This window comes from Triticum aestivum, chromosome 6D, assembly GCF_018294505.1.
Source record: "Triticum aestivum cultivar Chinese Spring chromosome 6D, IWGSC CS RefSeq v2.1, whole genome shotgun sequence".
NCBI classification, from domain to species: domain Eukaryota; kingdom Viridiplantae; phylum Streptophyta; class Magnoliopsida; order Poales; family Poaceae; genus Triticum; species Triticum aestivum.
Window position 1 is genome coordinate 458,213,144 of NC_057811.1, and position 70,218 is coordinate 458,283,361.

Below are 70,218 nucleotides of genomic sequence, written 5' to 3' on the forward strand. Positions count from 1 at the left end.
TCTTGGCCTTGGTGGTGGACTTGGCCGTGGTGATGGACAAGCGCAAGTTCGTTATAGAGAAATGTTTGGATAACTAGATGGACCGTTTCCGTATGTTCCTCACTAACTATAATGTATCATATGTTCTTGTTTTTCCATATGTTCTTCTTTTTCATATTTGCTTCCATTTGTTCTTATTGTCCTTACTAACCATTATGTTCCACTCATTGTAGGTATGGCGGCTTCCCAACCCAACAAACCAACGATGAAGGAGGATGGCGAAGATGAGATGGCCGGATGGTGGGAGAAGGCGGCGAAGAAGCTTAGAGAGGAGGATGCAGCCAAGCTAAAGAAGAAGAAGGAAGAGGAGCTTGAGAAGGAGAGGAAGCGAAAACAGAGTGCGGCAAATGCGATGCGCGCTAGGGAGCAAGCGTTGATGAGGCAAGTTGAGGAGGCACAGAAGAAGCGTCAACAGGATTTTGAAGAAAGAACCATGAAGCTTTGGGCAATTGCAGCTGAAAAAGAAGAGAGGGACAAGCAGATATTCATGGAGAGGGTGGTTAAGGAGGCTCACCTCATAAGAAAAAGGGAGGAGGAAGAGGAAGAAGAGAGGAAGAAGAAGAAGGGAAAGGGGCCTTCCTCTACGCAATAGAGCTATGTCTCCTCTTCGATTTGCTTGTGAACTACTATGTCTCCTCTTCGATTTGGGTGTGAACTACTATGTGCCGTGAACTACTATGTCTCCTCCTCGATTTGGTTGTAAGAACTACTATGTGCGGTGAACTACTATGTGTCCTCCTTGATTTGGTTGTACGAACTACCATGTGTCGTGAAGTAGTATGTGTTATGAACTACTATGTGTCGTGAAGTACTTGGACGCTGCAATCTACCATGTGGCGCCTAGCTGCTGTTGCTCTCTGGATAGCTAAAAATTCACTAAGTCCAAGTCCAAGTGCCTCAAACTGTAAAGTACCTTCTGTTCTGGCTGCATAGCTACAGACCAGTGCAGCGCCTAGCTTGGAGGCGCCACACTGTACAGTGCAGCGCCTCCAAGCTAGGCGCTGCACATGTCTGTAGCTATCCAGAAAAGCAACAGAAGTTTGGCTAGTTACAGACATATGCAACGCCTAGCTTGGAGGCGCCACACTCTATAGTGCAGCGCCTGCGAGCTAGGCGTTGCACTGTAGAGTGTGGCGCCTCCAAGCTAGGCGCTGCATATGTCTGTACCTATCCAGATACAAGCATGATAATCACTTATGCAAGGTCGGTTCACCTGCTCAGGCGTGATCGCGTCCAGCTCGCTCTTGTACAACTTGTACATTACAGAGGGATCATCCGTCGTCTCATTTAACACATCCCACTTGTAAGCCCAAGTGGGGAGCCGTAGTGGGTCGTCTTTATCGTCCCAATCCTCGTACTTCACGGTCTTAGGTCGTCCAACCGGCAAACGCTCCCAGCTCCATATGGAAAGTGCGAGCAGACAACCACCAATACCTCCAGTGTGCCTACAACTGGCATCGTCCAACTGCACATAAAAAAGAACATGGTCAAATTTGCCGCAAGAGCGCATTGATAATGTATCAATGAAGTGAAAAGGAAACAACTTCATACCTGTCGATACAAGTAAGCTAGTGTCGCCGAACCCCAACTCCATTTGCTATCGAAGACGGTCAACGCCTTCAGCCACATCCATGGAGCATTCTTTCCTGTGCCATCAGCAAACATTGTCCTCGATACCACGTACCACATGTAGACACGAGCATAAGTCTTCACCATGTCCTCATTAGCATCATCGGGGCAATGAGCGAAGTTCGATGATATCCACGTGAAAGTAGCGCCCGCTGCGACTCTTTCCTTCTTCTTATCTTCCCTTTCTGGCTCCCGAGGCTCCGGAGGAACCATACCGATAAGGGCTTGCATCTGCGCGCGCCACCCTTCATAATCGGTGTTCATACATAAAGGATTGCCATCGATAGGAAGACCGGTGATCATAGCGATATCCTGCAGCGTCACGGTCATCTCCCCGGTCCGAAGATGGAAAGTGTGTGTCTCCGGCCTCCAATGATCAATAAGCGCGGTGAGTGCTGCAGCATTGTTGGGTGGCGTCGACCGGCGGACCAACTCAATGAAAGGGAGAAGTCCTGCCTCCCTAACATAAGGTGTGTACCGCTCATCATAGCTCATCCCTCCAAGGCTGATCCCGTGAGACCGAAGCTTCAGAGATGCAAGCTCCTACAAACAAACAAATCATAACATTACATATGGGGCATTTGTGTTTGAACAAACATACGAAATTCATAACACCGGCCACTTTCAGTATTACCCGCTGCTGCACCGACATAGCGTACGACCGGTGTTGATGGTCCCAGTGATCATCGAGAAGCCAAACCATCCTAACAATTTCAACAAAGCATTCTTGTCAACACGATTATCTTTTCAATTCAAAAAAACTAAAGTAGGCCTACTACATGCAAGATCCAAAGCATATGGTGCTTCCCCCTACTTGGGCCTACTTCATACAAATAACATGTCAATCTATGTATCCAAACTATAACATGTCAATCTACTTCTCCATACAAATAACATGTCAATCTACTTCTCCATACAAAAAACATGTCAATCTATGTATCCAAACTATATAAATAACATGTCAACCTATCTATCCAAACCACATTCTAATCTAACAAGGGTTCCCCAAATCTAATATACGCAAGATTCAAACAAAAGTTGCCCAAATCTAATACATGCAAGATTCAAACAAGGGTTCCCCAAATCTTCAAAATATAATATTAAAATGGATAGAAAGAAGGGGATCGGAGGAGAGTACCTTCTACGATGGATTGGTGAACAAATGCACGGACCAAATCGTCGGATCGGAAGGATTTGGGAGAGGGGATTGAGAGGGGGAGTGCAGATGGCCGCCGCCCTTTTTTCTGTAACTGCCAATGGGGAGGGTGGGGGAGGAGAGGGCTGGCGCGTTTGCATATAAGTCACAGTGCAGCGCCTAGCCGCTAGGCGCTGCACATTACACGTGCAACGCCTAGCGGCTAGGCGCTGCACATTACAGGTGCAGCGCCTAGCTCGGAGGCGTTGCACTGCTGGGTGCGGGCCCGTGGGCTGCCACGGTGGACAGTGGTGCAACGCCCCGGAGCTAGGCGCTGCACCGTAGGGTGTGGCGCCGGCGTGGCGGGCGCTACACAAAAGGGTCAGGGGTGTGAAATAGTTTCGCAACCAGTTCATTCTGTGATTTGCTTTCGATTATAGGTCAAAATTGTCAAATTTGCCGCTCTCCGCGGCCATCCCTCTAACCCCGGCACTTTCTCGTGCGCCGGTGAGCCCCTCCACCACACCACCCCCGCACCTACACTTGTCATGTCCCCGCCTCGCTTCTGCCGGCGATGTCGTGGCGTCCCTGTAGCCCTGCTCATTCTAGACTCAGCGTCACCTAAGAAAAATTCCAAGTGGTTGAACAATAGCAAAAGGATGGAAATAATTACTACGCACTCATGGATCACCCAAGCGACATACATGTAGTGGTGTTCGAAAGCTCTGAAATATACATATGGGTGTATTGCTCGCGGAAACAACTTGCAAAATGCTCTATTGTTATTTCAAATATTTAGTGCGCATAAACATGACACTATGGGATGATGATCGGTACCACATAGGACAAGCGGAGGAGGTCCACCGACAGGCACACGAGGGGGTGGGGGGTTGATCATGAAATGGAGAGGTCAATGGCGGCGGTCGACGTTGAACCGGGCAAAATGCAATGTATCGATGGTCTTATTGATGCACTACGGGAGCTTGATGGACAAGGATGTCTCAAACTCTCAATGGCCTTATAAAAGGATCGGTCCTGAAATTTCGAGGGCCCCGAGCAAAGTTAGAACACGCGGCTATGGCATTTTTACATGTAAAGACATCAATGATGGTACTTATTAGCAAGAAACACCTTCTCTAGAATGGCGTCATCCTGATGATCGGTAGGCGCAAAGCAATTTCCTCTCAGCGACTCGCCTTCTCGATGTAACTGCACGGGGCTAGTGATAGGGGCGTCTCCGACCAGGACACACAAGATACCAAGCATTGATCACAGGTAGCCTAGCAGGGTGATCACAGAGGTGATCATTTCAAATTGCATTACCATCTCGGGAGGCAAATTGCATTTAGGTGATGCGGCAATGGACAGACTAAATTTTAATACCAAAGTAGAATAATCAGTTGTAGTTTCTGACATGATTTTTTTAAATACATGAATTAGTACCGATACAAATTAGATAGAAAAAAAAAGAGTGTCAGTCGTGCCGTGTCCCTGCCCCGCTATCTCGTCGTAGAAAAGGAGTGAGCTTGCAAGAACTCGTGACCTAGCACTCCCGACGCGTGCTACTTGCCACTCGACCTGACGGTAACTGGTGATGATAGAAAGCGCGAAATATATAAGAACACATAGCAACATTCATATTTGAAAGCATTTTTCGAAAAAATCAAAACATTTTATGAATTTTATTTAACAATTTTGAAGTGTTGAATATGTTTGAAAAACTCAAATATTGTATGAAATTCCAAACATTTTGGAAAAAATGTGAAGAACTTTTGGAATTCCGAACATTTTATTTGACAAAACAAGAAGAATTTTTGAAATCTCAAATAGTTTAAAAATTCTAACAATTTTTAAGATTCCAAACATTTTTTGAAAAACGCAGATTTTTTTTTAAAATGGAAAAAATATTGAACTCCAAACAAAATTTACAAAAATGAAAACATATTTTTGTATTTGTGAACAATTTGTGAAATCTCAACCATCTTTTCAATTTTGAACTAAATTTGAAAACAGAAACATTTTTAAACATCTGAACATCTTTTAAAAAGTATGAACATTTTTTAAAATTTCAACACATTGTTTGAATTTGTGAGAAAAATTTGAAAATAGGATCATTTTTTAAGTTTTTAATAAATTATGAAAAAATATCTACATTTTTCGAAATTTAGGAACATTTTAAAAACATGAACATATTTTAAAAAATAGAAATAAAATTTAATGTAAGGAAAAGGAAAAATAAAACTTAAAGTGAAAGAAAAATAAATGGGAAAAAGAAAATGGAGATATAAAAAATTGGCAAAAGAATAAGACAAAATGAAAAAGAAAAAGGAAAAGAGAAAAACGGTTCAGGAACGTACTAAAAGGTTCCCAAAACCCAAAAATAGGCTGGAAACCTGGGTTCCCATAATCGAAAAGTGAAATCTGTGTATTGGGCCGGGCCAAGTCGATTGTGGCCTGTGCGATGGGTCGGCAATCTGCCTTAGAATATCTATAATCTGAGGGTGAGCACGACGATGGCGGCAGATGGTGGCACACCCGTCCTTACGCAAAATTCTCCCACAACAACAGCTAAAAGTCTTCAAATGTCTCTATTTGAAGCTGTGCATGGGAGAAAATGCTGCTAGGTGGTCTAAGAACATGGATGTATTTTTTTATAACTTTTGTGTTTTTTTGTACTGCCATGATATTTGCGGGCAGCTTGATATAAGTTACCAAACAAAAAATTGCAATCAATAATGAATAGATCGGAATTTTTCTCGCAAAATAAAGAGAGCAGCAAGCAGGATAGGAAGTGATTTTTAACTTTTCCTTTTTGAGAAAGGAAGAGATTTTTAAGTGTTTTTTTTAGGGTTGGAATAGATTTTTTACTTTTCCTCGTGGGCCTTATTTCCGCCGAGCTGGTCAGTTTTCCTTTTTCTTTCCCTTGATGAAACAAAAGAAGTCCAGCTCGAACACGACCACGAGCTTCGCTCGCGATTCTATTCCTCTTCCTTCCTCTGCTTCCCGTCCGTGGCCGCGCCATCGATTGTACCTTCACGCGCCGGTGGCGCCCCTCTGACGGCCGCGTCTGTTCCTCGTCGCCGGTGCCCCACGGCCCACGGTAACCCCGCGCATCCCCGCCACCTAGGCTCCCAGTCAGTAGCGCCCAGATCCAAAAGTGAGGATTCTGTTCTTGCTGCGGCGATTGCGGCAAAATCCGATATTTTCAACCCTTTGCCAGTCAGTCTCTTTCATTCTTCGTTCGTTGCCAACCTCAGCTAGACTCTGCTTAGGGGCCATCATCCCGACCTTCAGGATTCGTCTACGGTCGTTCAATCCCCTTCCTCTAGGCAGCCTATCTAATAGGTTCAACCCCCTTCAGTATCCATCGACCTCCGGTACTTTTTGGACAATTTCCGAGTTTTTAACAATGGGGATAGGTCATTGTAGCCCACTGTCGAATGCCAAGCGGAAATTGCCACCAGGTAGCCCGCAGAGCACGTCTGCCAAGAGAAGGAAACCCAGGCTTCGAATCAGCAGTCTACCCAATGTAAGCTGAAACAAACTATTTCCTCCCAAAAAAAAGCTGAAGCAGACCACCAATGCTCTCTTTTTTTTTGTCTTGCTGATGTTGGATCACACTCTGTGCTGTAGGATATTTTGAGCTCCATCACATCTAAACTGTCATTGAAGGAAGCTGCCAGGACAAGCATCTTGTCGAGCCAGTGGCGTCGTGTTTGGTTGTGCCGCGCCTACATTGATCTCAGTCATCACACAGTCTTGTCGGAGTCCGACAAGGAACGATCCTGGACTGGTCCTCGAGGTATTAGACTCAACAGGCGCAAATTTATTAAGAGTGTTGGTGCACTTCTCCAGCAACACGAGGGTGTAGGGACCGAGGACATCAGAATCAGGCATGATCTCTGTGATAGATACGCGGGTCATATCGATAGATTGCTCAACTATGCTATTGCGTTGAAGGCGAAGGGTCTCATTCTTGAATTATGGGCCCACGACAGTGCCATATAATTTCCCTCTTCAGGTTCTTGATACAAAGAACTCAAACTTGCGCCGTCTGGAGCTTTGGTTTGTTTCTTTAAATCCGCCTGCTGGTTACAGGGGTTTTCAGAATCTCACTAAGCTTTGCCTGCGAGATGTTAGTATTACCAATGAAGATGTTCAACGTTTGCTGTCTGAAGGCAATCATCTAGAGTGCCTCCGTATTACCTACTGTAAGATGCTTACCAGTTTAAGGATTCCACATTGCCTGAATCGCCTTAAGGTTTTGCTTGTTCTGAGTTGCCCGGTACTTGAAGACATGACGTTAGATTGTGGAGTGCCAGCACTCCACTATAGAGGTTCATTGATACCAATGGAGTTTGCTGCACCTTTGAAGCTAACGAAACTATCGATTGAGTTATTACCTTGCCATTCTGCTCTAGGATTCATCTTCAATGAACTCCCAGCAACTCTCCCACGTCTTGAGATGCTCTCATTAAGTTGCACACAACTTGAGGTTTGCATTTCCCCTGCCGTTTTTGTATTCTCATTGGTTATGTTCATATTTATTTTATGTTGGTTTCATATTTGTTGTATGCAGAAGGTTGATTCAGTGAGCAGGCTTTCCAAATTTCGTTCTCTGCATCATTTGATATTAAACTGGACTATTTCTGACTCTGCACGCGGGACAACTGATATCCTCGACCTTGGTTGTCTCCTAGAGGCTGCCCCTTTCATGGAAAAACTAGAATTGCATGTAAGCCTATCCTTTTCAGCTTTCAGTTCTTCACTTGTATGTAGACATGAAGTTGTTTATGATTGCTGTCCTAAGGGATGCAAAAAAATCGTTGCTCATAGTTTAGCTAAAGAGAGTGGACTTCACCCTAATGTTTGGGTGGATGATTCCCCTAGTTTTAATAAATGAAGCGAGACATGATGGAATTCCTTTAAAAACATATAAGAAGGCTAAAATATCGAGTCTTGATGTGTAGATAAGCATGCTTATTTAACTATTTGCGCAACACTAGTCTGTGCAACCTCCTGTAGTATTAAGCTATCATGAGGAATCCGTGATCTCTAACATGGACAGAGCTGATTGATTAATTGGTCCGGCAAATAACATGTCACCCGTGTAGCTTATATGTCTATATATCTAGTGTCTCTCTTATCTTATATGATTATCTCTTTCCTGTAAGTTTATATTGCTTATTTTATTTCTTGTATACATGTTACTCCCTCTGTAAACTTTTATAAGACCTTTTGGGAGTACAAGTTTGTTTGGTCATTCCTGATTGAGGTACTAACAAAGCGGTTTTCATGCTTAAAGATGGTAATGGACCATTTCCTACACAAGCGGTACTGTCATGAAGACGGCGAGCTGAGGAGTCTCCCTTCATGCCCGCACTCACATCTCAGTTTGGTGCATATAAGCGGATTCATCGGCGAGAAAGATCAACTGGAGCTGGCGCTTCATATTCTCCACAATGCTGCGGTTCTCAAAGCATTGAAGATCGATCCATGGCCGAGAACAGCTAACCCTGTACGAGCGCGCGTCAAGTCGGAAAACCGTCTTGCCAGTGGCTGGAGTGTTGCATTGGAATTTCTTTGCAAAGATGATCACCGCAATGTCGTCAGCGTGCTTGAAGATGTGGGGGAGTAGTTGGTCACTGCTTTCCATTTTGCCTGCATGAATGTATTTATTGTTTAGGGTTGTCTGAGTGATTTTCTTGAGGAAGCCGCGTTGTTAAGACATGTTCTGAGCCCGTTGGTGACAAGTTGTGGTAAATGTGTTAGATTTTTGCAAAACCTCATGCTAATCTGGACCTCGGTGAAAGTTTAGGACGCAACAAATAAAAAAAAATGAACTTGTTTGAAATTAAAAAAACATATCGAACTCTTTCATTATTGAATTTCTTTGATCTTCACTTGACTAATTATGGTTCAACGGTACTTAATCTACTGCCGGTAAGACTGGCGCACCGAGGGCACTCCCAATGCTTCAGTCCCTTCAACAATGAAAATCCTAAGCCAAAGAAGACAAGAAATTGTTACAGGAAAACAGCTTTTTGAACACAGTACAATTGCAAATACTCATATACACGCATATACACTCATCCTACTGAACGAACATCGTTGCATGCACATACACTCATCCTACTGAACGAACATCGCTGAAAAGGCTAAAATAAATCCAGGAAAATACGATAGCTAATGACAAACAATTCCGACGCGCAACAAAATTTTGAAGATTGTTCTATAGAAAGTCTCACACGCACATACAAGACTTTTTAAGCCAATCCCGCAATGTTATGGTGCTGAGTGTTGACCTACTCAAAGGTAACATGTTAAACAGTTAGGTGTAGCAAAGATGCGCATGTTGAGATGAATGAATGGCCACACAAAGAAGGATCGGGTCCAACATTGTCGGAGATGGTTTGGGCATATTCAGTGCATGCCTACAGAAGCTCCAGTGCACAGCGAACGGCTAAAGCGTGTTGATAATGTTAAGAGAGGTCGGAGCAGACCAAACTTGCCATTGGAGGAGTCCGTAAAGGAAGATCTGAAGTACTGGAATATCATCAAAGAACTAGCCATTGACAGGTTGGTGGTCCTTTATGCAAAGGCTATTGTTCTATTATCGTTTTAAGGGGGGGACTTGTATGAGATCTCACATTAAGTGACATCATGAGATCAACCTAAAAAATTCATATTTACACATTTTTTTAAAAACTAAAATTATTTGACAACATCCATGTGGGGTATGTCTATAACTCCGAAAAAATCAGCTCAAAATTCGATGTACATTTGGAGATTCAAAAGACACAAATTCGAATGTGAATGATGGCAGCTTTGGCCTAATAGTACTTTGACACTATTCATGTCCAATTTTGTCTTTTTTCTATTATTGTAGGTCAAATTAGGAGCTGAGACTTTTTGAAGTTGAACATCAACCATTGACGTGTGTCTAATTTTAATTTTTTGAAAATGTAGATTTTTTTCCAAAAAAAACGATATCATTGATCTCACCTAATGTGAGATCTCACGCAAGTATGTCCCTTCTTTTTAATTTGTCATGTGGTGTATGCATGGCTTGTAATTGGCCTTTATTATATGAATGGGACACATATTACCATGAGAAAAAAATATTTATGTATTGTACGCTAGGCGTAATAATATGCACATCGGTTCCTTTTAGACAGGCAGCCCTGCCCATCTACTATCTAACTCTCCATTATTCTTCTAAAAAACCAACTCTCCGTTATTTTCTTCCTTAAAGTAAACTATCGAAGCAGCTGGCCCAACACGGAAAAAACCGTCTCCAGTCGACCAGCCAGGGTTGCTTCCGTATAAGGAGTGAGGTATTATAATGTACCAGGCGAATCCACCATTTCAGCTACTACAATAATATCATATTGCAAGCCACTAAGATGCACTGTTTTTTTTTACTCTACACTCAAAATTGGAATCCTCGCTCCATCGCTACTTGTCACGGCGGTCCTCCGGCAAAGCATGGGAGGACCGGGAGCGGCTCGCGGAAGACGACCGGGGCAAAATCATGGTGGTCCGGGCGGCAGCGATGGCACCAAACAGAGGGGGTGCAAGAACGTGTGCGATGGTGGAAGGAAACGTGTGGTCTGAAATGTTCGTGACACTAATATTTGGGTGGATGGTGGGCGTGCCATATCACCTGACCCAAATTTCAAATACGAAGTCTCGTGGGGTCGTTTTGGAGCGAGTTATAGAAAAACTCGGGGTCATATGGCAACTATGCTAAATTGTCATTTTGGTTCAAAATTGTTATATTAACGGTCATTACGACGGGGCGTATGTGACGATTATGCTTGAGTTGGTCAGTTGTAAGTGGGCCAACAGGCCGTGCTTCGCAGGTTGGCCCAGAGGCACGCGTGTCCGGCACGTCAGGTGCCCCATGCCGGTCGGGCTAAACGGGCCATGCCTGGGCCTCAAGGTGTGGCACGCGTGCCGGATTGACACAACATTTTTTTTTATTTTTTAGAAGCCCAAAAGCACGCAGGCCCATGGCATACGATGCCAACCTGTTTAGCACATGTGTTGTGCACGGGTCAGAAATAGTCCAAAATAAATCTTGAATTTGTAGACCAAAGCTAAATCAAACCCTAAACTTTCAATCTCTGAAATCAACACACCAAACTCTTTGATTTCGGTCTATTTTAAACTTCGAAAGCGTTCCCAAACAAGAATCATGGACAAGGCAGGTTGAATCCCGGGATTTTTTACAACGCAACTGGACCGGCCCACCAGGAGCGAAGCGAGTTTCTTCTTCTTTTCTTAACATGCGATGTAAAAATACAGAAAAAAGAGACACTTAGGAGGAATCGAGCTTGAAACCTGACACAGGTTAACTGCTCACGCTAGCCTAAAACTAATGGTTGTTAGAGCTACAATCAGAGGCCCGAACAGTTTAACCAGCGTCGAGATTTGAAAACAATTTTATAAGGGCAAACAAACATTGAAAAATTTAACAATTTTTGAAGTCTCCGAAAAGGATAAAAGTGTGAACACTTGTTGAAAATTCTGAATAAGTTTTATCAAACACAATCAATTTTGAAAAAGCAAACACTTTTTGAAACATAAACATTTTTCGAAAACATGGGAACAAGTTTTGAAACCTGAACAAATTTTAAAGTGCAAAGACTTATTAGTTTTTTTTAATGGGAGCAAATGTGTAAGAAAAATGTTTGTGACCTCTCACGAGTTAAAATAATGTACGTGACATTAAAAAACATTTTTATACAATGTAAAGAAAATATTTGTGTGATTAAAAAAAATCGTACATTCAAATAATTGTAAATTTCAAAACCAGAATACTTTTTTAAAACGCAATATGAAACATAATCAATTTTGAAAATACAATAAATTTTGAAAAAGCAAACACTATTTGAAACATATAAATGGTTTGATCTAGTGACCAGACCTCAAACAGTCTAGTCTCTGTGCATCAGTGTCATCCCTGGATCGGTAATGCTGACACGCACAGTACTTGAAGGATTTATAACAGAGTAGCAATCACACACTTATTACACCGAATAGTCTCAAGAGAGAACTTATTGCAAAAAACATGGCTTAAGGCCATCTAATACGATAACAGCAGAAGGCTTGGAAGATAAAGTGAGTCCATCAACTCCAACGGCATCACTGAGTATAAGACCACGACCTATGGCACCTTAGTCGTCGTCTGAAAAGTCTGCAACATGAACGTTGCAGCCCGAAAACGGGTCAGCACATGGAATATGCTGACAAAGTAACACATAGAGAGTAATGAGCTGAATAATGCTAACACTACATGCATATTTGGCTGGTGGAAAGTTCTATGGTTACAATTTTGCGAAAAGCCAATTTTTCCCTACAACAAAGGATTAAATTTTATTTAACTATTATGGTGGTTGTTAAACATTGAAAAGGTTCACCCAACTCAATCCCAATTAAGTAATCTTCATTAAACCCAACAAATTTAATTAAGTAACATGATGATGAGATTCACATGATAATCCAAGAACTAGATACTCAAGATGTCCATAACCGGGGACACGGCTAACCATGATTAAATTATACACTCTGCAGAGGTTTGCGCACTTTTTCCCACAAGACTCGATCTCCTCCGTTGGATTTCTCACACTTCATGATGTTTGAGAAACGGATGACCGAGACACAGTCTTTCAGAAGCGTTAGCACCTTACGATTGGTAGACAGTTACACCTACTTTCCCCTACATCTGCTAGTCTACCACTGTAAGAGTTCACACGACTTAATCAACTATGCTAGAGCCCATAATAGCTTGTGGCTGCACACGGAAGTTTCTAGCATGAATAATCTCATGATCCCTTTGAGTCTGGGTGGCGGTCCATAGGATAATCTCACGGGTACTCCGGGATATCCAAAAATACAGGCAACACTGGGTTCCCCAGGTGCCTCAATCCACCCAGATGTGTATTTAAGTAGCCACCTTAAGTTAACCATTAATTAACAATCTCACATATGTCATGTAATCACTCAAACCCAATCCACGTCTACGAGCATAGCATAGCAATATAAGCAAACGTAGAAGTAACTCCCAAGGGTTTGATAATAAAACAGGTAATAGGTACTACCTCATCTACTTCCCAAAACCCACATATTAAACAGTTCCTAACCATGCAATAGTTTAAGGGTTGATCTAATGCAAAAAACTGGGTGGTAAAGAGGTATGATCAAAGTGTTACTTGCCTTGCTGATGATCCGGGAAACCTAGAGACTCGTAGTAGCACGCTGCGCACTCCGGGTACTCTATCGCAAACAAACGATGACATTCATAAGCAATCAAGCAAGGGTGCACGGGTAAAACTCAAATAAGAGATCTAACCAGAAAGTTCAACTTAAGAACTCCAGTTGGCAAAAAGAATCAAATCGAACGAAGCAACAAAACTCAAACGGCGAAAGAAACAAACTCCGTTTACTAATCTGGACTTAAGTCAAATTTTACAGTAGCTAAAACTTGTTTGAGTTGGTTAAACAGAAAGAGGGTTTCGAGACGAAACTCTAGGCGCTTGAATCGCCTGATTCCGATAAACGAGCGAAAAGTTATACTAAAACAAAAATCGGATCAGAAATCGCGATCGAAAATAATCGCGAAAAATCCGAGAAAAAGAAAAACTGACGAACAGGCTAACAAACGAATGTTCGATGTCTGCGGTTAAACGACGAAAACCGTTCGTTAAAACGAACGTACGGACGAACGACCGCAAAATAACTAAACCAAGAAAACCGACGAACCGATATAAAAAAACGGATCTAGTTTTTTTTAAAAAAACGAACGGTTTTATGAAAAAACCGGCGGCGGCTACCTCGAGTCCGGCGAGGCGGCGAGGTGGCGACGGGACGGGCTCGGCGGCGGCGGAACGGGCGGCGTCAGCGGCAGCGGCGGCGGCTGGCGGCGACGGCGGGGTCGGGCTAGGGTTAGGGTTTAGGTGGCGTCAGGGTTCGGTGGGCTGGGGGGCTCGGGGCGGCGCTATTTAAGAGGGCCGGCTGGGAGGAGTCCTGGCCGGTACGGCCCGAGTCGGTTTGACTTTTTTTTAAACAATTCGGACGTGTAGAAAAAGAAAGAAAAGAAATACTAAATGGACTCCAAAAATCCCGAAATAATTTTCCCCGTCCTCTAAAAATAAGCCGGACAAGATGAACATTTATTTAGGCCTAAAATGTAACTTTGAAAAACGCATATTTTTCCTAGGCAAATAAAATAGAAATGAAATCCGAAAAAAATCAAATATTTGTTTTTAATATTTTTCCTCCAATATTTCATTATTTTTGGAGAAGTCATATTATCCCTCTCATGTATTTTGATATGAAATATTTTCGGAGAGAAAAATAATTAAAACAAATGATCCTCGTTTCGATATTTGATAAAATTTAAATATGAAAATCGTGAAATCCCCAACTCTCTCCGTGGGTCCTTGAGTTGCTTAGAATTTCGAGAATCGCAAACCGAAATGCAATAAAATATGATATGCATGATGATCTAATGTATAACATTCCAAATTTTTTGGAATGTTACATTTGAAAAAATAGAAACAAATTTTGAAACTTTTTTTTCCTAAAAAATGTTTAAACAATGTAACAAAATGTTCCTGTGGTTTTATAAAATGTTTATTGTCATTAAAAAATGTAAAACGTGTATTTGGCAAAATGTTACCGTGTTACATTTTTCTAAAAATGTTTTTGGAACTTAGTAAGTTATTTGGGTTTAAAAAGTATTAGAAATTATGAAGTTGTTGACATTTTTTTCAAGAAATGTTTCAATTTTTTAAAAATGTTTTAATTATATGAAAGCTACTGTGTCTTCTTATACACAACATGCTAAATATAATCATGATCAGCCATTGGGGTGATTAGGCGGCCACTGTACAGTTCGACTCTTCTAAAGCTCATTGTGTGTTGCTACTATTTTTTTGTCACTCCTAACAGAAGACAAGTGGGTTCGTGTAGTTTAAGAAAAAACTATTGCCATTAAGAAAATGTTAAGGAATTTATTACCATTACATAAATAAAAAGAAAAGAAAATTAAAAAATAGAGCAGAGCAAGCATTCGAGCGATCCACACTAATCACCGACCCGATTCGACCTAATGCAAGCGAGCCCGCCAGCTAGCAATCCTTGCCGTGTCACCAAATACCAGGTAAACACCCACAAGATTTGAAATAGACCGGAATCTCAATGTTTTCGGTGTGCTAATTTCCGGAATTACAAGTTGAAGGTTTGATTTAGCTTTCGTTAAGTTTAAGGTTTGTTTTGGACTTTTTCTTACATGGGCTCAAGGCGAGGCCTTGACCCCATACGACCCGATTATATACAGGCCTCAGCGGGTCGTGACGCGTTGGCCTCAGCACGTGGTTGCATAGACACACCGCGCCACCTATAAATGGGCGTCTGTCGGGCCGGCCGAGCTTCGGGCCGGGCCTACCAAAGCCCGACACTGATAACCTAGGCCCAAGCTCGACCCGGCCCGACCACCTGGCCTAAAAATCAGGCCCAAGCCCGGCTCATAAGTCAAAAAGCCCATCGGGCCGGGCCTCTTTCTTAAACTGTAAATACGACAGGCCTAAGCCCGGGCCAGCCTGGCCATCGGGCTCAAAATCTAGGCCTAGGCCTGTCTCGTGGGCAAGGTCGGGTCAGGCCGGGTCAGGCTTTTCCGGGCTGTCCGGGCCGGGCTGCCCATGGCCAGGTATAGCCGCCACCCGTCCCTCCCGGCCGAGTGGCGCGCTCCCTCCGTCGCCCGCCTCCCGCCTCCCGCCTCCGCCACCCCAAACCCAATTCCCTCCTCCGCAACGCGCGACCCGTCGCACGCCCCGCCTCCCCCTCTCCTCCTCCTCCTCACCTCTCCCCTCTCCCGCCTCCACCACCCCCAATCCTCCCGCCCCATCGCGCGGAGCCGCTGCGGTCCTATCCTAGCTAGGGTTACGTCGTCAAGCTCCGTCCCACCCCGCGCGGGGATTCCGCGAACCTAGCTCGGCTCGCTCGCCGCGCGCGTCGGAAGGCTCGCCCCGCTTGCCGTCGCGTTCGGGAGCCGCGGTGGCGGCGGCATAGGCCGGCAATGGTCGGGTCGGGGTCGAAGCATGCCGCGGGCGGGAGCGGCGGCGGCGGCGGCGGGGAGAGGCGCAAGTACCCGATCCGCGCCGAGGACTACGAACTGTACGAGGAGATCGGCCAGGGCGTCAGCGCCATCGTCTACCGCGCGCTCTGCAGGCCGCTCGGCGAGACCGTCGCCGTCAAGGTGCTCGACTTCGAGCACACCAACAGCAACCTGGTAATAATCCACCTGAATCCGCCCGTCGCCAGAATCCGCCTTCTGTTTCGCCGGCCTGCGCGCCAACAATTCCTGTTTTGTTCGTCGGGTGTTGCATCATAGTAGCGCGATATGTTTGTCTGTTATATCTCGCAGTAGTAGGTAAATTACTCAGGTAGATGATCCCGGCCTGTCATAGAACGATTTTTCGGTCATACTCATGTCGTCGATGGGCCTGTCGGATAATTAGTAAGTGCAGATATCAATAATGTGCTTAGAACAATGATATGCTTGGATTCATATTTATGGATAAGGAAGTTTGGTAGCTGGCATTGGATTTGTGTTAAGCTGTTGAGAATACATGATTATATGAATCTGAACTGGTTGGATGATACTGGCCAATTTCAATGATGCAAATATGTCATTCAGAGGGAATCCGATACTCTCCTTGGCTGTATTGGCTTCTAGCATTGTCTGCCTGCAGTTTCATGTCTCCTATTCAATTTATGTCCGTCTTCATGCCACATTTTAGTTCGAGAATGACCAACACCGGTGCTTGTCTTGATGCAGAACAATATCATGCGTGAAGCTCAGACAATGATTCTTATAGACCATCCTAATGTTGTTAAGGCGATCTGTTCATTTGCAAATAACCAAACGTTATGGGTAGTTATGCCGTACATGGCTGGAGGATCTTGTCTTCACATAATGAAATCAGTCTATCCGGATGGTTTCGAGGAAGCTGTCATTGCAACGCTGCTCCGTGAAGTTCTAAGAGGATTGGAATATCTTCATCATCATGGGCATATACATCGTGATGTCAAGGTAAATGTGCATTCATATATATCTGAAGGATCTGCTGTTCCCCTGTGCTGAGCGCTACGTTGATTTCCTTTCTCTTTCTTTTGACCATAGGCAGGAAATATCCTAGTTGATTCTCGTGGTGGAGTTAAGCTTGGAGATTTTGGGGTTTCTGCTTGCCTTTTTGAATCCGGTGACAGACAGCGGGCTAGAAACACTTTCGTGGGAACTCCTTGCTGGTAGTCATTCTGACAAAGCAATAAACAATTAAATATGCTTTCATTTCTGCTACATAACCTTTTCTTGACACATGCTCATGTGTTGGCCCTTTTAATGATTAGGATGGCACCAGAGGTAATGGAGCAACTACATGGATATGATTTCAAGTAGGCTACTTACTGTACTGGATCACTAGTTAACTAGTGGGGTACCTTTTCTTCACAACTGCTTGTTAACTGGAGCTGCTTTGAACAAATATGAAATATATTGCAGGGCAGATATATGGTCCTTTGGAATTACTGCACTTGAACTTGCCCATGGTCACGCCCCTTTCTCAAAGTACCCTCCCATGAAGGTATGCATACTCAAGCAGATACCATATTACTGCACTTGAACTTGCCCATGGTCACGCTCCTTTTCTTATGATGTATGGTAGGGAGTAACTTCAAATTTCTGAGATTTTACTTCACTTATTTTGCTTAGGTCTTGCTTATGACACTTCAAAATGCTCCCCCCGGTCTTGATTATGAAAGAGATAAGAAATTCTCAAGGGTAAATATATTTGAGACGATCCATCACCTCTGTGTTATTTATCCGAGGACTTATGCATACGGTTTCTTATAACAGCACTTCAAGCAAATGGTAGCTATGTGTTTGGTAAAAGAGCCTTCAAAAAGGCCGACTGCAACAAAATTGCTCAAGCAATCCTTTTTCAAGCAAGCTCGTTCCCATGATTACATTGTTCGAAAGCTTTTGGAGGGATTGCCTGGCCTTGGCGCCAGATATCAAGCTTTGAAGGTACACTGGTTTAAATGGTGCATGGCTATTTATTGGTCACTTGATCTTCTTCACTCTTTAATGTGGGATCTTAACTATTAACAGGAAAAGGATGAACATTTACTTGCTCAAAAGAAAATGCCTGATGGTAGAAAGGAAGAAATCTCGCAGGTGCTAATTCTAAATTTGTAAATGATCATTCCTGAAAATGGCCCTATTGTTGGAGTAGTAAAATCAAGCAACTATTTTATCTTTAATTGCGGCCTTTTGGCATGTCTTGTAAGGGTGGTAGCCACAATAATTAATACTATTACTTATGGCATCGCTAATCATGATCGCCGAACAAAATATGCATTTCATGTTGGTTTCTTTATCCAAAGGTTAAGTTTTATGTTTCCCCATAACATGATTAAGCATATTGATATGACCTTGTTTCTGAAATTTTGCTAGTTAGAAAGACAAACGGGAAGCTTATAAATTTATGATTAAACCAGGTAGGGTTGGGAGGACATGGCATGACTACGTGATAAAGGCCGACACTAGAGTCACTCATGTATCTTCTCAAAGAATAGAGTTCAAAATTTAGATGTGGCTACATTTTTAACACATCCTAGAGATCCCCCACTATCAATCATAACGTTTTTAGGAAACCTAAAGCATATATGCGCTGTAAAGAACTCTTTCTTTTATGGTCAATAGTCATAGCATCACTGAACGATATCCTCCTTCACCACCTACATGCTCCACCGGGAGTATTTGCCATGATACAACTGGAACAGGTAGGGGGCTGGAGGAGGGAGATCAGAGAAGGGCGGGGACACCATTTTTCTGGTGGGCGACGCCGAAGCATGAGATACGGCGGCCACATGGAACCCTAGCGTTGACCCATCTTTCTTCACGGGAGGTGAATGGGAGAGAATTGGGGGTAAGAAGCATATACTGCAAATTCGGTGAAGTGGCAGGGTAGTTTGGGCAGGGTTTTGTTTAAGCTGGAAAAGCTCCTCACAAGGTGCTTCTGCCTTTGATTGAAAGCAGCCACAACGCTTCTGAAAAGGCTAAAAATAATCGAGTGTTTGGTTGGCCCCTATTGGCTTGTAAGGGTGAGAAGCCGCAATAAGCCCAACCAACCCCCCCTGGTCAGGACCCGGCCATGATCTACTTGAATTCGTAGTGGAATATAGGCCAACGTTTTACTTCAGCAAACTGGTGGTAAAGAAATGGTAAAGTAAAATGAACAGTAGCTCTGGTTAAACTGATCTGACTGTCATTGTCCAACTGAGAACGAGGAGTGATCTGAGCCGTTTGATCAAGTGTGAACCGTTTTGCTGGAAGCGCTACACCTAACTGAACTTGCCAAGCTAGTGCAGCGTCTTTAGAGAACTGTCCTGACATTGCCCCTTCTTGAGATACGATATGACCTCACGGCGTTGATGAAGAAGCGCGCCACCTTTCTGTAGTGGAACGGAAGAATGCTGGGAATATATTGATAAAATCTGCATCTTTCCAAGTCGCGTCCTCGGGACAAATTCTCCCACTGGATTAACCACTGTACCACAGGCAGGTTTTGTCAAGAAATTTGTCGTACCTGTAGCACTAGTGCTGGAGCTGTTTTGATGGTGGCATCCTTATTAACCATAGGGAAGTCAGGGCTGGGAATGGATTTTTGTCCAATATGCATTTTGAGCTGACTAACATGAGGACTGGGTGTATTTTCACATGTTCAGGGAACTGTAATTTGTAAGCCGTGTTGCCCACTCTCTGAATCACCAGGAATAGCCCACTGTAACGTGTAACAAATGTTGCCAACCCAAAACTCTATTCTATTCCTATCATTGTTTTGACTTTTAGATCTGTGTCATTTCTGTTGTACCCTTTCGGCACTGAGATGATTATTTTATTGTCACCATTATATTGTTTTTCATCCAATCCTTTGTATCTCTTGCATTGCTAGGATGAATACAAAAGGGGTATCAGCAGCTGGAACTTTGACATTGATGACCTGAAGTCTCAAGCCTCACTGGTAGGCATTTAGCATTTTCATTTCCACTTTAGTCATTGACTTCACATCAATTAATTTAGCTTATTTATATTTTGACAGATTTCAGAGTGTGAGGACACAATATCATCTAAAGATACAGATATATCTTCTATCTATGACTTCGACACCAGCTTGCAGGAGCAAGCACTCGAAGGGTCTCTTTTTTCAATGAAGTATGATACTGACATCGTAAGTTTTAGCTCCTGCAGAAAGTAAGGTTTTTCAATCTAGAATTTTGCTTACATCTAACGCCAAGCAAAGTTGGTAGGAAAATGATGTCATGGCCAATGATAAGTCAGCTGTTTCATCACCCGAGCAGTCTGTTTGTCTATCAAGGTAATGGATTTAATTTGCTTGAAATTACTTCAATCATATTGTTGGTTGTAAATGATAATATCTTATTTTATGCCAAATAGTTCTTGTGATGACATTGCGAAATTACGTAATGTCACTGTTGTACACCTGTACTACACACCTCAGAAAACTGATATCACTTATTTCTACTACTAGGGCATCTCTATGTGGAACTTCTAATGGGGTACTGGTAAATGGCCATGTCAGGAAACACAGCTCTATGGAAAGCAGTGATTTGGACTTGCAAGAGAAAGATTTGGATGCTATTCCAACAAGCTCATTTCAGGAAAGGAAGTGTTCTTTCAGTTCTTGCTCATCAGATGGTTTTCTTTCTTCCAAAGAGAGGTTTGTTGTACTTCACAGAATGAAATGTAAACTTGACGGATCACCTTTTTTCCAAGTATACGAAAACATGTTTTGCTTGCTGTAATTTGAACCGTATTCTAGAACCAGTTCCATCTTATCATGGTTATATTTCATAGTTTCAGTTGGCAAAATTGCCAATATCTTGTAGAATCAAACTTGAAAAACAACCAATTACGAAAATACAGGTCACACAAGTGCTGACAGAGACTTTTCTTATCACGTTACATATGCACTGGGAATGAACATAACTTACTTTCCTGTATAGTCACATAAAATTTTGAGATTCTCGGTATGCACTTTTGGTGCCTGAAGAATTTTTTTTCTGCAACTCACAGTCAATGTCTATGAAGTTTCAGTTAGTTAGCAGTGCCACTGATGGGGATGTGGTTTTTAAATGGTTGTTTGCCTGGCTTAGCAGTTCAATGTATATTTTTTATTAGTAGTGTCTTGATAATAACTATTTTGTTCATATGAAAGCTGCAAGGCTGTACTATTTCTTATATCCATATTCATAACCCCATAACTAATATGTAAGCTATATTTACCAAAGGATGTTGCGTCAAACTGGAACACAAAGCTAAATATTTTGACCACGTCATTGGGATTTCTGTTCTATTAACCAGTGATGTTCCACTATTTACCATCTGTAGTTAGACCTTGTTTGGAATGCAGGACCAAGTTCTTGTGTTCCAAACCAGGCCTAATGGTGTTCTTCTGGAAGCTGTCCATAGTATTACTACTGTACTTGTATCTCCTTGTAATATATTTTGATACAGTGTCTAACTGTATATGTGGTTCTTTCAGCTCTAAGCCACAAATCAACATTCATAACCGTGACAAGGGTAGCGGAGGGGTCTTGCAAGTAGCAGATGAGCCATCTCCTGAAGCTATTTCTAGGGCACATAAATCATTGGGTAACATACTGGTTTCATCCCTGCAGTTCGTATAAGCTAACCAAATGTGGGCTAATCAGAATAAGTTCTCACGAGTATGAAAATTTGGCATCTGTTTATTGCTTTAATGCAGTATCAAATGTTGACGAACATGATGATAGATCAAAACCTCCACTTATACAGCAAAGAGGTCGTTTTAAAGTTACACCTGGGAATGTCGAGTTGGATAAGGTAACTGAAAACCGTTAATAATACTTGGTGCATGTTGGTTAACTCTAGGATGACATGATTTTGTAATTTCAGGCTCACTCACCTGGCCTACAAAAGTCTCACAGCATGCAGGTTTTTAGTCTTTATCCTACATCATGTTTCATGGGTATTTATCTGTTTTGGTTCATGAACTGGTGCAGTGCATGTTTGGGGACTGGCGTCATATATATTTTGCGTGCTCAAAGAATGCAGAAAAAACCATTGTTTCCTGACTAAAAACCTTAGTGGTTCCCTATTTGGTACTAGTAAAATGCCCGTGCGTTGCTACGGGCTACAATGCATATAAATAAATCAAACAAATAATTAAGGTCGTCTCAAAGTTTGAAGTTTATTTCTCCCTCATATGTCAGTGCATGTTCACACATCAAACAAGCACCCAGTAGGCTCCTCCAAATCCAACCATCTGGATAGTCCGGACTCCCACAAATCCACTCCATATGTGGGGGACAAATGTAGTTGTCTTTGTTGGAACAAACCCTAAACCCTAGCTAGCCCTAGCTGCTGCCTCTCTCACTCTCTCTGCTTGTTGCGCTCGAACGACAGAAAGAAGGAGACACGAGGCACAACGAGGTTTGCCGGCGCACGAAGGCCACCGCCGCCACGAACGGCGTTTTCTGTTTTCCCTGAGCACGAACTCAGCCCACGCCTGTTACAACGTCTAGGGGGGGGGGGGTCTTATACCCTGGGCCACGTTTAGGCGCGCACCCCACGTCCCCGCCCACACAGAGCGCCTGGTCTGGCCCGCTTTGCCCGCGCCCGACATGCATGCACATGTCCGGGTCGCGGCGAGCCCGCCCTGGACCAACTCTACGCACCCCCTATTCTCGCCAACAGAGAGCATACAAATGCACGCCTACGGTGTACACTTGCACGGGCACCCCGTGCACCACATGCATGCACACACGCACACACACGCCGCGGACCCAACGCGCCCGACACGCCCATCTCACGCCCATACACGCGCTGGTCGCGTCCGGCTCGTCGCCACGGCTTATTTGCCCAACACTCACCCCCTAAGCCGTGGCTCAGAGCAGGCCTTCGTCTTCGACGCCGACGTCTACCAACAGCGCTTGCTCCGCCGCCGGCGCCTTCCGCAGCTGAGGGCAGTCACGTTTGAAATGGCTGCACTCACCGCACTTGTAGCAGCGGCCACGTCTGTTGCCACCGTAGCCCGACGCCACGCTCCACCCGTCGTCGTCGACCCGAGCGTCGCCCTGCTGCCGCTCCCGTGCCCGCCACTGCCCCGCCGTGTACATGAGCTGGCCGTCTGCACGCTCGCCGTCCACTTGTCCGCCTCGCCGTAGCCACTCGTCGAAGGCCTTCAGGCGACCCAGCACCTCCTCGAACGCCATGGTGGACACGTCGCAGAACTGCTCGATTCCGGCCACCGCCGTGTATAGGCGATCCGACACGGAGTCGAGCAATTTCTTCACCAACGCGGCATCTTCCAGTGTCGACCCGAGCCCGGGGAAGCGCGCCGCCATACCACCGAGTTTGCCGGCAAACTAATCCAGCGTGTCAGCCTCCGCCATGCGCAGCAGCTCGAACTCACCCCGGAGAGTGCCCAGCCGCGCCGCCCGGACTCGATCCGCGCCGATGAATCGCGCCTTCAGGCTGGCCCAGACCTGCGCCGCCGTCCTCTTGGACGCTAACTGCAGTAGGAGATCCTCCGCCAGCGCCCCGAGCAGGCACGCCCACGCCGGCTTGTCCTTCTTGGCGATCACCACCGCGGTCGCGTCCTTCAGCAGCACCACCGCCTCCCACAGCCCAGCGGCGTCGAGATTGGCCTCGACCTTGATTGCCCACGTGGTGTAATTATCACCAGTGAGCATCAGGACCGGCGTTGGCAGCGAGCTCCCCGACCCGCCGGCGTACGGGACGAGCGACATCGCCGGTGATCACCTCCCGCAATGTGGCTCTGATGCCAATTGTTGGAACCAAACCCTAAACCCTAGCTAGCCCTAGCTGCTGCCTCTCTCACTCTCTCTGCTTGCTGCGCTCGAACGACAGAAAGAAGAAGGAGACACGAAGCACAGCGAGGTTTGCCGGCGCACGAACGCCACTGCCGCCATGAACGGCGTTTTTCTATTTTCCCTGAGCACGAACTCAGCCCACACCTGTTACAACGTCTAGGGGGGGTCTTATATCCTGGGCCACGTCTGGGCGCGCACCCCACGTCCCCGTCCACGCGGAGCGCCTGGTCCGGCCCGCTCTGCCCGCGCCCAACATGCACGCACACGTCCGGGTCGCGGCGAGCCCGCCCTGGACCAACTCCACACACCCCCCTATTCTCGCCAACAGAGCGCACACACACACGCACGCCTACGGTGTACACTTGCACGGGCACCCCGTGCACCACACGCACGCACACACGCACACACATGCCGCGGACCCGACGCGCCCGACACGCCCAGCTCGCGCCCATACACGCGCTGGTCGCGTCTGGCTCGTCGCCGTGGCTTATTTGCCCAACAATCTTGACTATCCGTCATGTTATGTCCAACACGCGGTCCGACAAAAACCCGGCCCCCACAACGCACATTTCTCTTTTCTTGCCGGACCCTCCCCTTCCCGCTCGGTTTTCTGCCGTAGCAGGACATTTCTCGCTATTGTGCTCTCCTTTCAAACCGTACGACACCCACCTCATCTTCGCCATCACGACCCCTTTCTGTCGCACCATACCTCCCATGGACTGCCAAGTAGGAGTCCTCCGCTAATCGCCCCTCTCTCCACACTGATCCCCTCCCAACGCCTCATCTAGCCAAATGGCCGTGCATTGCTACGGGCGACAAATTTTGTTGTCAAAACCAGCTTAGCCTGAAATAGTTCTGTATGTACAGTGCTTTTCATTGGTGTGATGTTCTAACATCCACTGCTTTTATATAAACTATATTTTTTTCATGTTTGTATATATCCATTTTCTATATGTACAGTCTTTCTTTTTTGTTTTATGAGCATTAAGATCAGGCTTTATGCCAGAAAATAGCACACGTGATGCTCTTCATGACCTGTTAAAAATGTATGGTCTAGATGTTGACATAGTTGCACAAAATTATTGTTCAATCGAGAGTCCATGTCTCAGTTGACTGCACCTGCAAATCAACCACGACTGCAAGAAAGCTAATTTTTAAGTAGTAGTACAAATCAAGCATGGTATCAAATGATATCACCTAATTAAGAAAAAAGATCCAACATGGAAGTACTTTCATCTTAAGAAGTTTCACATGAGGATCTTTTTTCTTAGGACTCAAAATCGAACGTGGAAGTATTTATGATTCAAGATATATGTTATGAATGTATGACTATTAATGAAATATTCTTGTATCATGCTAGTCTGAAAAGAAAAATTCCTCTTCTCTGTTAGTACTCTTGCTCAATGTATCTGCAACGTGCCTTGAGCTTAATCACAAGAAACATATAATATCACAAATACTTGCTTCTGTTTCTGTATGAATAGTTAGGATCAACGACAGAAACAAGTCAGGCAGATGAGTCGACGACTGAACCAAAAAAACTGTAATTGTTGAAATAATTGCTTCTACCAAGTTCTACTCCCTCCATTCCTAAATATAGGTCTTTTTAGTGATTTGAATATGGACTACATACGGATGAATGTAGACATATTCTAGAGTGTAGATTCACTCATTTTTCTTCGTATGTAGTCCATATTAGAATTCCTAAAAAGACATATATTTAGAAACGGAGGGAGTAGCATGTTAGCCAAAATCTTGTTACATGAGAAACGCTAATAACTGGGTCAAATTTATGGGAAAATGGCTTCAACAAATGCTTCTGCATCAAAAGGTTGGAGATCTTCACCCCTTCGCCGACGCCAACAAACTTGGCTGGAACTCCAAGTTCGTCTATTAACACTCACCTGAGACAGGATTCAGGTCAGCAAGTTTAGTTGTCGTTTATTTAAGATCCAGGACTGGATTTTGTAACTGTTACAATAAAGGACTGGAAATCGCCCGTACCACACAGCCAACACGAGCAGTCCTGTCTAATTTCGTTAGGATGAATCCTTTGATTCCAACAACCTGGTATGAAGCCAAGAAAGTCCCTCATTATTAGTATCCAATAGAAACATATCTGATGAATCAAGCATCAGAACAGCAGAGTGGCAATTACATCGTTGAACTCCTTCGCTTGCTGTAGCATATTTAATCCAGTTGTGCCATGCAGAACCAGCAAGATCTCCTGAAGAGAATGGAATACACAATAGAAGTTACCTCAAAAGACTGAACAAGCAAAACACAAAATATTGATGAGATCTGTTTGTGCACTTTCTGATTTTGCTAGGTACTATGCAAAAAATGTTGAACTAATATGTCAGAAAGTTAAAATGTTTTTAATATATCCTTGTTACCTGCTGAAGGGGAGGGCACTGCCTTCAGAACTTGTGTAGCATCACCATCAGTCACATGCAAGCGAAGATAGGATTAACGATTTTGTAATCCTAAAGGAGGCACTGCCGGCATTGCTAGCTCCCACCATCAATTTTCTTGCTAATTCTTTGGTGGGTTTTAGCGGCAGCTGGGGGAGGCATACAAAACCACAACTAAATAAGATCAATGCACCATGGCCAACACTTGTTAACTGATTATCTAGTGATACACAAGAAAATAATTAAACCAAACCAGGCATTACATATTTGGTCACAGTACATCGAGGATAACATCCATATGAATAGATGGAAACTTACGTACTTCCTCCTCTTGGTTCCAATCATCATCGTCGTCAAACTTGATATTCTGCAGAGCGAGAATATATAAGTTAAACTTGACAATATGGATGACAACTAAGTTATGCATCAACTGGTCTATCCATTTCATATTTGTTGATGTGAAGGAGCACACATACAATACACAATTTTACCAAAATGATGAACCTTTTAAAACCCAATTTTCTACCCCCAAAGAAAACCTCAGTGCATATAAAGTTCTAAGGTACTAACCTAATTATCACCATCATCAGAACTTTCTTCCTCTTCCACTTCCTTGGATTCCTCATATCAACATCCTTTTCAGTTTTCTCCTCTCCATCCTACAAGTACCAAGTCTATCAGCATTGTGGCATAACCTCACTATTTCTGTAACATCAAACAGAGTGTAAGTCTTCAAGCCACTAATAAAATATCTGCAATAGAAAGATGCTTTCCAGATTGATTCCAACTTTCCTACAACTTGAAATATAACTAAAAGGTAATTATGGCTTTGCCATGTGCTTCCCTTCAAGTTTCTCAAATACTTTAAATGACTGATCACCTGGCAAACAAAGATGGCAAGATCTATAAAAAGGACCAACGTACACAACACCTCAATAATATCTAGCCTAGAAGTGTTCGTTTGAGTTTCATTACTGCTAATAGACATGCCAATGGGATGGTGTAAACGAAGCAGTTTCCTTAAAAAGGGTCTACAAAATGTAATTGGCATGAGCAAAGTTCAGGGGAGAAGAATCAGCAATGAAATTCTGTTTGGGTATTGTGAAATATAGCAAACTTCTGTCTCTATCCCACCGAAGTTTTCTCTTAATTAGCTGTCCTCCTCTAGAACCCGAGGCGAAAATAATATTGATGGTCTATTGTTCTGAAACAACATATCGGATCACATAATTGGTATTTACTTCAAGACTACCATGTAGTATTTCTGCAGAAAAAAGTAGAAACTGTACTTGTAAAAGATATTTAGAGAAACCAGTGTCCGACATTGTTGAGTAATAAACAAAGCAGTAATTCTGATCACCTGGCAGTCGAATGAACGAATCATCGCCCAATCTTAAACCTACTGTACTACTTCCAGAAAAACATCGATGATTTACAGATGTCGGATTTGTTCAACCTGGGAACCAAACAACGATTTCAACCACAGCATGGGTAAAGAAACGACACCATTCATCCATACCACTTTCTTTGTTACATTCAGCTATAACAATCAGGTATCTTTATAGCTATAACATTCAGATATGTATCAGTAAATTGTATCTTCCATAGCTATGTATCTGTATACCTATGTATCTGACAACATGAGTATACGTATAATTCAGGACAGGTGAAGCATAAAGTTACAAAATAACAAACAGAAAATACAGAAAACTACATGTTTTCCTCCTCGATTTGTAAATACCTGTGTTCCTCCTCGATGCAGGGCACAGCCAAGACAACTTTGCGCTGCTCCTCGCTGCCTGCAATGTGACCACGCCCTGCCCTAGATACCTGTGTTCCAACTATTACGAAACGAATATGTTAGACATCAGCTTGCTTGTTTCTTTGATTCTTCGGTGGAGAGAAACCAGAGAATCGGTCTGCGCAAATGTCAGCCAAGGAGCAGACCTTAATCCCAGAGTGTGGCGCACGTGAGAGGGGAGGAGGTTCCTGGGGATGAGCAGCCAGCCATGGAGGCAATAACAGGAAGGGTGGCCGTCGCCCGTGCATCGCCTAGACAGAGCTTGGGGGAGGCTCTCTTCCTCTCGTCTGCATCTCTTTCCTGATGAAATCATGAAAGCATATGATAAATCAATTTTAAGAAAATAAAACATTTCTAGACTTGAATCCAGCGGTAAACCTACATATGCCAGCAGCAGGAAACCACATGAACCGATGCCTTGACTGCATACCACACACCCGTGAGACATGGGGAATCAAACCAGAAAAAAAATTCATGAGAGGTGACACAAGCGCAACGTACCAACGATGGCCGCCGCCAGAGTGGATCGGAGAAGGGGATGAGCCTACGGGCTGGGTGCTCCGCCCTCACCGTGTAAGACCAGCGCGCCTACAGCCCCTCCAACCACCGACCATCTCCTTCCGGCCGCCTGGACACCGTAGCAGCAGATCGAGCCAGAGAAACGGCCACTTCGCGCTGCCATGCCCAGATCCACGCCAGAGCCGGCGGCGGCGCGGCGCCGAGGTTGGTGCGACGGCGAGCTCGGGCGGTGAGGCGGCGGGGCAGAAGCTGCAGGAGACGGCGGCGGGGACCTCGAGGCCGAGCTCAGGCCATGGCTTCCCTGGCAACAGAGGCCGTGGTGGCGCCGGACGCAGCGGCGGGGCGAGGAGGAGGCCGGCCGTCGGGGAGGTAGGAGCTCCTCGTCCCCTCGATCCAGATTGGGATCGAGGAGGGAGCAACAGGGGCGCGAGGGAGCGGGCGATAGGTTTAGGTTTGTTTGTCGCTGGTTAACCTTGGTAGGTCTTTTTTCGTTGGTTAACCTTCGTAGGTCTATTTTTTGGTACGTGGATGGGGCCTCAGGAGGAGGTTTTTTCGGTTTCTGGTGGATAAGTCAGAGGTGGGAGTGAGGACGAAAAAAAACCGGACGAAAATGGTGGGACGAAAATAAACCCGGAACGGAGACTACCAACTGAGACATTAGGAGTAGAGATATTCGGCAGCTTTTGTGTTGGGACCTAAGCCATGTGGAAACATCATTATAACCTCTTTAAAAATTTGATATATTGACTGCAGAATATTAGGTTAAAAAAAGAGTTTAGAATAATCGCACCATGAACAGTACAGAGTGCCGGAGAGCTGTTTGATTGTCTTTGCTTTAACTCTCTTGGTCCTCAAGAGGGAATTGGCAATAAAACCTGCCTCAAGGCTCAGTAAAAGACTGCTTTATGTGACTGCAAAATGTGCAATAGCAGCAGGATTACTTGGGTTTAGCTTGAATATCCGAAAGTAATTGATGCATGTTAGTCCTTGTATTGATAGGTTTTAATTAGACCACCCCATTTGTTAAAAACCCTGGTAAGGGTTTGAACTTTGAACTAAAGAAAAAAAAACTCGACCCAAGGGGAGAGATAACCCGAATGCATTGCATTGTAAGGTCGAGAACTTGGTTTGAACTCTGTTTACTTTTACATGAACTAGCCAATCACAGTTGTCAAATGTGGTTGATCATTTGTAATGCATAAAACATACACTTAACTTCTTTTCGTTTTACACCATATATTTGTTGTTATGCAGACAATTTCTCAACTTTCTGCATTAAGCATACCATCTTCAGCTGAGGCTGCTTCAAGCATTATTGGTGGCTCCTTGTACATCCAGTTATACAATGTTTTGCAGACCAATCTGCTTCAGAGGGTAAATCCCCCACCCATACAGCACTCACGACAGAAAATGAGCTTGACAAACAAAACCTCCCAAGAATGAAAAGTTTGCTTTGTTGATGGTAGTCTTCCCCTCACTTGCAGGAACAGATACTTCATGCGATGAAGCAGTTATACATTTCTGATTCTATTTCACCTGTTCGGATGCATTCGTTAAGTCGTTCCCCATCTCCATCATCAGCTTTATCGGTAGATAGATCCATGGTAAGCTCAGGTTCCAGTTAAAGTGGCAGGAACTCTATTATGAAACTCAAAGCAATGTCTGTGTTGGAAAATGCTGATGAATACTGGACACCATTAAGCCATGACCAACTAGAAAACCAAATCACTTTATATCTTCAACATGTCTCATTTTCCATTCTTTTGATTAATGCTGAGATATGAAATCCAAGCAGTGATGATTCCGTAAACACGACCTAACTCAGTTAAAAATCAGTGTCATGGAATTTTGTGGGTAGCTAAAATTAATATCTGCTGAACACTGCAAAGATCCCACAAAGTCCTTGGGTCCTGGTGGGCTGGTACCTCTAAATTTTAGCACCCAAAACATAGATGATAGTTATTCAAATTACTAAGCCGCCAATATGATGAACCGTGAAAGAAAGGCTTTGCTGACTTTATTCAGTCACTCACTCTCGTTATTATGATGGTAAATGCCAGAGTAATTGACAAAAAACTACCACATTTCACGTATTCGTCCCACAGAACTACCACATTTTGAAAAGTGACCGAAAACTCCAGATTAGTACTAATTTTGTGACAAAAAACTACCAAGTTGAGTTGATGACCGTTTTTTATGATTTTAAACCTGTTTATGACATGTGGGACCGGCAGCAAAGTCAACTCTGTTTATTTTGACCGTCAAGTTAACCGTTATGACAGATGGGACTCACACGTCATCATCAACCTTCTTCTTCCTCCCCTCCTCTCTCTCTTTGGCATTTCAACAAACACCTCTTGTGCATGAGACGGAAGCAGGGGAGCTCCGGCCGCCTGCTCGCTTTACACCACGTTGGACCCTAGCACGAGCGCCGGGTGAACCAGCTCCGGGTCGGCTCTGCCTCGCACTGCACGGCGGCAGTGGTGGCAGCCTTCACGGCGACATCGATGTCAGTGTCGCGAGCTACTGCTCGATGGTAGATGCGGGCCTGGCCGGCCGCCGGGCGCGGCCGTGTGTGGGCTGCAGGGGGCTGTGCGGCGCTGGGAGGAGGAGGCGGGGCGAGGCGGGAGCCGAGCAGCGGCGGGGCTGCGGCGAGGCACGCAGGCCAGCGGGCAGCGCGAGCGGACGGCACGGGCGGTCTGCGGCGGCGGGGCCGGCAAGCCGCAGCGGCAGCAAGCCAGCAGGGGGCGCGGGCAGGAGCTGCGCGGCAGCAGGCAGGGGAGGCCAGGGGCTCGCCGGCGCGGGCAGCAGAGGCCAGCAGCAGGGACAACGGTGGTAGCGACAGGTAGCAACGACAGCAGATAGAGCAGCAGCGGCGGCGCCTAAGAGCAGCGACGAGCTTCGGCAACAATGGCGGCGGTGGCCGTTAGCGCGGCAGCCGTCCCGACAGGTGGGCCAGCTCTGTCAGAAAGGGGTTTAAAACGGTTAAATCGGTCTTCAACTCGACCTGGTAGTTTTTTGTCACGAAATTAGCACTAATCTGGAGTTTTTGGTCAGTTTTCAAAATGTGGTAGTTCTGTGGGACGGATACGTGAAATGTGGTAGTTTTTTGTCAATTACTCTAAATGCCAAGAATAGTATAACCCGCTGACTACATTTTCAGTTGGAAGCAGCACAAGAGAAGGAGAAGGAACTGGTCAATGAAGTCCTGGAGCTACAATGGCGGTAATTATCTCTTATCTAATCTGTCCATAGTCTAAACCAAAAACAAGAAAAGAGCTCAGGATTGAAAGTTTGGAGCACTGCAGGTTATTGTGTGCACAGGATGAGGTGCAGAGGCTCAAAGCAAAGGCAGCCCAGGTACCAACATTTCACCGCATACGTGATCTTGTATCGGGGCAAATTTTCCACATGTTCACATTGACATTCTTCTATTTGACAGATCTGATGAGTGAATGTTGTTGGGGTTGTTGCTGATTGAACTCCAAGCTGCGCAGTGAGGATTAAGGACGCGTTATCATGTTAACAAAAGGAATGTGTCGTTATCGACTCTAAGTAGCTTACATACTTTGGCATAGGAGAGAAGAAAAGAACAACATGAAGATGATATAGTAGGTTGCAAGCCTGCACAAAGGCAGCAGTGCTTGAGTTACTATATGTGTATATAAAAAGTGATGCTATTTTTTTGTTAGCGTTCAGTTACCAAATTTTGTGCATCCACACTGATGAATGGATGACTGGGCCTCCTGTAGCCCCCTCAAAGATAAAATGCTATGGCAGCGCTGATTTTTTGTTGGAGCGCGGCATCATGCCAGGTTTGAGAAAAAGATTGTCTAGCTTTCAGGGAATTCTTCTTGCAAGGAACATAAAATATGGGGAATACGTGTCTATCCATTTCATTGCAGAGGGAATACCACCTTGGGATCTGGGAGTTATCTTTTCTGTCCCCTATGGGAATTGCATTGGTTCCTGTGAAATCATTGTGTTTTAAATAGGCACCGAGTATGAGTACTCTATTACTACCAACTGATGCAAGGATATCTTGGTGCAGCAAGATGTAGGATTTGGCATTCATGAAAGAATGCACTGGTGAATCTACAGAACTGCTTGTCGTCATGAATACAATCCAGGCCAATCACATAAAACACGCTAGAACTCATGTGTTAGCAATATATGTTTACATCTGTAATTTATGCCCACAACATTAAGCTTAATCAACACCTATCCTGTGCTATGCTACGTCATATTGGATCACTCCGATCCATTCCTAGGCCAGGCCTGTCTTCCTATGGATACACTCATCTTGCACGTGATATTTACATCAGTCAGTGGAAGGAACGGGGTCGGCAAACCGACAAAGTCAGTCCACATGGTGGTGTTCATTCTGTTTCTGAGTATAACCGGTATCCAGCAGGCTGAATTCGCGCTCCAAAACCCATGAAGATTCGTTTGACTTGGTGGTGCCTATCGTGTACTCGCGGAAGTATCCATCGTGAGTTACAACATAGACTACAGTCCTGCAAAAATTTACGATTGCTTATGAATATGATCCGGAAGGCATTAAATGTCAAGATGCATCTTGTGTGGAATTATGCGTGAATTTCTTACCTCACAGCAGGAAACTTGGAGGAATTTTGGGAATATTCTACGCTATGTACTGCTAGACAGCTACAATTCCAAAGGATTAGATTAGCAGTGAAACACAGGGCAGGGTCAGACGGAGCCAGAAGATCTTAAATGTACCTCTTGGTTTCTGCAGGGGCAATGTTGTGAATAACATGATGATTAGCTGGATCCAAAGCGTCAGAAATTGCTTTCGATCCAGGAATTATCGAACCGAGTAATTTATTTGTTTGGTTCCTGAAAAGTGAAGCACGTCAAAAATATGTCCACAAAAGTGGTTCGCGAATTACAATAGTTGAGAATTGAATGTAACCTTCCGTTTCTGGCTGCGTCAAGGAAAAACATGTGCAAAGAGCCTGATGAACTTGTGGCAGCAAGGACATCAGGCCGGTCGATGCATGGCCCAAATGAGAGCGAGTAAATTGTTGATGGATATGCTCCCCGCCGAAAACTATGCGACTGTTGATGTAAGAATTTAAAACGATATTAGGCAGAATGACAGTGCTTATCATAGTGGTAGAACAAAGATCAATAATGCTCACCTTAGTTGCTTGTGCCACGATATATACCCTAATCATTGTGCCCTTCTCAGAAGCTGTTGCTAGGTACATGCCATTGGAAGAAAATGCCATTGCAGCTAATGGAGACTCATGGGCGTCTATCTGTTGATCGATTACAAAGAGGGAAAAATATCAGTGGAAAGACATTTACATATCTTCAGATTACTAGGGTTGAGATTAAAGCCTCCAAAGTTGACTGAAAACGGTAGGGAAAAAAATCCTGTCTTGAAAGTTTCCTATTCTGATTTATATTCCAGAAAAAAATAGGTTCCAAAAAAAATCCACATATATATGAATAAAATATTGCATGCCACCATAGTTACATGGCCATTGCCTTTTCAGTGATTCAAAATAATCAATGAGATCCAAAATAATCAATGAGTAGTTGGTTTTTACAGTGGTTCTCTCAAGAAAGATCCATGACTTGGAGAAGTGTAAATCCGTAAACGTAATAATGTTTACTCGGCTGTACAAATGATACAGAATGAACTAAACCTTCTGTGAATTACCTGGCATATTAATTCAGGTTCTGATGCTTTATACACTAAAGCAGATCCTTTTGATGTGCTCGCTGGGATGGCTAAATAACACCATTCTGAATTAGGAGCAAATGCACAAAGGCCTGGTATTTAAAATTAACAACGTTAGCAGCAAATATGCAAAGCAAATTTTGTTTCAAAGCAAAACTAGTTCAAAAATACTTTCTGAGTTGCCCCCAGATAATTGTCTGGAATAGTAGTATGAGCCGCAATTTGAAAATTTTGGGTAGGATGCTTACCTTTAGGATTATGTACCGTGTCAATTTCCTCCAAGATACGAGTGCTGTTTAGATCATAAATAAAGGTCTTGTCCTGCAAAACAACAATAAGCCTGCACATAATGTGACAACCTTTTTTATAATAAAACTCAATGAGAAAAATGCATGCATAACATCCCTGGTCCAAAACTCGATAGACATACAACAATTACACAAGTAAAAATTTTTGTTATCACAGGAAGTCAGGAACTAATGGATAGAAGCATCTTTTACATTTTCTTTTTGCGAGGAATAGATAGAAGCATATGATTAAGCGTCATGATCTCTGACAGCATTGTTAATTAGAATGGACCTGCTAGACTTCTCTTCTCAAATTGCAGGATATATAAAGAACATAGAGGCTGATTGGTTTGCTACCAATATTTGGCAAGCCAACATTTGGCAAAACCAAAAGTTGCCAACATTTGGCAAAACCAAAAGTTGCCAACATTTGGCAACCTTCTGTGAGATTGACAACGAAAATTGGTATGCAACCAATCTCTAGCCAATATTTGGCAGTTGCCAAAATTTGGCATGCCAACTTTTGGCAACAAACCAATTAGGCTCATAGTCATCACTAATGTACGACAGTCTTAAATGTGCTCAGGCAATCTAGAGATGGACCTAATTAGTAACAGGTGAGTGAAATACTAGCTAGGGTACTCAGTCTCTTCTAGACAGGAAGGATTGGTGGTGTACCTCGTTCTACTAAACCGAACAGCCAAAATTGTACTCCTGAAGTTCAGATCCTTCTTTGAGGCGCCTGTAATGGTATTGAAGAGGCAAAGGCGACGAGGAGACCGTGAAGGCTGCAAAAGGCAATTTGAACCAACCACGTCATCCATGTAAAACTTGATTCCTCAAACTTCAACCGCACAACAACGAACAAATCGATTCGTCGAACTTCAACCGCACAACAGGGAACAAATAGAACGAAAACGAGGAAAAGAGCGCGTCAGATACCTGCTCCCCAGTTCCGACCATAGCGATGAGGTTCGTAGCAAACCACAGCTCCACGACATTCAGTCCTCCAAGTTCTGCAACCACAGAAGAGGCACATACGGTTTAACGCATTAGCTATTTATGATAAATTCATAGAGCGATAGTTATTGCCTAGGCGGGTTTAGTCACCCAATAATGCGTTGACAGAAAGGGAATTTGCATTGCTATCTGGTTCTACCCTCTACCAATGCACAATGATTGTGTTCACAACTAGTCTGAATTAGGCAGGAAGCACAAAGCAACCTTGATTGTTCAGCATAAGCTTCTACATAGAAGTAGCCGGTTTTACACTAGGAGCTACACAATTAACTTGTTCCAACTTCTAAGTACAATTGGATATTCGCAGTGAACGACTGCTATGAGGGGGAGAGCTCTGAAGCAAGCCTTACTGTTGTCGTTGCAGAGCCTCCCGGTCCGGGCATCGAAAATCTTGAACCCTTCCTTGGTCCCGACGGAGAACATGCTGAAGCAAAGCACAGGCAAACCCAGAGTCAGACCCAGCGCTCCCCTCCGGCGAATCCGACCCCCCAGACCCGCCGGAATCGAGCACGAGAGCGCATATCCCGCCGCCCCGCTCCCGCGCGTACCTGTTGTCCTGGTTGAAGGAGACGCAGAGAATCTGGGGCCGGGACGAGCCGCTCGCCATCGCCGGCGCCGCCGCCTGCTCGCTCGCCGGAATCGGATTTTCTTTTTCTCTCCTCCGCGGCTGAAGGGGAAGTTCGGTTGCGCCGCCTGCGTGCGTGTCCGGGAATAAAGTAGTGAAAATATTCGGCGGTGGGATGGCTTTACGTGTAGCTTCTTCCCCGTTTCGTAGCCCAGTTGGGCGCCTTTGCGTGCGTCGTGGACAGATTAGAAGCTTCGGTTTAACGGTAAAACCAACGGAATCCGTTTTGGTAACGGCTCATACTCCTTTTTTTCTTGGCAAAATGTTCAGACTCCTGGAGAACAGAAGGACTTTTTTTTTTAAGAATGAAAAAAAAAAAGACATACTAGAGTGAGATTGTTGTAAGTTTTCTGAGACACGGCAGTTTTTGGCAATGAAATTTGTGTATTTGAAGAGTGCCTCAGGCGTACGAAATTACATTTTCTTAAGTGGATGGATACAGATTCATCACGCCACGTGTGAAAAGCAGTCACACTTTTATTATGAGGATTTATTATTACATGAAATAGTTCGAAAAACTATGTGCTTTCATGTGAAAATAGTTTTGACCACTATAACATGATGGAGATGACTTTTTGGACATCCAATATCATGGGGAAAATAGGTTTTTTAGTGGTTTGTAAACTTGTTTATTTTCTTTAAGCAAAAGGGCAGTGCTATGTTGTATTCCCACGTTAGAAAATTCCTTATGTCGAGGTAAGAGCATCTACAACCGGACATATCAAATATGACCCCTTAAACGCCCGCGGACGCGCCGGGTCAGTGACCGGGCGTGTCCATTTTGAGCCCTCATTTATCCGTCCGCGCAACCACACTCCTTATTTTTCTCCTCATATGTCCAGTCACTTGCACGTGATTGGTGGAGACGAAGAGAGAGAAATAAAAGATTAAATAAAGAAAGAGAAAAGGTGGTCCGGGATGGGGCCGCGTTCTACGTGGCGGACTGCCCGAGCGTGCCCGGGCGCGTCCGCGAGCCCTCATATCCTCCCCATATTTAAGATGGATATGAGGGTTCGCGGACAACCCGGGCGTATAGAGATGATATGAGGGGTCTGGTTGGGTCACATTTTTCCTTTTCTCTCATGTCTGGTCACTGACCGGGCGCGTCCGCAGGCGTATGAGGGATGGTTTGAGGCGTCCGGCTGTAGATGCTCTAACAGTTCATATGTTTATTGAAAGAGTTGACTCGGTGAGCGTTAAATCCCCAGCTACATTGTGCTACACGTCCAATGATGCGTGTGAGCAATGAGTTCATTAGGGAAGCAGATGTATTTTTTTCTTAACTCTTAGTTTTAGAAATAGTTGAAAAGGAGGCCATAAAATAGGCATGACACATTGTTGGAAAGTGAAAAAAAATATTATATGTGAAAGTGCTAGTTATCGACTAGAGGGGGGTGAACAGACGGTTTTTATGAAAGTCTTCAAAACACGGGGGCTTTGAAGACAAACAATAGAAATGAACCCATTGATATGCAGCGAAAGGTAGACTACACAAGACAAGCCATAGTCAAGTAAGCAATGAAGTGAAAGTACGAAGACTATCAGCAGCTAGATAGTATGGATCAGGATGGAAGATAGTATGAAGCCAGACAACAACAGTCTTCGCACAGTGAAGACAATCAGATCATGCAAGCAGGCAATGACTTCACGAAGACAAACTGTAAAGTAAAGAGATGGGAAGGATAGAACCAGTTGCTTGGTGAGGACAAGGATTTGGTAGACCAGTTCCAGTTGCTGTGACAACTGTACGTCTGGTTAGGGAGGCTGAGATTTAACTCAGAAGACCGTGTCTTCACGTTATTCCCCTTGAGCTAAGAACACTTAGTCCTCGCCCAATCACTCTGGTAAGTCTTCAAGGTAGACTTCCAAACCTTCACAGACTTCGTTCACTGGCAATCCACAATGGCTCTTGGATGCTCAGAACGGACGCCTAACCGGCTGGAGGATTCACAGTCCTCAAGTGTAACAAGTCTTCAGATCACGCGGACAGAAAGACTTCAGTGATGCCTAACACTCTTTGGCTCTGGGTGTTTTGGGCTTTGTCCTCGCAAGGATCTCTCTCTCTCAAATGCTTCGGAGGTGGGTTGCTCTCAAACGACAAAAGCCGTGCACTAACTCTAAGCAGCCACCAATTTATGGTTTAGGGGGTGGGCTATTTATAGCCAGGAGGCAACCCGGCCTGATTTGTCCGAAATGACCCTGGGTCACTAAGGAACTGACACGTGTCCAATGGTCAGATTTCAAACACACGCGGCAGCTTGACTTGGGCTACAAGTAAAGCTGACTCATCCAGCTCTGGATAAGATTTGCTCTCATTGTCTTCGCGAAGACATAGGTTTTGGTTGAGCATCACATCAGTCACTCTGACTTTGTTCACTTGGAGCCCACTTAACAGTACGGTGGTTCCTATGACTCAACAAAGAAGAAAAGGAAACTACGAAACAACTATGTCTTCGCACTCCATAGTCTTCACGTGAATGTCTTCTCATGTCATAATCTTCAGTGTGAATATCTTCACAGACCACCATTGTCTTCAATGTCTTCACACATTTTTAGGGTCATCTCTGGTAGGTAAACCGAATCAATAAGTGACTACTACCTGTGTTATCATGCAATTTTCACAAACACATTAGTCCCTCAACCAAGTTTGTCGTCAATACTCCAAAACCAACTAGGGGTGGCACTAGATGCACTTACAATCTCCCCCCTTTTTGGTGATTGATGATAAACTGGTTGAAGTTTTCAACGGGGATAAAAGTATGTGAAAGTTAAGGATTAAGGGATTGTCTTCGTAAGTAGTAAAAGGCTCCCCATGAAGATGTGCATATAAGTAGTTTGTTTTTGAATGCAAATGCACATGGCAGGTTTTACTTGTGGAGATCCTATTTAACTTATGAATACAATTCATCATGCATATAAAGAGATAACGAAGATAATGACATGCATAATGAAAAATGGACGTCTGCGGAATGGCTTCATGCGGGATTTATCATTGCATCAAAGTAGCAGAAGAAGTAGCAGACGACCATCAGGTTTAAGTGTTACAACTCAAAGAACCAAATGTATCAAAAGACGAGAGTTGTAAAGACTTAGCAAAAAAATAATGCAACCACCCATAAGGACCCGCTTGAAGACTATAAACTCATAAGCTTCTCCCCCTTTTGCCAGTAATGACCAAAAAGGTTCGAAGACATAGAGTATCTATTCGTTCCCATTAGGTGCGGATGATGGAGCAGGGTCGACTTTGGAGTTAGGTGGTGCAGACGGGCCTGACGCAGTGTCGAGATGCAGTGCAGCCATGGTCGGTGAGGTGGCGTCGTCTTCTTCATCGATGACTCTCGCAACAACAGTTGCAGCCGAAGATGAACGCTCAGAATCTTCAATTGAGGGAGTGCGGCGCCAGCTTGCATTTTGTGGAGGCCTGGAGTCAAACTTGAAGTCCTCAGTGAAGCCACCTTCGCGAAGATCGTCTTCCGGACAGAGCAGTGTGAGACTCTTCCAGGACCGTCGACAGGCTTCATGGGCAAGAAACGAGTTCTTGGTGGCCAAGTATCGAATGCGATTGACATCCATCAAGATATTCTGCATTTGACGCTTTAGCCAGTCATGATGCTTATCCTGCTTCTGATGCAAGGCCACAAGAAGCTCTCGGTCATTGAGAACACGAGATCGCTTCCGAGGCCTTTGGGCAATCGTACTTGTAGTAGCTTCGGTCTTGGCGCGATGGGGCACTCTCATATTTCTAGCCAGAGGATAAATGGGGGTTGCGGCATTGGGAACAAGAATTCCCTCCATTGGTTGCGTGAAGCTTTGATGATCAGCATTATGAAGATGTAGAGGCTTCTTGGCAGGCTCAGGGTAGATGGCTTCAATGGACAGATCAACCTCAGGCAGGAAAACAATGTGGTTGCGCGCTGAGGGCTGATAGTCAATAGTGGAATGGAGCTTGATCAGGTGCATCACCCATGGAGCATAGAACTTCAGTCCAAACAGATCAATCCCAGACGCAGCAAGTTGTCTGATGAAGAAATCCTGGGTGTTGAATCTGATGCCATTGATGATGTAGAACACCAAAGTCTTCATGGTTCCTTCTAGTTTGGCTTCAGAAGAATGTCCCTTGATCGACCATAGAGTATGCCTCAGGATATGATATACGGTGCGTGGAAAGTACTCGAGGTCCTTCACGAAGAAATCTTTGGGGTATTTAGCATCTTGAGGCAATGGCTTCATCATACTAAGCATCTGACGCATATTTGGCTCAGGCCTCTGAAAAATACTCTGCAGTTCATTTCTGTGAAGCTGACAACCAGGCTCGTACAACTCAACTGGAGTGGGCAGGGAAGTAAGCTCGATTATGTCTTGAGTTTTGGCTTCATGATGCACATCACCTAACATCCACTCAAGGATCCATGTCTTCGGATCCCTGTTGTAGCAGCGAATATGGAGTGTGGCATGGAACTGCAGCAGAAGCTCTTCATTCCAGTGCTCTTTGTCTATCACAAATGGCAGAAGACCTACATCCCTGAAGCAGTCAAGAGCTTCTTCAAGACAGGGTAGCCTGGCAATAGCTTCACAATCAAGACGCATGTGTGGAAAGATGCGCTCTTGATTGTACAGAATGCAGGAGTAGTAGCTTCGCTGTTGATGGCTCCAAAATCGATCGGAAGAGATCTTTGGCTTCCTGTAGGGATTCTTGGCACTATCAAAGAAGGTGTTGTGCTCTCTGAAGCTGTGCACGCTAAAGGAATCATGTGTCATTGCAGTACTTGGAAGCCTTGGCAGCCTAGGCTTGGGCTTTTGAACTTGTGGCCTCTACTCCACATGATAGTCATACCGTGGTCCGAGAGCAGTAGGAAGAACCATAATAGGCCATCACACAGTGACCAGTTGACCTTCATGATTGAATGCTTGTTCCATGGTATGAGGCCTTGGAGGTGGAACAATGGCTTCAGCATTCACATTAGCTTCAGGCTCCACATTGTTGTCAGCCATGACAAAGTCATTGGCTTCAGCGGCGTTGTTTGTGGCAGCCTCAATGTTTTCAACCTCCGTTCGTTCAAGAATAGGAGGGTCTGGCACAATCACATTCTCCTCAATAATGACTTGATCTGTAGATGGGGGTGTGGCAACTCTTTCTTCTTCTCTTTCTCCTTTATCTTCATCGGCTGATGCAGCCGGAATGTCTTCAGCAACTTTGGCTTCAGACTCAGAGACATTCACAGTGGGGGTGGCTTCAGGAAACACTTGACGTGCGACTGAGCTTTGGTGTACTTCCCCCTCTGCAATGCTCGACATGGTGACCTGTGGCCTGGGGCCTTTGCGAAGCCTGCAGAATGCGGGCGACGCCTTTGGTGAAGGAGTGGTCTGCACCATGTAGTTGTCGTCGTCAAGCACCGGAGTGGTGACTTGAGGTGGTGGTGTTCTTAGTGTCTCATCGTGTACTAGGGTGTCTTGCTGTGGGCGCTCGACCCATGAGTCATCCTAAGCAATTGACATCAATGGATGACCAATGCTGATAAGTTCACTGCTCGTTGGAGCAGGCGATGATACCGACTGGGGCTCGAGTTGAGGGAGGACTACATCATCATTAACATTGTCATCATGACCAATGTCTTCAACTGTGATGGGGTCAACAGCTGGAACTTCTTCATCTTCTGGAGCCTCTGTGGAAGCAGGCTCATGGATCACAAGATGACGCTCTTGGTTGTTTGAGGCTGGAAGAGCATCAGAAATGGGTTCAACAATGAGGGGCTCAGAGGCCGCAGCACGCTCTTTCTTTGAAGACTTTGTCTTCAATTTCTTCTTGGATGGGGCATCATCAGAAGCATCCTTGTGCTTGCGTTTCCTGGCTTCAGCTTCAGCTTCCCTTGTTTTCTTCAGCTCTGAAGCTGCTGAGGTGACCTTTGGCTTCAAGCTAGTCATGCTAGCAGGGAAAACAATGTGAGGTTTTTCCTGCCTTGATGCTTCAGTTTGGGCCGCAACAGACTTCTTCTTTTGCTTGGCAGCCATCCTGGGGTCGATGCCAGGACGCCCAAGGGCCTTTCGCTTTTCAGCTTCATTGTGGGCTTGAACACATTTATCTGCGAAGTACTTCATGCGCTCTGCATCACGCTTCTTGTGGAACTCTTCTTTGAGCTCATGCATCATCTTCTTGAAGATTTGAACATCTGCCACACTGAGCTTGGCCATGTTTTTCTTGAAGTGTGCCTTCTCATAATCGATCTTGTTTTTCAGCTCGACGAATTTCTGAGCAAAGGCCAATTCATTAGCAATGGCTCCGTGGAATGTGATGCTGATGTCCATAGGCAGCTGAAGATCGTCAATACTAATGCTTTGGTCATCGAACCACTCATCGATGAAGTTGTTCAGAATGTCAACATCAAAGAGGGGCAGACCGTTGAAGATCTCTGCCTCTTGATTGCTCTTAATCAGCATCTCAAGTGCTTCATCACCAAGATCTTCATCACTTGAAAGATCAATGGTGTCTTCCTCATTGCGCAGAACGGCAACAGGAGTCAGACCATGCCCAGAAATCTTCTTGGACTTCTTGGTTTTATTGGACTTCTCGGCCTTCTTGGAGACACGAGACAAATCTTCAGACTGCACACTGAGTTCAAGAGGTGCAGTGGTCAAGGGCTTCACAGTCGAAGCTTGTGGTGTGGCAGAGGGCTTCGAAGCTTTTGACTTCCTTTTGTTTTGCTTCGGTGGAGTAGGCGCATCTTCGAAGTCTGCGTCTTCAGCTGATTGCTCCACAGTGGCCCTCTGGGCAACAATGTGGGAGAGGATCCCATCGAAGCTGGTGAAGGGGCTGATGACATTTGGATTGGCATCACGTGTACCATCCGGCCTAGGAGCAGATGGACCAGGGTTGAAGTTGAGTCCAAGATCCTTCTTGTTCTTTGTAGCTGACTCCTTGGCAAACTGATAGTTGCGCTTAAAGAGATTGTCTTCACGACACCATAACATGGATGATGGGTCGGCATTCTCAGGCTTCGGTCCTCAGACCATGCATGGGTAGAAACCTTGGGCAATAGCTTCAGGCTTCGACTTTGGCTGCAGGTTCCTGTACTGTATATCGCCCCATGGGCGCTTGATGGCGTTCTTCTCAGCATATTCGGCAGTGACGAACTTGTACTTGAACCACTGTTCTGCCCAATATCTTCGAATCCATTGGATTCGGGTCTTGTGCTAGTTGTAGTTCTCCTCTGGATCAGTTTTGTACATTTCATATAGATCTGGAGGCAGATCTAGTGCTGTGTTGCCTCTGCGCTGCCTGCCACCTTTCCTGACAGATTTTTCTATGGCCATGATATTCAGACTGAATGGCTTCAGAACAATGAATGACTTCCTTCTACTGGTCAGACAAGAGCTGGCTTCAGGGGAGTGAATATGATGCTGTAAGAACTCTGCAAATGAATGCAAACTATGAGAACCAAGGGATTCTCCCACGAACATGTACCTGTGACAGCATTAGAGATGCGAGGGAAGGGTAAGAGGTCATATGCATTCTCAGAAGATTTTGAAGAAAAATTAGTTTGAAGACATTGACCTCATAGAGCGAAGACATTCACTTATTTGAAGAGAGTTGGTTCCAGATTTGTACGAATCCATGAATAAGTACAAGTGAGGAATCTAACTAGGTATGAAGCATAAGTGAATATTCTTAGCATGATATGAGATGCAGATAACGACGGATCCAATCTTGGAAGTGAAGAAACCACTTTTGGTTGAGGTGGATGGATTTGACGGATCGAAAAGGCAGTAAAAAGTGAGATTTAATTACCGCTGACGAACTGCTAGACGAGGCAGAGTTAGAAGCCGAGCAGTTCAATCTCTCGCGCCCTAACTTGGCGGCGGAAGACACCTACGGCGGCGATGGAGAGGTCGAGGTCTGCGGCCGGCGTGAGGACGGCGTCGAAGAGGTCGCGACAGTTAAGCGCTTTGTCTCCGGCGTCAACGCGAACTAGTGGAGGCGCTAGGGTTTGAGCGAGGTGGCGAGGTGGGAGAAGAGATATTGACCGCGAGGTGTGCGTATTTATAAGGAAAGGGACAACACAACGTAATTACGAAGGTGCCCCTGGCGGTTCACATCTGAAGGACACGTGGCCTGCATGCAACTTATTGGAAGTTGTTCCATGTTCCCACGCACGCCTGGATTGTCAGGTGGTCATTCCGGCTTCTCCGGTATTCAGGCAAAAAGGATATGTCATTAAAACAGATTTAAATGTTTGTCTCTGTGTCTTCTACTGACAAGGACTCAGAGAAGACATTTGACAGGTTTCAACAGATTGCATATGACTTAGATAGATAGAATTTGAGGTAGAAGCACACAAGGGGTTAGGGTCCGATCACATTCACTTAGATCAAGAAAAAACAAGTATGAAGACATAGCTATAAGTGAATGCTGTAGAGGACAGAACACACATATATATATATTTATATATCAGACCAACTCAATATTGCGAAGATAAACCTCGAAGTCAAATCAATGTTGAAGACAAACCAAATGCGAAGACTATGCAATTATGACGCCAAATGAAACACTTCAATAAGAATTTGGTGGTGGCGGTACCCACCATATAGGAAGTATTAGACTTCGACACGGCGCACAATTATCGTGGCGCTCCGAAGTCAAATTCCGCGTTAATGTATTCACACTTAGAGTGTATGTCTTCATTGATTGAAGATATATGTTACTTTGTGTGTTGCACATCTAAGTCATTAACATGCATAAGCGTTAGGATGTGTGTCCAGTTACAGGACATTTGAGGATTCTAAGATATTTAGCTCACACCGCAACTTGCAAAACCTTTTCTCATCCAAGGGATTTGTGAAGATATCTGCCAATTGCTCTTCAGTGTTGACGTGAATGATATCAATATCTTCCTTCATGACATGATCTCTGAGAAATTGATGACGGATCTGAATGTGCTTTGTTTTCGAGTGCTGGACTGGGTTGTTGGCAATCTTGATGGCGCTTTCATTGTCGCAGTAGAGTGGCACTTGCTTCAGGTGGATGCCATAGTCCTTGAGAGTTTTCTTCATCCATAGAAGCTGAGCGCAGCAAGATCTAGCAGCAATATATTCAGACTCAACAGTGGAGAGGGATACACAGTTCTGCTTCTTCGAAGACCAACAGACAAGAGATCGTCCAAGAAAGTGACATGTGCCTGATGTGGACTTGCGATCAACCTTGTCACCAACATAATCAGCATCTGAGAATCCAACTAGATCAAACTCTAAGCCCTTTGGATAACATAATCCTAGTGTTCGGGTGTAAGCCAAATATCAAAGAATTCACTTCACAGCTAAGTGATGTGATTACTTTGGTGCCGCTTGGAATCGGGCACACATGCAAATGCTAAGCATTATATCTGGCCTAGATGCACATAAATAGAGTAAAGAACCAATCATAGAGCGGTATACCTTTTGATCGAACTCTTTACCATTGTCGTCGGGACCCAATTGACCTTTGGTTGGCATTGGCATCGTGTATCCTTTGCAATCTTGCATTCCAAACTTCTTCAGGCAATCTTTGAGGTATTTCTCTTGTGATATAAAGATGTCGTTGCTCTGCTGACGGATTTGAAGACCGAGGAAGAATTTCAGCTCATCCATCATGGACATCTGATATTGCTCTTGCATCATATGTCCAAACTCATCATTGTATCTCTTGTCAGTGCAGCCGAAGATAATGTCATCCACATAGATCTGGCACGCAAACAGTTCACCATCGTATGTCTTCGTGAAGAGAGTGGGATCCAGGGAACCAGGTTTGAAGCCTTTGCTCTTCAGGAAGTCTTTGAGTGTGTCATACCAAGCACGAGGGGCTTGTTTAAGGCCATACAGTGCCTTGTTGAGCTTGTATACCATGTCAGGATGCCTTGGGTCTTCAAAACCAGGTGGTTGTGCAACATACACTTCTTCTTCAATTTTGCCGTTGAGAAAGGCACTTTTTACATCCATTTGGTACAGAAGAATGTTCTGATGGTTGGCATAGGTAGCAGTATGCGAATGGCTTCAAGTCTAGCCATGGGAGCAAATGTTTCATCGAAGTCAATCCCTTCTACTTGAGTGTAACCTTGAGCAACGAGACGAGCCTTGTTTCTGACAACTTGACCATGCTCATCTTGTTTGTTACGATAGATTCATTTGGTGCCTATGATGTTATGCTTGCGAGGATCAGGACGCTTAACCAATCCCATACATTGTTCAGCTCGAACTGTTGAAGCTCTTCTTGCATAGCTTGAATCCATTCAGGTTCCATGAAGGCTTCATCAACTTTCTTTGGTTCTGATATAGAGACAAATGCAGAGTGCCCATAGAAATTTGCTAGCTGTGTTGCTCTTGAACGAGTGAGTGGACCAGGTGCATTGATGCTATCAATTATCTTCTCAATCAGTACTTCATTTGCAACACGAGGATGAACTGGACGAAGATTTTGCCCTTGCTGATCATTGTCTTCATCTTCAACATTGACTTCAGGCTGAGCAGTGTCTTCGGGTTGACTTGGTGCAGAAATGATGATTTCTTCTTCAGCATGTGCCTCTGAAGGTATGATTTCTCCAGTACCCATAAGCTTGATAGATTCACTCGGTGAGGCTTCATCTAGCACATTTGGCAGGTGCTCTCTTTGCGAGCCGTTAGTCTCATCGAACCGCACATCCACAGTTTCAACCACTTTATAGTGAAAGAGATTGAAGACTCTGTAGGAGTGCGAGTCCTTTCCGTATCCAAGCATAAAAACTTCATGTGCTTTCGGTGCAAATTTTGAAGTGTGATGTGGATCCTTGATCCAGTACCCAGCACCAAATACTCCGAAGTAACTAACATTTGGCTTCTTACCAGTTAGAAGCTCATAGGATGTCTTCTTTAGAAGCTTGTGAAGATAAACACGGTTGATGACGTGGCATGCAGTATCAATGGCTTCAGGCCAGAACTTTCTTGGAGTCTTGTACTCATCAAGCATCGTCCGTGCCATCTATGAGGGTTCTGTTCTTGCGCTCCACGATGCCATTCTGCTGAGGTGTGTATGGAGCTGAGAACTCATGTGTGATGCCCAATGTATCAAGATAAGGCCGGTGTTCTTGAATTCTGTGCCATTGTCACTCCTGATGTGCTTGATCTTGATGCCATAGTTCGTCATGGCACGATTGGCGAATCGTCTGAAGACATCCTACACTTCATTCTTGTAGAGGATTATGTGCACCCATGTATATCTTGAGTAATCATCAACAATAACGAAGCCATAGAGGCAAGCAATGGTAGTAAGGGTAGAGTAGTGAGTACAGCCAAATAAGTCCATGTGAAGCAGCTCGAAGGGATGAGATGTCGCCATGATTGTCTTCGAGGGATGCTTGGCCCAAGTCATCTTTCCAGCCTCGCAGGCACCACACAGATGATCCTTCTTGAACTTGACGCCCTCGATGCCTACGACATGCTTCTTCTTCGCAAGAGTGTACAAGTTCCTCATGCCGGCATGCCCTAGCCTCCGATGCCAGAGCTAGCACTCTGAAGCTTTTGCTAGAAGATATACGGCCAACTGTGGTCCTGCTGAGAAATCTACCATGTACAGATCGTCTTTTCGATACTCTTCAAAGACTAGAGATTTGTCAGATTCCATAAGAACAAGGCAACGATATTTTCCAAATATCACAATCATGTTCAGATCACAAAGCATTGAGACAGACATTAAGTTGAAACCAAGGGATTCAACAAGCATCACTTTATCCATCTGCTGATTCTTTAGATTGCAACTCTACCTAGACCCAATACCTTGCTTTTACCAGTGTCAGCAAATGTGATGTGACTCTTCTCAGATGGACGTAGGGTTGAATCCATGAGAAGACTTCGATCACCAGTCATGTGGTTAGTGCATCCACTGTCCATAATCCATTCTGAAGCCTTTGGTGTCATACCCTACAGTGCAGTTTGGGGGATAGGCTTCACCAAGGGTATTGTGAAGCATAAACATTTGACGAACAAGCGGGTTATGAAAGTTCAGATCTTGGTTATTAGGGTAAATAGGATGTTTGTCAAGGAATCCTCGAACAAAATACATAGTAAGACCATTTGGGCATTTTATCTTGCGCCCCACAAGATGTTTTAGGTCCCCAGCATAAGCATCAGACGCCTTTGATTTTCGGCTGGAGACCTTTCCGTGCAAAAGAGAGTTAATTTTTCTTAACCACCCACATTTTCAGGGGTGGCTTGGAAGCAATGAGTCTAAGTGCAGCATATGAGAACTTCGGCTTTGGAGCTCTAGCAAATAGCCTTGCAGGTGGTGAATAATACTCATAAGAATAAGCAGAAAAGTTCTTGGTCTTATGAACATAGCGGTTTGATGAAACTCGCTCATATTCATAGGCCTGAGTATGGTTTCCCTGCAAAACATTGGTGTTAGGGTGACTCTGGTGAGACCTCTGTCTGTATGAAGCCTTTGGACCATATGAAGCCTTTGGTCTGGGGTTTGTCTTCTTTCTAGGTGGCGTCATGATGAAATTCACAGGAAGATTCTCAAGACAACTTTTGGGCACCCAGATCTTCTTCAAAGGTGGTCCATTCCTGCAGTTAGTACCAATATACCTGGCAAACACTTCACCATTCTGATTCTTAAACAGTTTATAGTTTGCATCGAAGGATTCATCAATGATAATCGGGTTAGCACAAGTGAAGCTAGATAAAGTAGATGGATCCACTGAAGGTCCCTTTGCAGCAACCCATGTGGTTTTGGGGTACTGCTCAGGCTTCCAATAAGAACCATCAACATTCATTTTCCTCTCGAACCCAACACCCTCTTTCCTAGGGTTTCGGTTCAGAATCTGTTTCTTGAGGACATCACACAGTGTCTGATGCCCTTTGAGACTTTTGTACATTCCTGTCTCAAGCAATGTCTTCAACCTGGCATTCTCATCAGCAATAGTGGTGGGATCCTCAATAGAGGGGTTAGTTACCACATCAGCAGTTGAAGATATTGCAACGGTAGCAGCAGTAGAACATTCAGCAACAAAGACAACATTATCACGCTCAAGACATTTTATACATGGTGGTTCAAATCCTTCCTGGGTGAAACTGATCTGTTGAGCGCGGAGTGACTCGTTCTCCTTTTGAAGATATTCATGAGACGCTCTCAGGTTCTCAAGTTCTTGCTTCCTTTGAAGATAATCATAGGAAAGCTTCTCATGAGTAGCTGAGAGAGTTTCATGATGACTTTCAAGTTCCTCGTACTTAACATGAAGATTTTTAATGTCTTCAATTAAGGACTGAGATTGGGTCATTTCCGCATCCAACAGGTCATTGCTTTTATCTAGCAACTTTTGAATATGTTCCATAGCAGTTTGTTGTTCAGTTGCAATTTTAGCAAGTGTTTTGTAGCTAGGTTTAGATTCACATTCAGAGTCATCTTCACTTGATGTTTGAAAGTAAGCATCGCGTGAGTTTACCTTGGCACCTCGTGCCATGAAGCAGTAAGTGGGAGGAGAGTCATCCTCATCCTTAGCATCAGCGTTGGTGACGGGGCCATTGTCTTCAGTGTTGAAGATGGACTTGGCGACATAGGCTGAAGCTAGAGCCAGGCTTGCCACGCCTGAATCGGATTCCTCTTCAGACTCCACCTCTGCCTCCTCAGAAGCAGACTCCTCCTCTGAATCCATCTCCTTGCCAACAAACGCACGAGCCTTGCTTGATGAGCTCTTCTTGTGTGATGAAGACTTCGACGAAGACTTGGTAGGAGACTTTGAGGATTTCTTGTTCTTCTTGTCATCAGAATCATATTCCTTGCTCTTCTTCTTCTTGGTCTCATTGTCCCATTGTGGACACTCAGAGATGTAGTGACCAGGTTTCTTGCATTTGTGGCATGTCCTCTTCTTGTGGTCACGAGTAGAAGCTTCATCATTTCTTGAGCTGGATCTTGAAGACTTTCTGAAGCCTTTCTTCTTGATGAACTTCTGGAACTTCTTCACAAGCATAGCAAGCTCCTTTCCAATGTCTTCAGGATACCCAGAACTACAGTCAGATTCTTCTTCAGATGAGGAAACAACCATTGCCTTCAAAGCGCGAATTCGGCCATAGTTGGGACCATAGATATCTCTCTTCTCAAATAACTGGAACTCATGTGTGTTGAGCCTCTCAAGTATGTCAGACGGATCGAGAGTCTTGAAGTCAGGACATTCTTGAATCATCAGGGCCAGGGTGTCGAATGGGCTATCAAGTGATCTCAGAAGCTTCTTGACGATTTCGTGCTTGGTGATCTCAGTAGCGCCGAGTGCGCGTAGCTCATTTGTGATATCAGTGAGGCGATCAAACATGAGCTGGAGAATCTCATTGTCGTTTCTCTTGAAGCGGTTGAAGAGGTTGCAAAGAACATCAATCCTTGAGTCTCTCTGGGTTGAGACGCCTTCGTTGACATTGGAGAGCCAGTCCCAGACTAGCTTCGCAGTTTCCAGAGCACTCACGCGGCCATACTGTCCTTTGGTCAGATGACCACAGATGATGTTCTTGGCCGTCGAGTCCAGTTGAATGAATCTCTTGACATCAGCAGTGGTGACACCTTCATCGACCTTGAGAACACCGTTCTTGATGACATACCAGAGGTCGACGTCAATGGCTTCAAGATGCACACGCATCTTATTCTTCCAGTAGGGGTAATCAGTGCCATCGAAGACAGGGCACGCAGCGGAGACCTTGATTATCCCTGCAGTCGACATAGCTAAAACTCCAGGTGGTTAAACCGAATCACACAGAACAAGGGAGCATCTTGCTCTGATACCAATTGAAAGTGTTAGTTATCGACTAGAGGGGGGTGAATAGGCGATTTTTATGAAAGTATTCAAAACATGAGTGCTTTGAAGACAAACAATAGAAATGAACCCATTGATATGCAGCGGAAGGTAGACTATAGTCAAGTAAGCAATGAAGTGAAAGTACGAAGACTATCAGCAGCTAGGTAGTATGGATCAGGATGGAAGATAGTATGAAGCCAAACAACAACCAGTCTTCACACAGTGAAGACAATCAGATCATGCAAGAAGGCAATGACTTCACGAAGACAAACTGTAAAGTAAAGAGATGGGAAGGATAGAACCAGTTGCTTGGTGAGGACAAGGATTTGGTAGACCAGTTCCAGTTGCTGTGACAACTGTACGTCTGGTTAGGGAGGCTGAGATTTAACTCAGAAGACCGTGTCTTCACGTTATTCCCCTTGAGCTAAGAACACTTAGTCCTCGCCCAATCACTCTGGTAAGTCTTCAAGGTAGACTTCCAAAACTTCACAGACTTCGTTCACTGGCAATGAAAGTGCGTTATATCGACTAGAGGGGGGGGGGGGGGTGAATAGGCTATTTTTATGAATTCTTCACTGAGGAATTTGTAGGTGAGGAAATTCCTTAGCGAAGAACTACTTGCAGCGGAATAAGTACTCAAAAGTAAACATAACAGAACACAAGCATGGTCATCATGATAAAATGAAGACAAGTACAGAGTACAGAAAGCGTAAACACAGGATAACACAGGATGAAGACAAACAGACTGAAGAAATTGAACTGAGGAAATTGACAAAGTCTTCAGTCAAAGTCTTCAAACATAGATATGAAAAAGTGCACAACACAGTTATGAGGAAATGAAAGAGTTGAGGGAATAGAACCAGTAAGCTTGGTGAAGACAATGATTTGGTAGACCAGTTCCAACTGCTGTCTCAGTTGTACATCTGGTTGGAGCGGCTAGGTATTTAAACCTGAGGACACACAGTCCTCACCGTATTCTCCTTGAGCTAAGGTCACACAGAACTCACCCAATCACTCGTGGTAAGTCTTCAGGTGACTTAGGAACCTTCACAAACTCGGTCACTCGGCGATCCACAATTCCTCTTGGATGCTCTAGACCATGACGCTTAACCGTCTGGAAGAAGCACAGTCTTCAAAGGTAACAAGCGTCGGATCTATGCAAGATCAATCTCTTCAGTGATGCTCAATCACTTTGGGTTTGCAGGTATTTGGGTTTGGGTTTTCCTCACTTGATGATTTTCGCTCAAAGTCCTCGGAGGATGGGATGCTCTCAAATGACAAGTGTCAGTTTCTCTCGGAGCAGCCAACCAGCTAGTGGTTGTAGGGGGGCGGCTATTTATAGCCTAGGGAGCAGCCCGACATGATAAGACATAAATGCCCTTCAATGATATGACCGTTAGGTGGGTAGATATTTTGGGACAGCTGGCACAAGGCACAACAACGGTCGGAAATTTGAGTATCAAATTCCTCAGGGCTATCATGTTCCTCACAGTGTAGGCAATCCGCACTGGCGAATTCCTAACTCCTCAGTTAGAACAAATTCCTCAGAGACCAGAAGAACTTTGTCTCTGTCACTGAAGAATATGACTGAATTGTATGAGATTTCCAATGGCTTCACTCGAGGGGATTGGTAGGTGTAGGATTTTGAGTTGAGCATGACATGGAAATTTTTCCTTAGTATTTCCTCGACCCTCTTTAACAGTACGGTGTTTCCTATGACTCAAGAAAGGGAAAATGAAACTATGAAAACAAAAGCCTTCACGCTTCATGTTCCTCGTATGAATACCAAGTCTTCAAGGTCACACCAATTTCTTCACTTTCAAAGTCTTCAGAATTCCAAAGTCTTCAGTCGAAAGAACTTCATTTTTAGGGGTCGACTTTCACTGTAAATATCAAACTCCTCATAGACTTATAGACCTGGGTACACTCATAAACACATTAGTCCCTTAACCTATAAGTCTTCAATACACCAAAATCACTAAGGGGGCCTAGATGCACTTACAATCTCCCCCTTTTTGGTGATTGATGACAATATAGGTTAAGTTTTCAACGGGGATAATCATATGAAGTGTAAATACTGATGTTGAGGAATTTGATTTGCAAGATATAGAAGAACTCCCCCTGAAGATGTGCATAGTGAGGAATTTGCTTTTGAAGCAATGCACACTTGAAGATTAGAATCATGGAGATCTCCCCCTATATCTTGTAATTCATACACGCATTTGACATAATATATGAAGAATTTTAAATGCATGATGAAATATGGTGACTGATGTAATTCAGCATGTGTGCATAAACATTAATGAGGAATAAGCATGCAGAAAAGCTCAGCAAAAGTATCAGGCCACCATAGAGTTTAAGTTTACAACTCGATCTAGCAAAGTCATCAGAAGAACGAGAGTTGTAACTTAAGAAAAAAAGACGCCCATATAGGATAGACCCGCTTGAAGACTAACTCAAATTTCTCCCCCTTTGTCATCGAATGACCAAAAGGACCGAAGCTGAGGACTAACGCCCCTGAAGAATATCAAGTTGATGAAGGAGCGCCAGCGTTGTTGGGTCGATTGTTGATGTAGGGCCTGCCGCAGTGTCGTCCAAGTCTTCATGCTCGTCGGTATCGCGCGATGAAGAATAGGAGCTGGCCACCAAGGAAGGAACCTTGACCTTCTTGTATTTCTTCGGTGGCGGAGCAGACCAGTCAAAATCTTCCTTGAGACCTATTTTCTTTAGATCTTCTTTGCTATAAATGTGAGACAGAACAGCCCAGGTATGGTTGAAGGTTTCATGGAGGTAGTAATGGTTTTTCTTCACTGCATTGTGGGTAGCAGTCATGTTGTGAAGAATTGAACCAAACTCACGCTTGACCCATTTGTGATTTCGATCAACCTTCTTGTGAAGACTGAGGGGAAGCTCACGATCAGTCATCACCCTAGGAGCTGTGCCTTGAGTATTTTGCTTGGGTGCGTTGGCGGCAGAGTCATGAGTGGCAGAGTCGTCATTGGTGGAGTAGGATGTAGCCTTGCGAAATTGACCATCCAATGGACGAATGCCTTCATCAATAACAGCAGAAGCCTTGCCTTGTCATCGGCTGAGGAAAATGTCCGTTTGAGGACTTCAATTGGGGGCAAGTAGCTGCAATGGTTCAGTGTATCAGCTTTGTAGTTGAGTGAAGACCTTGATCTGATGAATCTCATAATCCACGGAGCATAAGGCTTTAACTCAAATGGTGACATTGCGACATTGGCCAGAGTCCTCATGAAGAAATCATGGAAGTTGACGGGAATGTCATGCATGATATTGAAAAGAAGATTCTTCATGATGCCAACGACTTCTTCTTCATTCGAGTCGTGGCCCTTGATAGGACTTAATGTCTTCGTCAAAATGCGATAGACAGTCCGAGGCACATATAGCAATTCCTTCACGAGGAATTTAGTCCTTGGGGCCTGACCAGGCTTCAATGGCTTCATCAGCACTTGCATGTAGTGATCTGTGAGCTCGGGCTCTTGGTACATGCAACGAGCAGCTTCAAGGGGAGGACTGAGAGGCAAAGCACGAAGCAATTCAGTAGCTGGTGCCTTGTAGTGAGTGTTTTCAGTCATCCAGTCCAGCACCCATGAATTCACATCTTCAGAGTCTCCGGTGATGTGCAGAGTTGCATAGAATTGAAGAATGAGTTCTTCATTCCAATCACAGATGTCAGTGCAAAAATTTAACAGTCCAGCATCGTGAAAAACACCGAGGACTGGCACGAAGCACGACAGAGATTTCATATCCACGTGAGGAATGTGCTCATGATCGAAGACTTTGTCTTTGTTGAACAACACTGATGAATAGAAATTTGCCTGGCTGGCAGTCCAGAAACGCCTCTTCCTAATGCGAGCAGAGTCATAGGGGTTGTAATCAGTGAAGAATACGTGCTCGCCGAAGAAATCATCAGTCTTGAATTTTTGCTTCCTTGAGAATGGATCCTTTGGCTTGGGTTGAGGAGTGTCAGTCAGTTGCATCACAACCTCAGGAATCGCAATCTCAGGTTCTTTAGGCTGAGGAATTTCTGGTTCCTCTTCAGTGGCAGTCTGTGTCTTCAATGATTCAGCAGCAGCAGTTTCATCAGCACTAGTGGCTGGCTTAAATATGTGAAATACACGGAATCGATCCAAAACTACAAGCAAGGGAATCAACTCTTATTGCCCTAAAGGGAGAAGCCCCTCTTTAGCTAGATTGGGCTCCTTTACTACTTTATTTAACCCGGGGAAGTCTTCTTTCGTTTAGGGTGAAGTAAGACCAAGCTCATGAGCTTATTATCCTAGGTCGTAACAAATTAGTTGATAGTGATAGGATCCCTTTTTTGGCGCAACAATAGAGCAGGCGCGCCGCCCACAAAATGTTTGAATGATCGGGTAAAGAGCGAGCTTCTTATATGGGATCCGACGCATCCAGCAGAGCGAACGGAGTGGGGTGAGTTTCTTCAGAGCCCAATGAAACAGTATGTGCTGGGGACTGAGGGGTTTGCTGCAATGGCGTGAACAGAGGAGAGTTGGGATGCTGACTATCCCAAAAGTCATCATTCATCAATGGGGTAGTACTCCCAATGTTCATGTCAGAATTGTGTTCATCCAATTCCTCAACGCCGGCCTCTTCAGCAGTGAACTGAGGCATGGGCGAGGAGACAATTGGAGTTGAAGGGATTGCGTCCGCTTCAATTTCTTCATCCATCTGCTCTGAGGAAGCAGCAGAGGGAATGTCTTCATCGAGTTCACTTGGAATCACATAATCTTTATCAAAAGGAACAAGGTCCTGTGATGGCATGGTTGAGATAGGAACAACATCAATTGGGTTGTCAAATGAGCTAGGCAATGGCTTCATCTTCTTCTGGGCTGAAGAATGTGATGAATTTGATGCCTTCCTTTTCTTCACAGCTGCACGCTCTGCAGCCTTGGTCTTCTTCACATCTGATGCAGATGGAAGGATTGGAGTTGGGGTAGGCGCAGGAGGAGCAGAGGAATTTGGTTGAATTTCTTCAGGCACAACTGATGCAGTTGCCCTGACTTCTTCATTTTCTTCAGGCGCACCACTAATGGATGCCCTGGCAATTTCTTCAGCGGCTGGAATGCAGTCTTCAACCCTGGAACTCACATTTTCTTCAGCAGCCTGATTTTCATCAGTGGTGCTGGCGTGCTCTTCAGTTGGTTGAGCAGGTGCTTCAGCTTGAGGAATTTCTGGTTGCGATGGAGCTGCAACCTTGGAAGTGAATTTCTCAGTCAGTTTTACAAACCTAACCTTGGCTCCTTGCCAATCAGCATAGTAAGCATTGAAGTCATCACTGAGGCCTTTGATTTCAACCTGAATCTTCACAAGTTCTTCAGTTGTCATAGAGACAACGTTTTTCTTCAGGAAGCGCTCCTTCCTGTACTGAGCTTTCTTCAAATGCCTGGCCTTCTCAAATTTCCATTTTTCTTTTTCTATGAAGGCAGTTAAAACATGACTTTGTCCAGGAGTGAGGTTCATCTCCGGAAAAGGAGTGTTGGGATCCTTGTGCCAGAGGTCGATGAAGTCGAGGATTAGCTTCGGATTCAGAAGCAATGGCACGGTTCTTCCTTTGGCTCTAGCGGCCTTGACTTGTCTGTCTCTGATGATTTCGTCTAGTTCATCATCACCAGCCTCATCATCATCAGAGGGCACTTGGAAGGCGACCTGCTTCTTGTGAGGACTTGGTCGAGGACCTCGTCCAGCAGTGGTCTTCTTCTTCAGCAGAGAGGGGCCAGCTGAGGAACTTGGAGCAGCTAAGGAACTTGCAGAGGCTCCTGAGGCAATAGATATTCCTGTGGTCCTTTGGCACGTGGCGAGATGCACTGGTGCTGAGGATTTGGACGGAGCAGCCGAAGACTTTAGTGGAGGAGCTGAGGACTTTGGAGGGGCTGAGGACTTTGGAGGAGCAGGAGCAGTTTGAGGAGTTGGCCGTGAGGGCTTTGAGGAATCTGGCCGAGAGGGCATTCCTGAGGAACTTGGCCGTGAGGGCATTGAAGGTGAAGCACTTGGCTTATGCGCAGGCTTCTTTGCCATGGCCTTCTTCGGCTTGCTAGCAGAGGCCTCAGCAGTGGCAGCAGCAGCAGAGTCTTCGTTGAATTTCCTCACTGCTTCTCTTGCTTGTTTGGCCTGTTTGGCCTGGCGCTTGGCCCATTCTTCAGGATAATCCTCACCGCACTTGAGGCTGGTGGGATCTGCTTCTTGGCCAGGTGCCAATGGAGGTCTTGAGCATGGAGGGGTGACAGCGAATTTCTTCATGTACTTAGGAGTGACATATCTGTACTCCCTCCATTCCCGTGCCCATCTCCTCTCAATTTTCTGAATGTGCACCTTGCGCTGATTTTTGTCCTCCTCAGGGGATGTGCAGTATCCAGCATAAATGTCATCAGGGATTTCAAAAGCAATATTGACCTCAGGCCTCTTTCCTCCCTTTTGTGGCTTCTTTCCATCAACCATTTTCTTCAGATGAGGAATTTGAACAATGGAATTCTGTAGCGACCAGACCTCAAATGGCCTGTGCTGCTGTGCACCAGTGTCATCCCTGGATCAGTAATGCTGACACGCACAGTACAAATGGAGGATTTATAACAGAGTAGCAATCACACACTTATTACATCGAATATCTCCGAAGAGAATAAGAATAATAAACATGGCTTAAGGCCATCTAATAACGATAACAGCGGAAGACTTGGAAGAATAGTGAGTCCATCAACTCCAGCGGCATCACTGAGTATAAGACCACGACCTAAGGCACCTTACTCGTCGTCTGAAAAGTCTGCAACATGAAACGTTGCAGCCCGAAACGGGTCAGCACATAGGATATGCTGGCAAAGCAACACATAGAGAACAATGAACAATGATAATGCTATACTATATGCATATATGGCTGGTGGAAAGGCTCTATGGTTACAGTTTTGCGAAAAGCCAATTTTATCCTACTACAAAGGAACAAATTTTTATTTAACTATCATGGTGGTTGAAACATTGAGATGGTACCTCCAACTCAATCCCAATTAAGTAACATCATTAACCCAACAAAATTAATTATAAGTATCACGGTGATGAGATTCAAATGATAATCCAGGTACTAGATACTCAAGTTGTCCATAACCGGGGACACGGCTAATCATGATCAGTTTGTACACTCTGCAGAGGTTTGTGCACTTTTCCCCACAAGACTCGATCGCCTCCGCTTGATTCTCGCACTGCATGTTGTTTGAGAAACGGATGACCGAGACACAGTCTTTCAGAAACAGTCACTCTCTACTCTGGATGGACCGGTACACCTACTTTCCCCTACATCTGCTAGTCCACCTCTTCAAGAGATCCTGTAACCTACTCAGCTATGCTAGAGCCCATAATAGCTTGCGGCTGCACACGGAAGTTTCTAGCATGAACAATCTTATGATCCCTTTGAGCCTGGGTGGCGGACCTTATACATACAGACAACACTGGGTTCTCCAGGTGCCTCAATCCACCCAGATGTGAGTTTTAGTTGCCACCTTAAGTTGAACCATTATTAACAATCTCACATCTGTCATGAATATCTCTCAAACCCAATCCACGTCTACGAGCATAGCATGGCAATAATAAAAGCAACGTAGAAGTAACTCCCAAGGGTTTGACAGTAAACAGGTAATAGGTACTACCTCAACTACTTCCCAATACCCACAGTTTAATTAGATCCTAATCATGCAATGAGTTTGAGGAAATAGATCTAATGCAATAAAACTGGGTATGAACGGGGTATGATCAAAGTGTTACTTGCCTTGCTGATGATCCGCAAAACCTAGCGAGTCGAAGTAATAAGCGGCACACTCCGGATACTCTATCGCAAACAAACAAGCATACAATCAGTACTCATCTAATGCACAGGTAAAACTCAAAAGAAAGATCCAACCAGAAGGTTCAACTTAAGAACTCCGGTTTGCAAAAAGAATCAACTCGAAAGAAGCAACGGAAGTCAAACGGCGAAGAAAAGAAACTCCGTTTGCTAATCTGGATCTAGGTCAAATTTTACTGTTGCAAAAACTTGTTTGAGTAGGTTAAACGGAAAGAGAATTTCGAGACGAAACTCTAGGCGCTTGAATCGCCTGATTCCGATAAACGAGCGAAAAGTTAAACAGATTCGAAAATTCGATCAGAAATCGAATATGAGAAAATAACGAGAAAATCCGTCGAAAAAGAAAAACGGACGAACGGTTAAATAACGGACGTTCGTTAACAGAGAAAAACCGACGAACGCGTTCGTTAAAACGAACGGTTCGGTGAACGCTCGTGAAATAAGAAAACCGAAAAAAACCGATCTAGGGTTTTTTTTTAAAACAAAAGTTTATTTTTTTCTTCTGAAAAACCGGTCAATAGCAAAAACGGCCGGCGACGGCAGTACCTCGGCGGGACTCGGGCGGCGGGGGTGCGGGGCTCGGGGGCGGCGGCTCCGGTGGCGAGGGGGCGGGGCTCCGGCGGCGGGCGGCTCCTCCGGCGGCGATGGTGGCGAAAACGGAGGGGGGGTATATATGGAGGGGGGTGCTAGGGGCTTATGGAAGGGGCAACCGAGGCGGCGGCGGCGTCCGTGGCGAGGCCGGACTCCGGCGGCGTCGTGGGGAGGAAGGAGAGGTCGCGGCGGGGTGGGCCGTCGGTTGGGCTCGGCCCAGTCGGCGCGGCGCGTTTTTTTTTAAAGTTCCGCGGGAAAAATTGCGTAGAAAAATAAATAAAAATCAGAAAAATATGAAGTAAATTTTCCCCGTCTAGTTAGAAAATCTAGAATAGGGTGAACATTTTTAAAATAAAAAATAAATATTGTGAAAACATGCATATTTTTAAATGCAATAAAAATTGCAAATAAAATCCAATAAATTCCAAATAACATTCGAAGATTCTAAGATATTTAGCTCACACCGCAACTTGCTAAATCTCTTCTCATCCAAGGGCTTTATGAAGATATCTGCTAACTGTTCTTCAGTCTTCACATGCTCAATAGAAATGTCGCCCTTCAACACATGATCACGAAGAAAATGATGACGAATCTGAATGTGCTTTGTCTTCGAGTGCTGAACTGGGTTGTGAGCAATCTTGATGGCACTCTCGTTGTCACAGAAGAGAGGCACATTCTTCATGTTGACGCCGTAGTCTTTGAGAGTTTGCATCATCCACAGCAATTGAGCACAGCAAGAACCAGCAGCAATGTACTCAGCTTCAGCAGTAGACAGTGATACGCAGTTCTGTTTCTTCGAGGACCAACAGACCAAAGATCGTCCGAGGAAATGGCATGTGCCACATGTTGACTTGCGGTCCACACGATCACCAGCATAGTCTGAGTCTGAATATCCAATGAGATCAAAAGCTGAGCCCTTGGGGTACCATAATCCAAGTGTTGGTGTGTGAGCTAGATATCGAAGAATATGCTTCACAGCCTTATGGTGTGATTCCTTCGGTGTAGCTTGAAATCGGGCACACATGCAAACACTAAGCATAATATCTGGCCTAGATGCACATAAGTACAATAAAGAACCAATCATGGAGCGGTATACCTTTTGATCGAAGTCAATACCATTTTCATCAGTGCACAGATGGCCATTTGTGGGCATAAGAATTTTGACGCCTTTGCAATCTTGCATGCCGAATTTCCTCAGTACATCCTTGAGGTATTTCTCCTGAGATATGAATATGCCATTGTGCTGTTGACGAATTTGAAGACCTAAGAATAATTTTAATTCTCCCATCATAGACATTTGATATTCTTCACTCATCATATAGGCAAATTCATCACTGTAACGTTGGTCAGTACAGCCAAAGATAATATCATCAACATAGATTTGACAAGCATGACTTTGTCCATGTGTCGATCCTTTGAGATCGCAACCTTACCTAGACCCAATACCTGACTTTTGCCTTTGTCAGCGAAGATGATATGCTTCAGATGCGATGGAGATAAGGGAGCATCCATCAATAGATTCTTGTCACCAGTCATGTGATTTGTACATCCACTATCGAGGACCCACTCGGTGGCTTTGGGTTGATCATCCTGCAGATGAATTAGTGCAGCTTACGAACTCATATACTTCATCAGTGAAGAATATGACATCACAATTCATCAGATCAATTTCATCAAGTAATAGAACAGATAAAGCAATGTGAGGACGTGAGAAATGAGAGTTCATTTCTTCATGATTAGCCTACGTCCTATCAGGCAATTTCAGGTCTCCAGCAAATTCTTCAGACGTTTACGCACGTCTGGAGACCTGACCCTGCAGAAGAAATTAGTTCTTTTTCTTCACCACCCATATCTGAAGGGGTGGCAAAGAGTTCATCACTCTGCGAGCTCCATACGAGAAAGGTGGCATAGAAGCCAGCCCATTTCGTTTCACATAAGAGGAGTTAGGATAGGCATATGAATAAGCAGAGAAATTCTTCGAGGACTTATGAACATAATGATTTGAAGAATAATGCTCATATTCATAGCCCTTAGCTCTTCCCTGCGAAACAGAGTTGTTAGCACGACGATGTTCATATGAGGACTTTGATCCTTTTGAGGACTTTGATCCACGTGAGGAATTTGGTCCGTATGAGGACTTGGATCCATATGAAGAATTTGGTCTATATGAAGAGTTTGATCTGGGGTTCCTGTTCTTCACTGGTGGTGTCATGAGGACATTCACCTGAAGATTTTCAAGGCACCTTTTAGGAACCCAGATTTTCTTCATAGGGGAACCGTTCCTGCAGTTAGTGCCAACATATCGAGCAAACACTTCACCATTCTGGTTTTTGAACAGTTTATAGTTGGAGTCAAATGACTCATCAGAAGAATGAGGAGATTCACATGTAAAGCCAGATAAAATGGATGGATCAACTGGAGGTCCCTTTGCAGCAACCCATGAGGTTTTGGGGTACTACTCAGGCTTCCAATATGTACCATCAGTATTGAGTTTCCTCTCAAAGGCAATACCCTCTTTCCTAGGGTTCCTGTTGAGAATCTGCTTTTTAAGCACATCACAAAGAGTCTGATGCCCTTTGAGGCTTTTGTACATGTCTGTCATGTACAATTCCTTCAGCCCTGCATCATCAGTGATACTAGCAATGTCCTCAGATGAGGAATTAGTGATAGTAGAGGCAGGTGAAGAATTTGTAGCATTAGAAGCATTTGAACATTCAGGTGAAGAATTAGCAGATTCACATTCAATGCACTTCAAGCATGGAGGAACAAATTCTTCCTGAGCAGCGCTGATTTGTTGAGCTAGCAATGAATCGCGCTCCTTCTGAAGATCTTCATAACTCACTCTTAGCTTTTCAAGATCTTGCTTTCTTTGAAGAAATTCATAAGAAAGCTTCTCATGATCAGATAAGAGAGTGTTATGATGATCTTGAAGGTTGTCAAACCTAGACTGAAGTCTCTGAAGATTTTCAGTCAAAGTTTTGGTGCGATCCATTTCTTCACCCAACATATCATCACTTTTGTCTAGCATGTTTTGAACCTTTTCAAAAGCCTTTTGTTGTTTCACAGCAATCTTAGCAAGTTTAGAGTAGCTGGGCTTGAGGTTTTCATCAGATTCATTCTCACTTGATTCAGAGGAGGTATATTTGAGTACCTTGGCACCTTTTGCCATGAAGCAATAGGTGGGAGCGTAGTCATCATTGCCTTCATCAGCCTTGTTGGTGAAGCCATTTTCTTCAGAGTTGAAGATAGACTTGCTGACGAATGCAGTAGCGAGAGCTAGACTCGCCACACCAGACTCGGACTCCTCAGATGCCTCCTCTTCCTCATGTTCCTCAGATTCAGCCTCAGAGTCCATTTCCTTGCCAATGAATGCCCGAGCCTTCTTGGAGCTGCTCTTTTTGTGAGATGAAGACTTCGAGGATTTTGATGATGAAGATTTTGACGATTTCTTCTTCTTCTTCGCGTCATCAGAACTGTAATCCTTGTATTTCTTCTTCTTTGATTCCTTTTCCCACTGAGGACAATCTTGAATGTAGTGACTAGGCTTCTTGCATTTGTCACATAGCCTCTTCTTGTAGTCACTGGATGAGGAATCATTGCTCCTTGAGGTTTTTCCAAAGCGACCACGTCTTGAGAACCTTTGGAATTTCTTCACGAGCAGTGCTAGCTCCTGGCTCAGTTCTTCATGATCACCAAGGCTACTACCAGAATCTTCACCTTCAGATTCAGAGACGACCTTGGCCTTCAGGGCACGTGATCTGCCATAGCTCGAACCATAGAGATCTCTCTTCTCAGCAAGCTGGAACTCATGAGTATTTAGCCTCTCGAGGATATCAGCGGGATCAAGTGACTTGTAATCAGCACATTCTTGTATCATCAATGCCAGAGTGTTAAATGAGGAATCAAGCGATCTCAGCAATTTCTTCACCACCTCATGGTCGGTGATGTCAGTGGCACCAAGCGCTTGAAGCTCATTTGAGATGTTAGTGAGGCGATCGAAGGTTTGTTGAACATTTTCATTGTCGAGTCTTTTGAAGCGGTTGAAGAGATTGCGAAGAACATCAACTCGGGAGTCACGCTGTGTTGAGATTCCTTCATTGACTTTGGATAGCCTATCCCAGATAAGCTTAGCAGTTTCCAAAGCACTCACTCTTCCATACTGTCCTTTGCTCAGATGGCCACATATGATATTCTTCGCTTGAGAATCGAGTTGCTTGAATCTCTTCACATCAGCAGCATTCAGAGAGGGTGTGACAGAGGGAACACCATTTTCCACAACATACCAGAGATCGTTATCAATTACCTCAAGATGCATTCGCATCTTATTCTTCTAGTAGGGGTAGTCCGTCCCATCGAAGGTAGGACACCCAGCAGAGACCTTGATCATACCTGCGATCGACATAACTAAAACTCCAGGCGGTTAAACCAAAATCACACAGAACAAGGGTGTATCTTGCTCTGATATCAATTGAAAGTGCGTTATATCGACTAGAGGGGGGTTGAATAGGCGATTTTTATGAATTCTTCACTGAGGAATTTGTAGGTGAGGAAATTCCTTAGCGAAGAACTACTTGCAGCGGAATAAGTACTCAAAAGTAAACATAACAGAACACAAGCATGGTCATCATGATGAAATGAAGACAAGTACAGAGTACAGAAAGCGTAAACACAGGATAACACAGGATAAAGACAAACAGACTGAAGAAATTGAACTGAGGAAATTGAGAAAGTCTTCAGTCAAAGTCTTCAAACACAGATATGAACAAGTGCGCAACACAGTTATGAGGAAATGAAAGAGTTGAGGGAATAGAACCAGTAAGCTTGGTGAAGACAATGATTCGGTAGACCAGTTCCAACTGCTGTCTCAGTTGTACATCTAGTTGGAGCGGCTAGGTATTTAAACCTAAGGACACACAGTCCCGGACACACAGTCGTCACCGTATTCTCCTTGAGCTAAGGTCACACAGACCTCGCCCAATCACTCGTGGTAAGTCTTCAGGTGACTTCCAAACCTTCACAAACTCGGTCACTCGGCGATCCACAATTCCTCTTGGATGCTCTAGACCATGACACCTAACCGTCTGGAAGAAGCACAGTCTTCAAAGGTAACAAGCGTCGGATCTACGCAAGATCAATCTCTTCAGTGATGCTCAATCACTTTGGGTTTGTAGGTGTTTGGGTTTGGGTTTTCCTCACTTGATGATTTTCGCTCAAAGTCCTCAGAGGATGGGATGCTCTCAAATGACAAGTGTCAGTTTCTCTCGGAGCAGCCAACCAGCTAGTAGTTGTAGGGGGCGGCTATTTATAGCTTAGGGAGCAGCCCGACATGATAAGACATAAATGCCCTTCAATGATATGACCGTTAGGTGGGTAGATATTTTGGGACAGCTGGCACAAGGCACAGCATCGGTCGGAAATTTGAGTATCAAATTCCTCAGGGCTATCATGTTCCTCACAGTGTAGGCAATCCTCACTGGCGAATTCCTTACTCCTCAGTTAGAACAAATTCCTCAGAGACCAGAAGAACTTTGTCTCTGTCACTGAAGAATATGACTGAACTGTATGAGATTTCCAATGGCTTCACTCGAGGGGATTGGTAGGTGTAGGATTTTGAGTTGACCATCACATGGAAATTTTTCCTTAGTATTTCCTCGACCCCCTTTAACAGTACGGTGTTTCCTATGACTCAAGAAAGAGAAAATGAAACTACGGAAACAAAAGTCTTCACGCTTCATGTTCCTCGTATGAATACCAAGTCTTCAAGGTCACACCAATTTCTTCACTTTCAAAGTCTACAGAATTCCAAAGTCTTCAGTCGAAAGAACTTCATTTTTAGGGGTCGACTTCCACCGTAAATATCAAACTCCTCATAGACTTATAGACCTGTGTACACTCATAAACACATTAGTCCCTTAACCTACAAGTCTTCAATACACCAAAATCACTAAGGGGCACTAGATGCACTTACAGGCAATCCACAATGGCTCTTGGATGCTCAGAAGACGCCTAACCGGCTGGAGGATTCACAGTCCTCAAGTGTAACAAGTCTTCAGATCATGCGGACAGAAAGACTTTAGTGATGCCTAACACTCTTTGGCTCTGGGTGTTTTGGGCTTTGTCCTCGCAAGGATCTCTCTCTCTCAAATGCTTCGGAGGAGGGTTGCTCTCAAACGACGAAAGCCGTGCACTAACTCTAAGCAGCCACCAATTTATGGTTTAGGGGGTGGGCTATTTATAGCCAGGAGGCAACCCGACCTGATTTGTCCGAAATGACCCTGGGTCACTAAGGAACTGACACGTGTCCAACGGTCAGATTTCAAACACACACGACAGTTTGACTTGGGCTACAAGTAAAGCTGACTCTTCCAGGTCTAGATAAGATTTGCTCTCATTGTCTTCGCTCGAAGACATAGGTTTTGGTTGAGCATCACATCAGTCACCCTGACTTTGTTCACTTGGAGCCCACTTTAACAGTATGGTGGTTCCTATGACTCAACAAAGAAGAAAAGGAAACTACGAAACAACTATGTCTTCACACTCCATAGTCTTCACGTGAATGTCTTCTCATGTCATAATCTTCAGTGTGAATATCTTCATAGACCACCATTGTCTTCAATGTCTTCACACATTTTTAGGGGTCATCTCTGGTAGGTAAACCGAATCAATAAGGGACTACTACCTGTGTTATCATGCAATTTTCACAAACACATTAGTCCCTCAACCAAGTTTGTCGTCAATACTCCAAAACCAACTAGGGATGGCACTAGATGCACTTACAATGTGTAAATATGCTGCGAAAAACTTTGCACCATCACATCTAGTTTTGTTTGCTTGTAATAGAAACTTATGACAACCGGAGGACCCAAATAAAACACCGAGAAGAAGGGGGAAAAGTGTTGCAGGCACCACACAGGGAAGAAAGGAGAGCACAGCCATGAGTAGCGGATGATGGGCTGCGTGAGGCCCCATTGTGAGATTCAAAAAGGCTTTGGTCTTGTTGTCATTTAAATTTTAACTCTTAGTTTGAACTTGGTTTACGAACTTGTTGTAATGATGTCAGTATACTTTAGTGCGGGCATGTCCGGGAGTGATGTTACCCTGGATTAGATGTTGCTTTTCATTTGCTCTCTGCGCTTTATGTTTTCATTTAAATACTTTGCATGGTTGTGAAATTGACGGTTTCTTTAAAAAAAATTGACGTGGATGCGCGTATTTCCAAAAAAGGATGACAAGTGGAGCTATCATGTATTATTCCACATAACCTCACGGGGATTAGCCATGAAGTGGAATTCGCAAAACAGAAGACCAACAAACCCTTCAACATGATATCATTATCTTGGAGTGCTGAGATATTTAAGGGCAGAAAAATGCTCAAACTTTAATTATGGGAATCCAAATACGACACTAGTAAAGAAATCTCAAGGAAGATCTCATTCTTATCACGCGCGCACTCTGACTGAAGAGAAAATTTCTACCCCCTCGAAGCACGGATCCTTTACAATCTTTTTCTTTTTCTTATGTGTAACGCCCACGATGCGGCTATATCTCCCACGTGTCGAGGCACGACTTAGAGGCATAACCGCATTGTGGTTTTGTCGCAAGAAGGGTCATCTTCACACAATCCCATGTAATGAACAAGAATGGGATAAAGAATTGGCTTACAATCGCCACTTCACACAATACATAATAAAAACATACATCATTCAAGATACACATTTAGGTCCGACTACGGAACCAAAATAAAAGAAGACAACCCAACTGCTAGATCCCTGATCGTCCCAACTAGGCTCCACTACTGATCAACAAGAAAAGAAACAACACAATGGACAAGATCTTCATCGAGCTCCCACTTGAGCTCAGTTGCGTCACCTGCACTGTCATCGTCGGCACCTGCAACTGTTTTGGAAGTATCTGTGAGTCACGAGGACTCAGCAATCTCACACCCGCGAGATCAAGACTATTTAAGCTTATAGGAAAGGATGGGGTAGTGAGGTGGAGCTGCAGCAAGCACTAGCATATATGGTGGCTAACATACGCAAATGAGAGCGAGAAGAGAAGCAACGGAACGGTCGTGAACTAGCAAAGATCAAGAAGTGATCCTGAACTCCTACTTACGTCAGACATAACCCGAAAACCGTGTTCACTTCCCGGACTCCGCCGAGAAGAGACCATCACGGCTACACACGCGGTTGATGTATTTTAATTAAGTCAAGTGTCGAGTTCTCTACAATCAGATATTAACAAATTCCCATCTGCCACATAACCGCACTGAACGCATAGTACAGGAGCTCCGGTTCCGCGTGGTTCTGCCTAATCGAAGGTATGGTGTGTTCCGCATATGGAGGGACTATGTCTTTTTCTGGAACGAGTGGGTTGTCGTTCCTCCACCCAACCAAACACGAGAACGGCTCACTGACGACGCGAACGAAACACACCCTAATACTTATTAAAAGTGTTTTTCTTTTGCGGTTGAAAATTGTATTACTCAAATAGTAGCAGCGCTACGGTCTGAATTACAAAGAGCAATTACCTCTGACATGCCAGAGTTTAACCAAACAACAATTCTACCTTCACCCCTACCAAATTTAGCCAAGTGATCACTAACAGTGCTTTGGCTACGCATAACATTAGTAACAGAATTAGAAGTACGAGGACTCCTCGAATGCTGAATATCGCGAACCAAAGAGGCAAAAAATGATCTATTTGTATTTTCCTCATTGATCATATTCACTGCAACCACATATCCATCTCCACATGTATGGGAAGATATGTTCTCTGAATGGCGATAGATAATCCTTCCATGCAAGCACATAGTTCCGATTCCAGGGCACTCCTGCATGAAAAAAGTTCTCGACAAGACGAGAATATTATGTTGCCAATGCTGTCCCGAAGGACCATACAGGCACCTGCTCGGACGTCAGTAGTCCATGCACCATCTGTGTTCAATTTAGTCCAGCCCTCCCTTGGCAGAGCCCACCCAGTTTTTTGCTCTTCATTGAGTATCACGTGTGAGGTGGTATTCAGATGCTCATAGGAAATAACTTGTTTTCCTTTCACTTGGTCACATTCTGAACTCTGAAGTGTCAAAATTAAGGCCCCGTTCGGCTCCGCTCCGGGAGCGGACGGAGCTGTGGTGCAAAATCTAGGAGCCAGTAAACAGCCGCTCCTCAGATCCTAGGAGCGGTGGATTCCCGAACGGGGCCTTAAGTGACTCCAAATAGCTTGTCAGGTATCTTTTTGAGACTTCCGTAGGAGGAGGATCTCTGTGATGGACAGTTTCATTCCGGTTATGCCATACCCACCATAGTGTCATCAGTAGCATGCACCTTCCGATCTCTGACAGTGGGTATAGTGTGTCGAGCAGCCATTCAGTACCGGTGTTACGAACATCTTCAATATTCGGCAGGAGCCAGCTTGTCGCCGTAGTTCGCCACAACTGCACAGCAGGGGGGACAGTGGCAAAGTGGATGGAAAACATCTTCAGTCTCACGCCCACAGACTGGGCATGTTCCTGAAGTCTCGAGTCTCCTCTTGTGCTTGTTCTGCCATGTGGGAAGTGAATTAATCGAGGCACGCCACGCGATTTTTTTTACCGTAGGAGGGACATGACACTTCCAAATAAACGACCAGCAAGTACCCCGTCCATCAGGTGCTGCACTTGATGCTTGGGAAGATGGTCTACATGATTCCTCAAAAGCTAGATCATAAGCCCACTTTACTGGAAAAAACTGCCATTTGTAGTAGGGGCCCATGCTAGTACGTCATCACCAAGTCTTGGGGAGGCTCTGGTTTTTAGAATTTCAACTACATCACAAGGCAGAAAGTAGGACTATACCAAGTTTAAATTCAAGGACCCATTATCATTTAGCAGTTGTGAAACAAACCGAAATATGCATCTCCCTTGTGTCGAGACTGGTTTATAAGAGAAAGGCCTGGGGATCCAACTATCACGCCATATTCTAATGCTTCCCCCGTTTCCAACCCTCCAAATCAGTCCCCTCTTGAGTAGGTCAAGACCATGGATGATTGTCGTCCAAGTGGAAGACGCATTACCGGAGAAGACAGTATCTGCCAGCTTGCCATTAGGATAGTATTTGCTTTTCAAAAGACGTGCACATAAGCTATCTTGCCTCATCAATAATCTGCAAGCATGGCGAACTAGTAGGGCTTGATTAAACATGCAAAAATCTCTAAATCTAAGGCCACCCTTATTCTTTGGTTGTTGAAGTTTCTACCAAGATTTTCAGTGTACCTTCCGTTTGCCCTTAGAAGCTCCCCAGTAAAAATTCCTCACCATCTCGGTGAGGTCATCACATACCGAAAAGGGGAGTTTAAAAACTCCCATAACACACTAGAAGTGCCTCTGCTACTGATTTGATAAGTACTTCACGACCAAGTTGAGCCAGATGGTCGTCACCCCATTGGATCCGCCTTTTCATAAGTTGTGCCTGCAAGTTTTGGTATCTGACTTTAGACATCTTGCCATTCGGTGTTGGAAGACCTAGATACTTCTCCTCAGCTTGTGTTTACCACATTCAACACCCCACAAACTTCATCTTGAGAGTTAACCGGGCATGATTCACCAAATATGATAGAGCACTTGTTGTAACAATAGTTGGCTTGTGGCCTGTGCATATAGATCAAGGCACGATTTGGCATGTTGTGCTTGAGCACGAGATGCCTCAAAGAATAACAATGTATCACCAGCAAAGAGCAAATGTAAGATACCCGGTGCACGTCTCCAAATCTTAACAGGAGTAATTGTACACAACTCAACCTTCTATCTTAAGATGGATGAGAGCCCATCAGCAACGAACAAAAATAAGAATTA

At 44.5% G+C, this 70,218-nt stretch overlaps 4 protein-coding genes across 23 annotated transcripts; 2 read left to right on the plus strand and 2 right to left on the minus strand.

Moving 5' to 3' along the window:
* The first annotated feature begins 5,751 nt into the window (after positions 1–5,751).
* LOC123141989 (uncharacterized) lies at positions 5,752–8,574 on the plus strand. Of its 2 annotated transcripts, none has more exons than XM_044561024.1 (4): positions 5,752–6,332; positions 6,437–7,298; positions 7,383–7,538; positions 8,109–8,574. In XM_044561024.1, exons 2-4 carry the CDS (start codon positions 7,020–7,022, stop codon positions 8,439–8,441), a joined length of 768 nt encoding a protein of 255 aa, XP_044416959.1. In that variant the 5' UTR covers positions 5,752–6,332; positions 6,437–7,019; the 3' UTR covers positions 8,442–8,574. The 2 variants fall into 2 exon arrangements, with proteins under 2 accessions (XP_044416959.1, XP_044416960.1); XM_044561025.1 differs by having other exon boundaries at positions 7,386–7,538.
* Positions 8,575–15,572: 6,998 nt separating this feature from the next.
* On the plus strand, positions 15,573–32,347 carry LOC123145866 (serine/threonine-protein kinase BLUS1). Of its 4 annotated transcripts, none has more exons than XM_044565373.1 (20): positions 15,575–16,100; positions 16,650–16,904; positions 16,995–17,119; positions 17,222–17,266; positions 17,373–17,454; positions 17,583–17,651; positions 17,727–17,897; positions 17,982–18,047; positions 19,828–19,896; positions 19,975–20,103; positions 20,183–20,250; positions 20,476–20,613; positions 21,439–21,548; positions 21,661–21,758; positions 21,831–21,869; positions 29,759–29,878; positions 29,989–30,108; positions 31,668–31,729; positions 31,813–31,864; positions 31,947–32,347. In XM_044565373.1, the coding sequence occupies exons 1-20, from the start codon at positions 15,888–15,890 to the stop codon at positions 31,950–31,952; spliced, it is 2,037 nt and encodes a 678-aa protein (XP_044421308.1). In that variant the 5' UTR covers positions 15,575–15,887; the 3' UTR covers positions 31,953–32,347. The 4 variants fall into 4 exon arrangements, with proteins under 4 accessions (XP_044421309.1, XP_044421310.1, XP_044421308.1 ...); XM_044565372.1 differs by having other exon boundaries at positions 15,576–16,100; positions 20,425–20,613; XM_044565374.1 differs by lacking the exon at positions 29,989–30,108 and having other exon boundaries at positions 15,573–16,100; positions 20,425–20,613.
* LOC123145869 (cell division protein FtsY homolog, chloroplastic) lies at positions 25,177–28,628 on the minus strand. Of its 16 annotated transcripts, none has more exons than XR_006472498.1 (10): positions 28,487–28,628; positions 28,132–28,285; positions 27,926–28,014; positions 27,545–27,640; positions 26,755–27,388; positions 26,503–26,551; positions 26,167–26,333; positions 25,929–25,997; positions 25,775–25,837; positions 25,177–25,674 (listed from the first exon to the last, which is right to left on the minus strand). XR_006472498.1 is itself a non-coding variant. In XM_044565378.1 (9 exons), the coding sequence occupies exons 4-9, from the start codon at positions 27,566–27,568 to the stop codon at positions 25,561–25,563; spliced, it is 408 nt and encodes a 135-aa protein (XP_044421313.1). In that variant the 5' UTR covers positions 27,569–27,640; positions 27,926–28,014; positions 28,132–28,285; positions 28,487–28,628; the 3' UTR covers positions 25,177–25,560. The 16 variants fall into 16 exon arrangements, 4 of the variants coding, with proteins under 4 accessions (XP_044421313.1, XP_044421312.1, XP_044421316.1 ...); XR_006472495.1 differs by having other exon boundaries at positions 26,755–27,448; XR_006472496.1 differs by having other exon boundaries at positions 26,755–27,467.
* Positions 32,348–32,611: 264 nt separating the features above from the next.
* LOC123145868 (autophagy-related protein 18b) lies at positions 32,612–36,281 on the minus strand. Its single transcript, XM_044565376.1, has 11 exons — positions 36,073–36,281; positions 35,875–35,948; positions 35,447–35,520; positions 35,183–35,292; positions 34,466–34,557; positions 34,197–34,309; positions 33,670–33,789; positions 33,441–33,586; positions 33,248–33,364; positions 33,113–33,172; positions 32,612–33,021 (listed from the first exon to the last, which is right to left on the minus strand). The coding sequence occupies exons 1-11, from the start codon at positions 36,129–36,131 to the stop codon at positions 32,865–32,867; spliced, it is 1,122 nt and encodes a 373-aa protein (XP_044421311.1). The 5' UTR covers positions 36,132–36,281; the 3' UTR covers positions 32,612–32,864.
* Between the last annotated feature and the right edge of the window lie 33,937 nt (positions 36,282–70,218).

Bases quoted from the DNA above. Each gene is read 5' to 3' on its own strand.
- LOC123145868 (XM_044565376.1), bottom strand. From the start codon at position 36,131: ATGGCGAGCGGCTCGTCCCGGCCCCAGATTCTCTGCGTCTCCTTCAAC. The intron at 34,558-35,182 runs GTACACCACCAA...CATTATGTGCAG, and splicing joins GTTCGGTTTAGTAGAACGAG to GCTTATTGTTGTTTTGCAGG. The intron at 34,310-34,465 runs GTAAGCATCCTA...TTTAAATACCAG, and splicing joins CACGGTACATAATCCTAAAG to GCCTTTGTGCATTTGCTCCT.
- LOC123145869 (XM_044565378.1), bottom strand. From the start codon at position 27,568: ATGATTCGTTCATTCGACTGCCAG. The intron at 25,838-25,928 runs GTAATTGCCACT...GCTTCATACCAG, and splicing joins AAGCGAAGGAGTTCAACGAT to GTTGTTGGAATCAAAGGATT. The intron at 25,675-25,774 runs GTACGGGCGATT...ATCCTGTCTCAG, and splicing joins CTGCTCGTGTTGGCTGTGTG to GTGAGTGTTAATAGACGAAC.
- LOC123145866 (XM_044565372.1), top strand. From the start codon at position 15,888: ATGGTCGGGTCGGGGTCGAAGCATGCCGCGGGCGGGAGCGGCGGCGGC. The intron at 17,267-17,372 runs GTAGGCTACTTA...AATATATTGCAG, and splicing joins CTACATGGATATGATTTCAA to GGCAGATATATGGTCCTTTG. The intron at 19,897-19,974 runs GTAGGCATTTAG...ATATTTTGACAG, and splicing joins TGAAGTCTCAAGCCTCACTG to ATTTCAGAGTGTGAGGACAC.
- LOC123141989 (XM_044561024.1), top strand. From the start codon at position 7,020: ATGCTTACCAGTTTAAGGATTCCACATTGCCTGAATCGCCTTAAGGTT. The intron at 7,299-7,382 runs GTTTGCATTTCC...TGTTGTATGCAG, and splicing joins TAAGTTGCACACAACTTGAG to AAGGTTGATTCAGTGAGCAG. The intron at 7,539-8,108 runs GTAAGCCTATCC...TCATGCTTAAAG, and splicing joins TGGAAAAACTAGAATTGCAT to ATGGTAATGGACCATTTCCT.